This window comes from Mustela putorius, unplaced genomic scaffold, assembly GCF_011764305.1.
Source record: "Mustela putorius furo isolate JIRA1106 unplaced genomic scaffold, ASM1176430v1.1 tig00003845_pilon_pilon_pilon, whole genome shotgun sequence".
Classification (NCBI taxonomy): domain Eukaryota; kingdom Metazoa; phylum Chordata; class Mammalia; order Carnivora; family Mustelidae; genus Mustela; species Mustela putorius.
The window spans coordinates 13,340,723-13,408,871 of record NW_025421998.1 but is presented as its reverse complement, the minus strand read 5'-3'; the positions used below and the strand labels follow the sequence as shown (position 1 = coordinate 13,408,871).

The following is a 68,149-nucleotide window of genomic DNA, read 5'->3' as shown; positions in this document are numbered from 1 at the left end:
AGGGGAAATTAGGCTCCCCGCTGAGCAGAGAGCCCCATGCGGGACCCTATCCCAGGACCTGGAGATCGTGACCTGAGCTGAAGGCAGAGGCTTAACCCACTGAGCCACTCAGTGCCCCTCAAGAGGGTTTTTTAAAAAAAAGATTTTATTTATTGGAGCGCCTATGTGGCTCGGTGGGTTAAAAGTCTCTGCCTTCAGCTCAGGTCATGATCTCAGGGTCCTGGGATTGAGCTCTGCATTGGGCTCTCTGCTCAGCGGGGAGCCTGCTTCCCCCTCTCTCTCTGCCTGCTCGTGATCTGTGTCAAATACATAAATAAAATCTTTTTTTTTTTTAAAGATTTTATTTATTTATTTGACAGAGAGAAATCACAAGTAGATGGAAAGGCAGGCAGAGAGAGAGAGAGGGAAGCAGGCTCCCCGCTGAGCAGAGAGCCCGATGCGGGACTCGATCCCAGGACCCTGAGATCATGACCTGAGCCGAAGGCAGCGGCTTAACCCACTGAGCCACCCAGGTGCCCCATAAATAAAATCTTAAAAAAAAAAAAAAAAAAAGACAAAACGAGATGACACACCCCAAACCATTCTATGTAAGTTGAGATACAGTCCTTTTATTTATTTTTTTTTTTTTAATTTTTTTTAAAGGTTTTATTTATTTATTTGACAGACCGAGATCACAAGGAGGCAGAGAGAGGCAGGCAGAGAGAGAGAGGAGGAAGCAGGATCCCTGCTGAGCAGAGAACCCGATGCGGGGCTCGATCCCAGGACCCTGGGATCATGACCTGAGCCGAAGACAGAGGCTTTAACCCACTGAGCCACCCAGGTGCTCCCGAGATACAGTCCTTTTAAATGGTCAGAGTCCACAGAAGGGGCACCTGGGTGGCTCAGCTAGTTAAGCCTCTGCCTTTGGCTCAGGTCATGATCCCAGGGTGCTGGGATTAGAGCCCTGCGTCAGCCTGCTCAGTGGGGAGCCTGCTTCCCCTTCTCCCCACTGCTTATGCTTTCTCCCTCTCTCTCAAATAAATAAGATGTTTAAAAAGAAGTGTTCAAAGAGTCCACAGGAAAGCAGGATGAGAGAAACGAAAGAACAAGGAACAGAGGCAAACAGGAAGACAACAAAATGGCCAGCTTTGGGCCTTAACACGCACAAACGTGAGTAGGCTAATTGTACAAATTACATGAGACATGGTAACATGTGCGCGCACAGAGTGGGAGGCAAAGACGGGCGGAGGGGACACGAAAGGCCGATGGAAGCATGTGCTGTTTATGGGAAAGTCACTTAGAGTCACGGGGTCGGTGGGCTGGCGGCAGTGGACTCACAGTGTGGCCAGCAGCCCGACGGCAGGCAGCAGCCAAACGAGGGCGCCGCACGGGGCAGCATCTGAGAAGGCAGACCTCTGAGCAGAGGCGTGATGTCGGCAGACTGACAGTGTGTGGAGACACGCTAGAGGCTGGGATCAGTCCCCTAGGAGAACATGACTGTCCCAGATGTGCTCATGGCAACTGTTGGAGCCGCAAAGTACGTGGGGCAGAGGCCAGCGCAGCTGCGGGGAGGCTGCCGCCGCAGGTGTGGCTGTGGACCCCCCTCCGGCCTCCGGACGACCCACTGCGCCGCTGGGCAGCGAGCCAGCCCGGTGCAGGACAGCCACAGCGCACCTGCCACTGTCCCCACGGGCCGCCTGGCCAGTGACGCGGAGTGATCCTGTGTTCTAAGTAGGGGACCTCTCATGAGGAAGCTCACAGCTCAGGTGGAAAACACACCCCGGTGCGTCCAGATCACGGCATTGTGTTCAGACCACGGCAAGATGACAGGAAACCCTGCAAATGCTGGGAAGAAAGCCACACTCCGGCACGTGATCCGGGGGTGAAGGGGGAGGGCCTCGGGGTTTTTAACACAGAACTGACCTGAAGAAGAATGATACAAAACATTGAAGAGTGTGGTCTGCGGTAATGCAGCCGAAGGGATATGTATACGCATCAGAGAGTGGCAAGACCTCAACATCATTGACGTTCCTGCCTCATGGAACTAGGACAAGAAGAGCAAAATAAGACCGAAAGCACCAAAAAGAAGGAAATATTGAAGTCAGGAGTGGAAATCAGTGACAGTGGAAACAGGAAATCAATGAAACAAGATGGTTCTGTGGGGATTTAAGACCGACCGAGCCCTAATGAGGCTGACAACCTGAAGAGGACAGAAGCCCAGTAGCCGAGCGCGCTGGGATCTGAATGCTTAGCTTGGAGGCGGCCTGACCGGGCCACATGGCGCCGGACGCTGGGTGAGACTGTTCCCGGGAGCGCCAGGGTGATGTCTGAAATCCCTGGAGGCAAGAAGCAAATTAAAATCACCAAATTCGAGCAACCGAGTTGAAGGAGATGGTCTGAACAGTGCTGGAACCATGAAAGACACTTAATTTGTCATTTAAGAGCTTACCCGAAGAAAACTCCAGGCCCAGAGTGCATCGGCCACTTCCCCCAAGTATGCAAAGTACAATGTCTGTTTGAAGTGGTCTCTTCCAGAAAGCAGGAGATGAAGGTAGCACATCCGAGCTCATCTCCTGAGGCGAGTTCAAATACTGCACCAAAACCAAGCTAAGATGGTGCCAGAAACAAGCAGCAAACAAGAAGCTACAGACCGTGTTGCCCATGAACTCTGGCACAGAAAATCTCAGTGCCAGACTGGCAGATTGAGTCTGACATTGTATAAAAAGAACTACACGACCGTGACCATGGAATTTATTCCAGGTGTGCGCGGACGGCTCGGCACTTGAAAACCATTTGGTGGAACCCACCATATCTGCAAGCTAAACAAGAAAAATTATGTGGCCGTATTGAGTGACACACAACCCGTCTGACGTAATCCAACAGCCGTTCAGATGGTGAAAAACTTCTTGGCAAGTAAAAATGAGCTCGACTGAGATTATGCAAAAGCTTGGAGCCAACGCCGTGCTCAGTGGCGAGACTGAACGCTCTCTGAGGTGGAGGCAGGAAAAGGGAATCTGTTCCCGCCCGTTTTCGACACGGGACTGCGGGGTCTAACCGCACAGGGAGGCAAGAAAAGGAGTGAGGGCAGCCAGACTTCCAGAATGAAAGCCTGTTTCCCAGTGAAACTGGTGGAAATCATACCACCAACACTCAGGGCTCCTGGAAATGATCTAATGGGAAAATGGACTAAGAAAGAGCTATTCAAGGAAATTGGGGCCAACTTATTTTGTTATTTTTTTAAAGATTTATTTATTTATTTGAGAAAGGGAAAGAGAGTGCGCACATGCACATGGAGGAGGAGCAGGAGAGAAACTCAAGCGCATTCTGCACAGAGTGCAGAGCCTGACTCAGGCTTGGTCCCCTGACCGGAACTGAAACCAAGCATTGGACACGACTGAGCCACTCGGGTGTCCCGTTCAAAGTTTGAAAGAATGCAGAGTCATTGGTATCTGATGCAGCCAAGCCGCTGCCTCCTTCCCTTCTCCCTGCTCACGAAGGTAGAGAATGCACCTGACTGCTGAGCCAAGAACACGGGGCCCCCAGGTTCTCAGCGTTTCCTATCCCATCCTGGCACTTGCTGCTGAGCCTGAGTCCCAGGCAAGTGTGAGTGAGGTGGAGCTCCCTTCCTCTGATTAGCCCCCACTTGTGGAGGGAGACTCTACCCTGGGCCTGGTATGTGAAGTATGTCAGCTCAGGGCCATGGTTCCACTCCAGAAGAGGCTGCTGTCCCCCCTCCACTGAGTGCTCAGCTCCCAGTCTCTTCCCCGAGGAGCCAACTTGCCATGCAATAGCGCCTGGGGAAGTTTGAGTCCGAGGGTTGCTCTCAAGACCGTGGAGGTTATGGTCAAAGGCATCTGGGAGGAGACTCACAGAGCCAGTGAAGCCAGAGCCCAGAGAGCAGGCCAGGGTGACTGTGGGCACAGCCATGTACTTTCCAGAGGAAGGGCACCAGAGGCCGCACACCGCAAGGGAAAAGCGGAAGACTTCACCAAGATAACTTAGCCAGTCCCGCAAACGAGCAAGTAACAGTGAGAAGCCCCAGAGGAGAGAAAGTGTTGGCCCTGAGCCCAGAATTATTACAGTATTTTATTAAAAATGCCCAATTTCCAACAGAAAATTACCAGGCACAAGGAGAGGAAAGTAGGACTATATATACCCCTGTACGGGGAAGAAAGCGGGCAACAGAAACTGCCCAAGAGGATGGCAGGATGACACACCTCACAGAGACTTCGAGGCGCCATGGTACACGTGTGCCTGAGCAAAGAAGTTAAGGGAGGTCAAATGATAAGGTCACATTAAGGGGAGAACATCCAAAACGCAGGGAAATGATGACATTCACTTTAAGGGGTGAACAGAAGATTCGAATGGGCAGGAGAATGATGACATTCACTTTAAGGGGTGAACAGAAGATTCGAATGGGCAGGAGAATGGGTGAACTTGAAGCTGGACAGACCATGCCAGCTGAAGAATGGGGGAGAAGACAAGTGAACAGAGTCTCCGGGAAATGCGGAACACGTTAACGGCCTGGACACCCCCATCGTGGGAACGCCAGGAGGAGAGCGTGCACTTCCACAGAAGGCACGGCTCACACTTCTAAGCTGAATACAAAAACCTCCCAGACATCAGGAAGCCCAATGGACTCCAGGTAGGATATAGGCAGGCAGAGCCACAGCAGGCGTCTGTAAAAATCCTAAAGTCAAGGACAAACTTGACAAGCAGCAGCGACAATCAGGACAGGAACATCAGTTCAGCAAGGCTGCGGGTTCAAGAGCAGTACAGGGAGGTGGACGGTCAGTGCCTCACAGTCAAAGCGACCCCAAGAAGGAGCAAACGTGGAGGTGCCATGCGCCCACACTTTACACTGCACTACAAAGCACATAATCAAAGTGATCCAAACAGTACGGGTCTGGCGGGAAACAGACACGGGTCAGCGGAACTGGAGAGAGTCCAGAAATAAAGCCACACTTAGGGGGTCAACGAACCTGTGAGAAAGAAGAATGTCTGACGGGGATAAGACGGTCTCGCCGACAGACACTGGACAACATGCAGAACGAGACCGGGCACTGCCTTACCCTACACGCAAAAATAAATTAAAAATGGACAAAAGACTACAGTGTGAGACCCGAAGCCATAAACCCCCAGAGGAGAGCACAGGCACGTTCTCTATCAGTCTCGCAATATTCTTTTCGGAGTCTCCTCAGGCAAGGGCAACACGAGACTGCATCAGCCCAGAAAGCTGGTGCACAGGGGGAACGAAACACGAAGGCGGCAGCCTACAGAATGGGAGGGGGACCCGCGAACCACACGACCAAGTGAGGGGCGAATACCCAAAATACATACAGAACATACGCGATAAAACATATAAAATAAAGCATATAACAAAAACCCAACAACAGATACCTTGATTAAAAAACAGGCAGAGGATCTGAATAGGTACTTCTCCAAAGAAGAAAAGCATACGCCAACAGACGCGTGAAAAGATGCTCAGTGTCACTCATCGCCTGGGACACACACATCACAACAGGGAGAGACCACCCTGCCCTGTCAGAATGGCTAGTATCAAAAGAGATATGAGAAGTGTTAGCAAGCGCGTCAAGTTGGGACACTCGTGCACTGTTGATGGGAACATAAATCGATGCAGCCATTTCTTGGAGTGGAGGTTCCTCAAAAAACTACACAATAGGGCACCTGGGGGACTCAGTTGTTAAGTGTTTGCCTGCAGCGCAGGTCAGGATCCCAGGGTTCTGGGATCGAGCCCTGCATTGGGCTCCCTGTTCAGCGGGGAGCCTGTTTCTCCCTCTTCCTCTCCCCCTGCTTCTGTTCCCTCTCTCACTGTGTCTCTGTCAAATAAATAAAATCTTTTTCAAAAAATCCTACAAAATTGTAAAAAATCGAAAACCCCAAACACAAAATGGCAACAGCTTCAAAGAAGGGTGACCAGAGGGAGGGAGGGGCCGTGGGGGTGGTACACAGATGAAGCGGATTAACAGGCACAAACTTCCAGTTAGAAAACATGTAAGTCATGGGTACAATGTACAGCATGGGGAAGACGGTCAACAATGTTCTTGTAACTTCGGTGACAGAGGTAACTAGACTCATGGGGATCCGTGTACAAATAGAGTCACCATGATGTACACCGAAACTAACAGGATATTGTACATGAATTATACTTTGGGTACAGACTCAACTGTATTTTTTTTAAGGTTTTATTTATTTATTTGACAGAGATCTCAAGTAGGCAGAGAGGCAGACAGAGAGAGAGGAGGAAGCAGGCTCCACGCTCAGCAGAGAGCCCGATGCGGGGCTCGATCCCAGGACCCCGGGATCATGACCTGAGCCGAAGGCAGAGGCTTTAACCCACTGAGCCACCCAGGTGCCCCAAGACACAACTGTATTTCTATAAATTTGTAATAAACAATCCAAAATTGAAATAAAGAGAATGTCATTCATAATAACCCCCAAAAGAATAAAGTCCTTAGGAATTAGTTTAGCAAGGGAAGCTCAAAATTTACACTCTAAAAATTAGAAAAACGTTGAAATTAAGGAACGGCTAAATCAATGTGCAAACATCCCATGTTCATGGATCAGAAGGCATAAGGTGGTTCCGAAAGCGCTCCCCAAACTGAGCCGAGGCTCCCTTGCTATTCCTCTCTGAGTCCCAACTACTTCTTTGTAAGAACTGACCGGCTTCTTCTAAAATTCATACACAGCCACAAGGGACCCAGAATAGTCAAAACCACCTTGAAAATGTACCATTAAGTAGGACTCACCCTCTTTAAAATTCCGGTGTGGTTAACGTAGGGTCGTATGAACTGCAGGCGTGGAGTGAGCCAACACTTCCGGTCACTCAGTGCTCACCAAGCACCCCGGCCCCTCGGCTGCCTCCCCCATCCTCCGGGCCACCTCCCCTTGGGTATGCATTTGTGCTCTATAGTTAGGAGTCTGTTTTTTAGTTTGCCTTTTTTCCTTTTTGTTTCATAAATTCCATACACAAGTGAAATCCTATGGTGCCTTTCTTAGTCCACTTAGCGGACTACCTTCCAGCATCATCCACATCATTGCAAATGCCGTTTTCCCTCATGGCTGTAAACAGCCCATTGTTGTGTGTCATGTGTGTACACCCCTCCCTTCCCCTTCACCCATTCATCAGGCAATGCGCACTCGGATCAATTCCGTAATTCGGCTGCTGTCAAAAGCTCTGCTCTAAACCTAGAGGCACGGGTATCCCTTTGAATTTGTGTTTTATCTTTTTTGGGTAAATAGCTGGCAGTGCAATTGCTGGGCTGTAGGGTGGCTCTATTTTTAACTTTTTGAGTTAACTCCATACTGTTGCCTACAGCGGCTACACCAGCCTGAATTCCCACCAACAGTGTATGAGGGTCCCCTCTCTCCACATCCTCGCGGACCCCTATGGTTCCGTGTTAATTTTAGCCATTCTGACAGGTGTGAGGTGGTGTCTCACCTGATGCCGAGTGATGTGGAGCATCTTTTCATGTGTCTGTTGGCCATCTGGATGTCTTCTTAGGAGAAATGTCTGTACATGTCTTCTGCCCATTTTTAAACTGGAAGGTTTTGTGTGTTTGTGTGTGTGTGTTAAGTTCTTTATATACTTTAGATCTTAACCCTTTATTGAATGTGTTATTTGCAAATATCTCCTCCTATTCTGCAGGCTTTTAGTTTTGTTGGCTGTTTTCCTTGCTGTACGGAAGCCTTTTCATGTAGTCCAGGACTCACACTAACTTCAGAACGTTCTACAAAGCAACAATCAAGAGACAAGAGGCTACTGAGAGCCAGAAATAACCCCAGACATCTGTGGCCAATGGAGTTTCAACCAAGGTGCCAAGACTATACAACGAGAAGAAAGCTGTTCTCCTGGTAACAGTGCTGGGACAAGTGGAGAGTCATGTGCAAAAGAACAAAGTGGACACCAAGCACACACCAAATACAAAACGAACCCCAAACAGATGAAAGGTATTAAGAGCACAGTTATAAAATTCTTATTAGAAGATGGGTGTTATTTCATGATCTAGATTCACCAAACAAAGGATTTTCGGATATGACCCCCACAAAGCACATGCAAAAGAAAAAAGATACAGTGACCTTCACAGAAACCTTTCGTTGGTTCAAGGACACCATCAAGGAAGTGAAAACCCACAAAATGGGAGGAAGCATTTGCAAATCCTTCATCCGGTAAGTGACTGGTTTCTAGAACATCCTCTTACAACTCAGGTCACGTAATTAAAAATGAGACGCAGAGCTGAACAGTTATTTCTCCAAAGACGATACAAACGGGAGTAAGGACATACACTGGTCGCTGTGGGAACACCAAGATGGCAGAGGCCTGACGCACATCCCCCCGATGGCCAGAATTTAGTGCTCCCCAGCACGAGCGACAGGGAAGATGCCCCATCTTCTAGAATCCGAGCCATCTAGGACACCACCACATGGCAAGGACACAAAGAACAAAAGGGCTCCTCACTCTGCTGGTGGGAGCGTAGGCCGGCACAGTGCCAGCCGCACTCCTGGGTGTTCATCCGAGAACTGGGGTTTGCACCATCCTCGGGAATGGGGCTGAGCCATCCAACCGCAGGGGCAGGGAAGGGCCAGACCGGAGCACCTGCATGAGTGCTGCCCGGAAGGAACTGGCGCAGATCCCACCCGAGGGCTACGCAGTCAGACTCCTCTATAGAAGCTCTGAGGTCAGGGGAGAAATGGAGAAAACGGGTGGCAGCTAGCAAGAGGGACGTGCAGGTGTAGAGGGCACAGGGGTCCTTGTGCCGATGAGCCGTCCTACTTGGGGACTCCCATCCCTGTCAGTATCTTGGTGGGACACCCGCCAGTGGCACGAGAGGTCGCCACTGAGGAAACTGGGACCACACAGCTACTGCGTCCCTTCTCACGAGCACAAAGGGACTCGTGTGTGTCCCATGGAGGCAGGTGAGCCTGAGCAGCGTACAGGACAGGCTCACATGTCCTCAGGGGGCCGCACGAGGCCCCTCGGAGCTGATCTGCACCTGGCGCTCACCCATGCCAGTCCTTCGCTTTGGCAGGTCTCTTGCCTGGGCCATTGTCGCTACCCCCTCCCACTTACGGAGGGACAGCCACCCCCTGGGCAAACGTGTGCAACAGGCAGCTGTGTGCGTCCCAAGGGGGTCCCTGGGGAAGGCAGAGGTGGGGACAGGCCAGTAGCGCGCAAAACAGGGCAGAGGGCGGTGAAGGCAACAAAACCTGAAATGTCTCCTGCTGTTGAAAGCTGAAATCACAGGTTTATTGCCCGTAAGAAGCAGAAGCTGCAGGCCAGCACGCCCCTCTGGGCAAGCTTGTCCAGTGGCCCTGGCCAGGCCTCGGGAGAGCCTGGCCCCCTGCAAGCACAGTCCATGGCTCGAGATGCGTCACTTGGCCAGCTCCTCTGCCACTGCTTTTCGCATCTTGTCCTTCAGGTAGGCGCCTTTCTGCCACTCGGACTTGAGATCCAGCCACTCGTAGTAGGGGACCTGCGGGGAGGGCATGGCTACCGCGGCTCTGCCCGATGTTCTGCGCCTGCACCCCTAGCCTCCCAAGCCCACAGAGCCGCAGGACTGTGGCTGGCAAGGAGGCCTCACTTCCCTCAGTGCTCAGAGCTACAGCACCCTGACCCCTGGGCCAGGGATCCGGAACGCTGTAGCGCCCCAAAACAGCTTTTTAATTTCTAAAAACCACTGAAGACAGAAAAACATCCAAGACGTAAACGTGACAAAACCGTCCCCCAGCCTGTAAGACCATCTGCTCTCTGCGGCCAGCATGCAGACTGGGTCTATGAGGCTCTGAGTGGCTCCCAGAAGCTGTGGCCTTAACGCCACCTTCAAAGCTTCCCTTTCTTCCGTGTGAAGGGGGACCCCGACGTGGCTGACCCCGGGCCCCACGGTACTCACGTCCACCACCAGGAAGCCAGCGGCCTGCACGTGGCGCCGGGCCAGCGCGAAGCGCCCCAGCAGGTCTCGGCTCCGGCTGCCATAGCTGGAGAACTCCCAGCGCAGGAAGGCCAGCCTGGCAGGGAAGGGCGCGGGGCTCAGGCGGAGTGTGCTCCTGGGGCCCGCGGAGGGAGCAGGGAGACCCAGGGAAGGCGTCTGGCTGCCTACCTCTTGGCTCCGGGGGGCAGCGGCTGGCTCCCAGATGGTGGGGCGAGATGAGGGGCCACAAAGTTCCTGAGGGGCAGGAACTGGCCGTCAGGGTCCAGCAGCACCTCAGCATCTAGGAGGGGCGTGGGTGCACGTGTTGGGGACCGTCCCCGGGGGCGCAGGGCCCTCACCACAGAGGGCTGGAATGAGCAGCAGCCCCGTGGCCGTCAGTAAGGGGGTGTGCGGGGCTCACCCAAGACCCAGCCGTACTGCGTGGGCACCGCGAAGCTGCCCCTGTCGCTGCTCCCCAGCAGCCCCTTCAGCGTGTCCTGCAGCTCCTTCTGCAAGGGGGTCACCTTCCTGTCGAGGGCAGACAGTCCAGGGACCAGGGCCGCAGCCGGCAGACATGGGCCCGCGTACCCAGGGTGCTCCAGCTGTGCGCTAGCGTTCACATGCAGCAGCTTCCTCAAGGTGCCCTGGTCCTTCGGAGACTTGGCCTCTAAGGGAGAAGACAGCGTGAGAAGAGCGGGTGGGCTGAGGGACACGCAGGACAGGCGCGCTGCCCCCACACTGCCCCCTGAACCACAAGCGCTATCAGGGAAGAGGGTCTGGGGGCCCCCCACAGGGAGAGGGCAGAAGAGTGGTGAGTGCCAGGTGAGCTCAGGGGGCCGCCTCTGCCCTGCCCTGGCAGAGGCGCGCAAAAGCAGATGGGCACGTGCGGTGGCCGTGGGCTCGGGAGGAGGGGACGCCCCACCCCTCACCTAGAAACTGGCCGTGCAGTTCAGGGCGCAGCACGGCCCGCAGCTCTGCCTCCCGCGCCTGCCGCAGCACGCACAGGGCCCACACCACGTCCACCTGTAGGGCTGGGTGCAGTCCGGTCAGCTCCGAGTCCAGCTTCTCGTGAACCTGAGCGAGGACAGGGCGGGCAGAGAAAGCGGTTGTGCTCAGCGGCGGCCAGCATCCCGGGCCAGCAGGGCTCAGGGCTCCCGAAGGACTTGGCCACCCTGAGGCCTGAAGAGCTACGGGGACAATCCTGCCCACGCTCCTGGCTAGACTTGGGACAGCCCCGGTCAAGAGTACCAGAAACCCTCCTCGGCACCAGCACAACTTTCAGCTGGAGCTTCCCACAGCTCCTCCCAGCAACAAGGGTCTGTGGTATGAACTCATGTCTCCCGTCACACGGGGAGCAGGCCCCAGGCCGGGAAGGTGTTTCTGGCCTTGAGGGGACTTGAAGACTATGGAAGGGGCTGCAGCTGGCCTGCTAGACCCACAGACACCCAGGGTCAAAGCCGGTGCACATGCAGAACGGCTCACCCTGCGTCGATGCACAGGTGACCCATGCGGCACGCAGCTCTGCCCGCAGCTCACAGCGACGGCAGGGCGTTAAGGAAGCACCAGGATCGGAGACCAGGGATCCCTTGGCCCTGTGCGGCCCGCGAGGGAGCCGGCCGTTGCCTCTGACCCGCAGCTGCTTCTGGGCCACACAGCAGGCGTGGGGGACTACGCGTCTTTTGTCCCCAGGACAATGTGCGTCATGTGGCTCTAGCCTGCTTCCCTCGCATCCCCATGGCCCCCACGCAGAATTCCAGCCTGGAGCTGCTCCCCAGGGGCCCCGTAGCAGCCTGGAGGGAGAGGGGAAGAGAGGGGGCAGGGGCGCACAGACCGTACCAGGCTGAAGAACTGATCCTCCTGTTCCGGACGCTCCGGACGGAAGTTGAGGTGCGCGAAGGCCAGAAGCACATTGCACAGGTGCGGTACCGGGACGGTCTGGGCTCTGTCCAAGACGTGCTGGGCCGGCCAGGCCAGGTGGAGGACAGTGTAAGACAGACCCATCCTTCCCATGGCCCATGACCCCAGCCGACCAGGGCCACCCAGACCTTCCCCGCCAGCAGCTACCATCCCCAGAGGCTGGGATCCCCAGGAGCCGCCCGGCAGCGGCTTTGCAAATGCTGCGGCTGCTCAGCATGGCCTCAAGCAGCTGCTGGCTGCACACACACAGACACGTCTGTCCCCGCTGCTGCCCTGGGAGCTTAAGCGGATTCCAGCCTCGCCACCCGTTCGGCTCCCTGCAACAGCCACTCAAGAACAAACTCCTCCGAAGCTGAGAGAACAGAAAACACTGTCCCCACCCACGACGTCTACTTCCCGAATGACCCAAGGAGAAACCCCCATGAACAACCAGGCAGTGTGTCTGGCCAGCTGTGCCTCCCTGATGCAATGGGCAGGGAACCTGCTCCAGGGGAGTCAGGCCCCCACAGCATCCGAGCCTAAGCCGCAGGGCTCTGCCCGGCTCACCTGGACGAAGGCCTCGAACAGAGGCCCACTGAGCCACTTGAGGAGGGCAAATGACTTGGCGCAGTGGGCCACCTCGCCGGATGTCAGGCCGGGCACGTGGGGCAGCAGGTCAGCAGCCAAGCGCTGGAACACCTGCGTCTGCTGGAAGCCGAGTTTGCCTTCAGGACAGAGAGAGCCCAGGGTTCACCCTCGAGGGTCTACAGACTGCCCTGGGAGCCACCCAGCCATCCCAGCCTCGCCTTGAGTTCTGGGGACGAGGTGTCCGTGACCAAATTTATCCCTGAGGCCCAGCAGAGGGGACCAGGGCCCATGGGTCACTGTGTTTCTGTGGCAGCTTCTTGGGCCAGCGCCAGCCACGGGGTGGGCGGGCACCGAATTTGACACAGCTGCAGCCAGAGCACCCTTCTCCCCGCTGCTCCCAGCCAGAAGAGCTCACCGTAGGCGTATGCCAGGTCCAAGAGGACGCCTTTCGTCAGGAGGAAGGGCTTCTGGACCAAGTGGTAAGAGACGGCTCGCAGCAGGGGCACCGACCGCCGGTTCTGAGCGGCCAGCGTCACCAGCACCTTCCGCAGCTCATCGGGCCCGAACTGTTCCACCAGCTCCAGGCACTGTCAATCACAGCCGCAGAGGTCAGCGGGGCGGCCGAGGCCAGGGCTCCTGCGCGGCGCTGGGCGGCCCCTGTGGGACAGCAACTGGGCCTGAGCTCACTAACCCCAGGCCCTGGCCGGGTAGGGCCTGCCCCAGCTCCCACCCGGGGAACCCCCAGGCCCGGGTGCCCTGTCTGCAGCCAGACTTATCCCCAGGTCCCAGCGTGGGGAGCCTGGGGCCCATGGGCTGCACGGCCTGCTGTAGCAGCCATCTAGGCCAGCGCCCGCTATGACAGCAACGGGGGCTGAATTTGACCTGACTGCGGGGAGGGTGGGGTGGAAAGTGGGGTCTGGGGGTGTGTGGCACAGCACATCATCGGGAAGCGTGAGCCTGGAGTGGGTCCACCCACCGGCCCAGGTCAGGCGCACACAGTGATTTTAGAGAAGACGAAGCATGCTGGGCTCATCAGCATGGCCACAGAGCGTGCCCGTGGCTGTCCTGTGCCCCTGCTTCAGTAGTACCTTGTCCTCCAGGCGGTTCATCAGCGGCTCCGAAAGGGGCCCCGCCTTCGCCATCAGGGCCACCACTGTGCGGCCGTCCTCGATCTCTGCCCAACGCCGCTCCAGGCTCACAAGCAGCTCAGCCAGCAGCTCCTGGGAGCCCTGCTGCTGCATGTAGGTGGTGCTAGACTCCGCCAGGAAGGCCAAGTGCTTATACCGGAGCCTGCGCAGGCGCCAGCGGACCTCCTGCTCCACCGACTGCAGCTCCTTGCAGGCCGTGGGCAGTGCCAGTGTGTAGAGGCTCCGGAGCAGCCTCACGAGGGGCCCGTGCCAGACGGAGGCTATCTGGGCGAGGAGGACACAGGAAGTCACACCCGAGAACACACCTGTGCCCACCTGTCTGGAGCCAGCACAGCTCCCCGCCCACGACCGGAAGGTGGGCACTTCTGGCAGCCCGCCCCGCTCTGCCAACGGTCTGGGTCCCCTGCGAACATGAGCTCTGTGTGAGGAGGAAAACCCCCCAGGCTCCTCCAACACAAATTCCATGGAGGCAGGTGGTTACACAAAGACCCGGCCACGGATCTGTGTAGTGGGTCCGCCGGACGAGTGCCCCATTCACGCGCAGACATGAACCCAGCAAGCTGCCGAGTCCAGCAGTCAGGGGAAAGCCTGCAGGGCTGACTCAGGTTCAAACTGTCCACCTGTTGGCTCCCTGGCTCGCAGTGACGGTAAGCAGTTAGCTGAGGGGAGAGAGCCGCCCCACGGAGCATGTCCAGGTGTGGCACCCTGCTGCCCAACCCTCCCACCAGTCCCTGCTCTCCGAGGCGTGTGGCTGCAAAGCAGCCCTGGTATATGTGGACAAGAGAAGGCCTGGTGACCCCACACCCCCAGGTACCAGGGACGAGGGGCTGGCTGTTCACAAGCTACCACCGCTGCCACCTCAGGGACCCACACCCCGTGAGGCTTCACACCACAACACACGGTGTCCCCAAGCCCTGAGGCAGTGACACCAGCACCTCCCTCCTCCTCGGGGGCTGTTTCTGATAAGGGGGACCCCGCTGATGTTTCCAGTCGTCAGGGATGCGCATGGGCCTCTCTAGCTCAGCTCACGCCCTCGCAGAGGCAGAATGTGGCGGAGGGCCCCCAGGGAGCCAGCATGCAGGGGCTCAGGTGGGGTCCTGCCCATAGCACTGAGCCTCTAACTCAGCCCCACTGGTGGGGCCGCTCCCTTCCCCGGTGAAATGGGACTGCACAGAGGAAGCAGAGTGTAAACAGGGGAGCCAGGGAAGGGCTGCGGAGGCCAGCAAGTAAAAATTTCAGTCTGTATCAGGAAACGTGGTGCGGCATCTGTGTCTCCTGGAAGGCAGGAGAGCTTTTACAAGGAAGCTCGGCCACCACCTGCATTACACTTTGTTCCCTGTTTGCTTTGGCTCATGGGTTTGCTCCGACGTCTGCTCTCGTCTCTTGAAACACACTTCAGTTGTCTGTGTGTGTGTGCAAAACAGTAACTACCAGGACCACAGTTGCAGAACCAGAAGGAGGCTGGTAAGAGGTTACAAGCGACAGCATCAGAGAGAAGTGACCTTCTGCCGTGACCTCAGTGCCATGCACACGTTTCAAGAGACAGAAAGCTCCACACCTCCCTTACCACAGAAGCATTCTGGCATTTTCTCTGCGGGCCTATCTGGCTGTAAAACCAGCCGGCCACGCCCACTGCTTTCCCACAACGTAGTTGGAAACCCCACCCTTAACCTGTGACTCTCCTCGGCCTTGCCTCTGTCACCTGCACACAGAGCTCTGGAGCTCAGTGACCAAAGCAGGGCTTCCCTCCAGCATGGACCGGGGGAAGGACTGTGGGCCAACAAGGCCACCGCCAAGAGCTGGTGTGTCACCCCACCCCTGTGCCACAGACAGGTGCCCTCTGCACTCATGTGTTAAGGATTTGACCAATTGGATGACGGCTGCACCCAGCTCCCTGGGACCCTTCCTCAGCCCCCCGCCCCCCGTATCTCCTCCAGCTTTAGGGGCATGCCCACCGTGAGCCAGACACTGAAGGGCAATTACACAGGTCAGGACAGCCTGCCCAGGACAAAAGCACCCGGGAAATGGAGAACCAGCTTGCTTCCTGCGCATCCATGTCCCGTGTCCCATTTGCTGCTTGGTAGAGAAGGACAGCAAAATTCAGCTAAGGGGACCGTGCGGACAATTAACCAAAGAATGTAACGAACTAGGCAAGCAAAAAGGTTCCCAGTTACAGAAAGCGACTGGCTGCTCTGGACTCCAGTGCCACTGTTTTCTGCCCATTGAACCTTGAGAGAACATTCTAGAAACCCACCTGGCTGTTGACAAGCTGGAGAAGCTGTTGAAAGCGGGCATCCTGCATGAGCGAGGCCTTGTGTTCCGGCTTATCGGAGAGCAGGCGGGAAAGCTGGATGAGCACGAGGGCTGCGTGGTTCTCGTGCAGGCGGTGACCACCACTGAGCAGCTCCAGGAGCTCCTCTGGCTGGGTGGCCTTCTCGATGAGCCGGTCCACCTCCTGCTGCTGCGGCCTGGCGCTGAACACGTGCTCCTTCTCTAGGAGCCCAGACAAGGAACGTGGGAAGTGAGAACTGGGCGAGGTAGCTGAGGAGGTCAGAGTCCTGCGGCCGACCTGGGCAAGTCTTAGTCGACCCACGGGAGCCATGGCAGGAGCCGTGGCAGGGGGAACAAGGGTGGCCTCCCTTAGGAGACATGCACATTGCTTCACCAGGCGGGCAGCCATGGCGGCCTGGGGCTGGGGGCAGGGGCTGGCAGGTAAGACGGCTAGCACGTGGTTCCACAGCCCTGCAGACAACAGAGAGAAAGCAGTGATTCCGGTGAGCTCCCGTTCCCGGACCCGAGAGCAGGACCCACAAAGGGACGGCCACCCTCCCCACCAGCTGGAACCTCTCCTCTCTGCCTGTCCCTGCGTGGGCCGGTGCTTTCTGCAGCAAAAACCTCACAGACTTGGTTTCCGTGAAGGATGTGACTGACCACCGAAGTGCAGGGCACCAGGGCTTGGGCTGTGGAGCGGCTGTTCTGGCAGCGCCTGGAGTCAGCCAGCTCGACAGTCCAGACCCCCGCCTGTCTCAGGCCTCCCGGTGGGGCTGGCCCGGGGCCCCCCTCACTTCCAAGGCCCCGAGAGTTAGAAGAGCTGACTTGGGGAGACGCAAGGGAAGACGTTTTCCATCGGACCGCACCTGGAAAATCCACACCCCACAGCCTCGCCCTTCCGCCCCCACCAGGCCCCGCTGTTCCCCAACGCCACAGACCCAGGAAATCACCCTTCATGCCTCCATGCCCAGGCGAGACGTCAGCTCCTCCCAGGCTCCGTCGCACATCCCGCTGCTGCGGCCTCCAGCCGCTCGGACCGTCTCGCTCGGCGGGGCGATCCCGCGGCCGGCGCACGGCAGGTGCCCGGGCCTCCCCTCCTGCTAAAGCAGAGCGCGCGCTCGACTCCCAGCTGCCCGGAGCCTGGCCCCAGGCCGCACGCCTCCCTCGCTCGCCGGCGCACTGCAGCTGCGATGCCTCGGGTCTCACCACCGCACAGCCCAGACTCCGGAGGGCAAGCGCCCGAAAGCGACGTCCCGCACCCCCGGCGCCCGCCGGCGGGGACGCCCCCCACGGAGGACAGCCCCGCGGCCTGGGGACGGAGCTGAGGTCCGGAGGCCCCGCTGGGGTCGGACGAACACCAGCCCCGAAGCCCGGCCGTCGGGGGCAGACAGAACACCCGCAGCCGGACCCGCCGGCCGCCACGCGGCATGGCGGCGGAAGAGCGCGCACGCACGGGCCGGCCGGTTCCCCGCCTCCAGCCGCAGGACCCCGACCCCCCGCATCCCGGTGCGCCCTCCAGCCCTCAGAACCCACGCCCAGAATCTTCCTCCCCACCCGCGCCAGACGTACGCAGCAGCCGCGGGAGCCGCCGCTGACCTCCATGTGCCCCCGCACCGTCCTCCGCTCACGCCGCGCGGCGCGCTCGCTACGTCACTTGGAGCGCCGCCGGAAACGAGCCTAGCCGAGGTCCGCCCGACCGGAAGTTGTGCCCACACCCTTTCCAGCACAGTGCCATCTTTGCTGAGGGCAGACACCGGAACTCGCGCTAGCCACCGCCTCTCTGGCCGAGTACCATATTTGTTGAGGGCACAACCTAGGAAATGGGAAGTAGCGGGGCGAGAGGGAAGTGCTGGGCAGTTCAGGAAAGATGGGAACCGGGAAGAATGAGACCCTCGGGACCCGGGGCTGACGGCTGGGCGTCCGCAGCCCCGCCCTGCAGCCCGCCCCGGGTCCTGCGCGGAGGGGCTGCGGTGGAGCGGATCCCACAGGGTCGTGCGGCCGTGCAGGCGCGGTGTGCCTAGTCCTGCGGGCGCTCTGTTCCCGCCGCGGCCGTGGGGCTCACGCACCGTCTCCGGCTCGCGGGTGCGGGCGTATCGTTTTGGGAGGGCGGGAGGCGGGCCCCGCGCCTCTGAGGGCTGTGCGTGGTTACTGCCCCTTCCCGCCGCGCTCTCCCCGCTGCGTGCGGTTCGCCCCGGGCTGTGGCCGTCGGGTGCGGCTCCCGGAGCGCGTCAGAGTCCGGCGCCTCTCCTCGGGGCGCTCCCCGCCCGCCTCGGTCTCTGCCGCCGGCCCACCCCTCGGGCGGGTCCCCGCGCCTTCCGACCGGCCGTGGAGCCGTCTGCCGGGTTCCCTTCTTCCCGGGGGCCGTCGGCGGGGTCTCCCCCTCCCCGGGAAGATTAACGGGGTCCTGCTCGCGCAGTCCTGTCGCTGCTCCTTGGTCCGCGCGGTCCCCGGAGGGCGCCCTGGAGAGCTGGCGCGGCGAAGGCAAATTCGGACCCCGCGGGTCTGAAAGGGCGCGTCCTGGGTCCCCCCGCACCGGCCGGCTGGCCGAGGTTAGAATCCGCTTCCTGCTGTCGCGGGCTCTCGGCGGACCGTCCGGCCTCCTCGCTCCCCTGGCTTCTGAGTCCACAAGTGGTGGACTCAGGACTGTGGTGTCAGTCCTTCCTCCCGCCCTCCCTCCCTTCCTTCTTTTCTTCCTTCTGTTTTCTCCCTTCTTTTGTCCTTTTTCTTATTTCTGTTTTAACTTCGAAAAGCTGGCTTTTCATTATGCCCGCGGCTCTGACATCTCCCGGCGCAGAGAGTCTCCCTCCTTGTTTCCTGGGTTGGGCGTATCTTTTCCTTCACTTAATCTTTTTCCAAAATGCCCAGGTTCGAATATTGGCTCTTTGAGTCTGATTTCTGATTTTCCCATCTTGTCTTCTTTCCATCTCCTGATTTTTTGCTTCCTGAGACGTCCCCGCAGCGTCCGCTTCTGACTCTCCTGAGGCCTGCTTTCTGCCATCACACTTAGACTTACTGAGGTCTCCTTTTTGGCTTTGAATGTTCCTTTTTTTTTTTTTTTTTTTAAAGATTTTTATTTATTTGACAGAGAGAAATCACAAGTAGGCAGACAGGCAGGCAGAGAGAGAGAGGGGAGGAAGCAGGCTCCCTGCGGAGCAGAGAGCCCGACATGGGGCTCGATCCCAGGACCCTGAGCCGAAGGCAGAGGCTTTAACCCACTGAGCCACCCAGGCGCCCCTGAATGTTCCTTTTTATACTATTTTTTTTTTTTCATGATTGTGATATTTTCTCTTATGGAAGAATTTTGGTGAAAGGAATTTTTTCCTCTAGGTTTTCCATTTCCCTGTGTGGTTGCTCTTCTCTCTCTTGCGGTTATTATGCATCCTGGTTTGGTTTCTGGCCTCAGATGTCTACTCCGTTGCTGGTGGGACTGCAGAATGGTGCGGCTGCTTTTAAAGTTTCACATTTTGTTACAAAACTAAACATACTCTTACCATAGACAATGGACCTAATGGCCGTGTCCTCCCAGTTCATATGTCGAGACCTGACGTTCAAGAGGATGGTGTTAGGAGGTGGGGCCTTTGGGACGTGATTGGGTCATGAGAGTGGAGGCGTCTTGGTGGGATTAGTGTTCTTAAAAGAGACCCTTGGGCACCTGGGTGACTCGGTTGGTTGAGTGTCTGACTCTTGGTTTTGGCTCAGGTCATGATCTCAGGGTCATGGGATCGAGCCCTGTGTAGTGGGGCCCCACGCTCAGCACAGAGTCTGCTTCCTCCCTCCTCTCAAGCATGTGCTCTCTCTCTTAAAAAGAAAAAGAGACAGGGACCCCACAGAGCCCCTGGATTTCCACCATGTGAGAGCACAGCAGAAAGTCTGCAGTAGAGAAGACAGCTCTCCCCCGATCATCCCGGTGCCCCGATCTCGCTCCTCCAGCCTCCAGAACTCTGAGAAACAGATTTCCATTGCTCGTAAGGCACAGAGTGGATGATATTTTTGTGACAGGGGCCAGAACACACTCCCAACGCCACGCAGGCTCACAGTTGTGCTGTTTGGTATTCCCCCCGAGAGCCAAGAACCCACATCCTCATGGAAACCTGCATACAGATGTTTCTAGAAGCTTCAGTCCTAGTTACCAAGACTTGCAAGCAACCAAGGCGCCCTTCAGGAGGGTAGTGGCCAAGCAAACTGTGGTCCACCCAGCTGGTGGGGTATTACGAAGCACTAAAAAGAATGAGCAGTCAAGCCTCGAGAGGACACGGAGGGACCTCGAATGCACGCTCCTAGGTGAAAGAAGCCTATTTGTAAATGCCGCATACTGTGTGATTCCAAACGTAGAACGTTCTGGAAAAGGCAACACTCAGCACCGTGGAGAAGTCCGTGGTTGCCTAGGCTGAGGGTGGGAAGGATGAACAGGCGGAGTGTGGGATCTTTGGGGCAGTGAAACCATTCTGGGTGATACTATAATGGGTGGGTATCACACGTTTGTCCAAAGCCACTGGATATGTACACCAAGAGGGAGCTGTCCCGTCAGCTGTGGACTTTGGGTGTTCGTGGTGAGGCCTTGTGGGTTCGTTGATCATAACGAGTGTACCCTTTGCTGGGGAATGTTGATGGTGGGGGGAGGGCGTTCTTGTGGGGACAAGAAGTAGATTTCACTGTTTTTGCTGGGAACGTAAAATTGCTCTAGAAGGGGGTGCCTGGGTGGCTCAGTGGGTTAAGCTGCTGCCTTCAGCTCGGGTCATGATCTCAGGGTCCTGGGATCGAGTCCCATATCGGGCTCTCTGCTCGGCAGGGAGCCTGCTTCCCTCTCTCTCTCTGCCTGCCTCTCCATCTACTTGTGATTTCTCTCTCTGTCAAATAAATAAATAAAATCTTTAAAAAAAAATTGCTCTAGAAAAGGAAGAATATTAAGAAGAAGCAACGAATAGCAAGTCATGCGGTAATATGGGTGCGTCTCAAAACGAAGACGCAGAGTCAGAGCTCTTACACCTTTCTGGTAAACGGCAGCGGCCCCGTTGCAAACCAGTCACAGTGGGAGTAGATTCTCTCCGAAGCGCCGTCGCTGGCCTTCAGGAAGGTGCCGCTCGCAGCCACAGTGTGGTGCCCATTTGCACCACTTTCACGGTGGCCATGAAAACCCCCACCACAGAACCCGGGGGACGACCGGTGCTGGCGAGGGCGTGGGGAGCTCCATATGCTGAGCGTAGCTGGTGGGCGTGTAATGCGGTGTGGCTGCTTTTGGAAATTGGGCAGTTTCTCGAAACAGTGTGACTCTTATGTGTACACCCCGAGAAAACAGAGAACGTGTACGTATGACACTCGTACACAAGTGTTCCCAGAAGGCCCCAACTAGACACGGTCCGGTGATCATCAGTGGATCAACGAGTGTCCCTGATGGGATGGTGGCCAGCCAGAGCCACTCGAGATGAGCCTTGAGGACATGCTTGGTGACAGAGTCCCGACGGGAGACGGTCCTGGACACGCGGGTCCCCATGCGCAGAAGTAGACGAGCACTTGCCAGGGCTGGGGTTGTGGGGCTGGGATGGCTTCAGGCGCTGGACATGCTCTGGATTGGGCGGACGCCCCGTTAACTGAGAATACGATGGGCCCCTGGGTTCTACAGGTTGGGGGTGGATGTGTGTTACGTGAATTGTCTCAGTAAAGCAGGTGCGTCGCACAAAGTGGGGGGCCCGTGAGAGGGGCCTCTGGCCCATGAGTGGGCTTCGTCATTAGGCCACGTTTAGGGCACCTGCCATTGTTGTCTGTTTAGTTCCTTGGGCTGGTGGGACATCAGAGTAGTTGCCAGAGCTGCTATCGGGAGCCTGGGTATGGGTCAGCTGGCCTGGGGAGCAGAGGTCATCAGGTTTGAGCACGCAGACCTTGCTGTGGCCACAGTCTCTGTCGCCATTGCTCTGGGAGGTTACGAGGGGGGCGTGCCTGGGGCCCACTATCTGGGGTCTCACTGGCCACAGCAGGGAGCCCTCTGTGGCCCCTCAAAGCCTCTCTGACTTCCCAGGAGCCAAGAGTCAGCTCCCCCTGGTGACTGGGGGGGCTCTGACCTTAGGGGAGCTGTGTCCAGGCCTGGGGCCTATGTTGAGTCCCCATAGTCACTCAGATTTTTGCAGGTGGCCCCATGCTCAGAGCTGGCTGAGGCAATTCAGTCCGGAGGCTCTTGGCCACAGTCCCCAGAGAGGCTTCTGCCCTCATGGGTGGGTTTTGTGGGTTGGAGGAGAGGATCTGAGTTCAAACCACTCCTGAGCACTGAGCTTGGAGCCACCGCTGCTGTCAGAGGCAGTGGACCCAGCTGGATGCCGGGAAGACGTGGGCGGCTTCTTTCTTGTCATTGTCCTGGTGGTGCTCTGTGAGCCCCCTCTGCATTCCTGCTCCTTACCCCAGTCTCACCCTATTTCCTGTGCCCCTTCGCAGTGAGGCTAGCCTGGCTTGCTCCCTTACTCCCCAGCTTGTTGGTGACTTGAGTGCAGAGTGGCCTTGGGGTCCCAGCCTGGTACCCTCAGCAAGGTGCTGGGGAAGGTCAGTGCCCTCCATGCAGCCTGCTCACGAGGCCCAGGGCACCAGACTGACAAGGCTGGATGAGATGGGTTCGGCTCCCTTCGAGAGGGAGGGGGAGGGATGGCCGGGAGACCTCAGGCCACCCTGTCCGTCACACTTGCTGGCAGTGGAGTGACAGAACCAGAGCAGTGAGCAGACAGACATACCGCTGGAACCAGGACCCGAGGAGCTGGTGATGGTGGGGGCAGGGGGCCGGTGGCTAGGGACGTGGCTGCTCAACTGTGCCAACACAAGGGCCTTCCTGGGTCTACCCTGGGGGGGCATGGCGTGGTGCTGGCCCCTGTGGGACCTCTGCCAGGCTGGGTTTCCACCCCTCTGGTGTCCCCAGACCAGCCCCAGGGAAAAACCCTGAGGAGCTTCCTGGGCGGACGTGACCGCTTGTGCGTTGCTGGAGAATCCAGCACCACCTTGGTGGCTAGTTGGGGACAGGTCTGGAAGCTGCTGCCTGGCCGCCTCCAGGGTTCTCCCCTGTGCCTCTTCCATGTGTGAGTGTTGCTGTCTCCTGCCATAGTACATCTTAGCTGTGGCTGAGGTGCAGTGCTGCGTCCTTTGTAGGATCACAGAGCCTGGGCGTGAAAGACCTCCCCAGACCCCCAGGAGGAAGAGGAGGGGGAGGGAGAGAAGGAGGGAGAAGGGGAGAGGGAGAGAGAGAGGGGGAGAAGGAGGAGGAGGAGGAAGAGGAGAAGGTCCTTACAACTTATACCTCCTCTCTCTTCCTCCTCTTCCTCTCCTTTCTCTTGTCTCCACTTCTCCATCCCTCCCCTGTCCCATTCCTCCTCCTCATCCACCCTTCTGCCTTGCCCATCCTTCCGCCATGTCTACCTGGAAGTCCTGCAGAGCCTCCTGGGGCGGTGGGGTAAGGACAGTGTGTGGCGGGGGCCTGGCCCCGGGCGGTACTGATGCCCTCCCAGCCTCTCTTGGCTCCGGCCCACCTGGGCTCCAGCACAGGGGCCCTCAGCTTGGAGGAGGAGGGGAAGCGGTGCTTCAGGGGGATGAAGCTGGGTGGCCTGGGCAGGAGACTGGCAGGGTCTGGGAGCTCTAGGGTAGGCTGCTACGAGCACGTGGTGGGAGGTGGTGGAGCAGGGAGGGTTTCCACCCTGATGGACATCCAGCTCCTGAAAGCGACTGTTTTAAGAGACCCTGTGGTAGGGAATCCTAGGTGTGGCGAGGCCAGCAGATCAGGAGATGAGTCCCTTCCCCCCGCCCCCTCTGCTCCCTGTCTTCTACAACACCGAGTGGAAACTGGACTCATGTGATGGCACATCTCTGGCAAGGCCACCAGTGTGAGTGTTGTGGTCCCCTTGGGTCGCGCTGGGACGCACAGCGCCCTGGTGGGTCCTAGCAGATGCGGTGCCAGGTTTGATCCCTTGGGTCAGTTGGGACGAGCTCTCCACTGTGGGAGATGCTCCCCCTGGTGAGTGGTGAGCAGGTCTATGGGATGCTTTGAGGCTGTGACGTTTCTCCCAGTGGTTTCCCCAGCACCCGATGCCACCTCCTGGAGTGATGATGACTTTAGAGTTGTGGAGGTGGGCTTCCAGTCCTGTGCCCCCTCCCCCACACTGTGTTGACCAGCATTTTCTATAAAGAGCTTCCTGTCTGCCACCGTCGCTGCTGGGGTCTGGTTGTCTGGTGGTGGCCACAGGCGGGTGCTGCTTTTGACACACGGTGTCCCATGCGGCCTGGTCCCGTGTTCACTCAACTGTCTCCAGGGACTCCTCGTTCCTTTTGCTGGAGAATGGTCCAGAAACAAAAGGCTACCAGTTGGTGCCCTCTTCTTGGATAATCGTCCTCTTTCCCCAGCTCTTGTTGTGTCAGTGGGCACGTGGCAGGTCGTGGAGTGTGCACGAGCTGGGCCAGGCTGGCTGAAAGCTCCCATGCTGGCTGCACACTGGGTTGCCATCAAGAGCTCTGGTCTTTGGGGGCATCTGGGTGGCTCTGTGGGTTAAGTGTTTGCCTTCTGCTCAGGTTATGGTCCTGGAGTTCTGGGACTGAGTCCCGCATACCTGCTCCTGCTCTCTCTCTCTGTCAAATAAACAAATAAATTTTTAAAAAAGATTTTATTTATTTATTTGACAGAGAGAGATCACAAGTAGGCAGAGAGACAGGCAGAGAGAGAGAGGAGGAAGCAGGCTCCCTGCTGAGCAGAGAGCCCGATGCGGGACTCGATCCCAGGACCCTGAGATCATGACCTGAGCCGAAGGCAGCGGCTTAACCCACTGAGCCATCCAGGCGCCCGAAATAAATATTTTTTTTTTAAAAGATTTTATTTATTTATTTGACAGAGAGAGAGATCACAAGCAGGCAGGGAGGCAGGCAGAGAGAGGAGGAAGCAGGCTCCCCGCTGAGCAGAGAGCCCAATGCAGGGCTCTATCCCAGGACGCTGGGATCATGACCTGAGCTGAAGGCAGAGGCTTTAACCCACTGAGCCACCCAGGCGCCCCAATAAATAAATAAATCTTAAAAAAATAAAGAACTCTGGTCTTTGTCCCCTCCCTGGAAGAGTGCTACAAAACCTTGCAGTTCCCTGGGTGATATGAGTGTCCTGTGATATTTGCAAGGACTCCTTTCTTATACCCGAGTTTATGCTGATGCGGCTCTGGGGTCCTCAGTGGCACAGGACAGGGGCCAGCAGCCCGAGAGCCAGCCGTCAGGTTAGAGGGTAGGGGCTGAGTTGGTCAACAATGGCCAAGGGTTTCATCCTGTCCATGCAACTTCGAGACCTCTCTGGGCACTGAAACTCAGGGGGCTTCTGGGATGGGGACACGTGGGTGTGTGGGGAGGTGGTGGCCCCCCCCAGCGGGGACACAGCCTCCTGTGTCCCCGCCCCCACCCCCACGGTGTGGTCTGTATTTGGCTCTTTCTGGTCTGTGTCCTTTGTAACAGACTGTGCACTCAGATTTCTGTGGGTCATCCTCACAACTTGGTGAGCCTGTGGAGTTCGTGGGAACCCCTGAATCCAGAGCTTAGCGAGGCAGGGAGCAGGTGGCCTCTGGAAATTCTGGGGGTGCTTGTGGTCGGGGCAGCCTGGTAGCAACCCCAGGGGCTCACGTGTGTGCTGGGTGGGCGTGCTTCCCTGCGGGTCCTAGTGAGGCTGCCCGAGGCGCTTTGGGCACTGAGGCTCCCTGCGAGCACACTGCCCTCCGCATCAACCACCCGATGGGGTCACACGCTGCCGTGGAGAGAGGCCACATCGACATCGGGGCCCCAGCCCTCCCTGCAGTCTTTGCTCTCCCCCCATTCCTATGCCAGCGACGCCTCTCAGCAGGGTCGGACCCCCGAGGGCTGAGTGGGCAGCCTGGGAGCTCCCAGAGGCCTGTGTGCTTTGTCCCTCCTGGCAGGTGCCCCGGACAGACAGACGGAGAGACGTGAAGCTAAGTGGGTTTTTATTGGCAGCAGGTGGGAAGTGTCTCGCGCTCTCTGGATCGGGGAGACGAGGTTCTTGCCAAGCAGGCTCAGGCTGGTCGCTCCTGGCAGCCGGGGGATTCCTGGGGAAGCCCCTCACTGGAGTGGCTCCTCTGCAGGCGACACGGAGGCCTCAGAGGAGCGGGACCCAACCTCGGGGGCCGCTCCACAGCCTTCCCACCCCGGCCTTCCCCATGGCCCACAGGCAGGCTTGGGCACAGGGGGTCAGGATCCACGGTTCCTGGCTCCTGCCCCAGGCCTCCTCCCACATTTGGGAGCTCAGCTGCCTCCCAGGGTTACGTGGCAAGGTCACAGGCCCTCCTCAGCCTGGGCTGGACCATGGCTTGCTGTCCCGCTCAGACGAGTCTCTGAGTCTCCGCTTCCTTTGCTCGCCTGACACCTAGTCTGAGCCCAGGCCTTCTTCTGCCACAGTGGCTGGGGCTGTGGCCGTGGCAGTGGTGCGGTCCCGGGAGGGCGTGGGGCACTCACCTGCCTCGGGTGAGAGACACCTCATGGCGCAGGTGCTCAGGCAGCACTTTCTGTCACCGGCACAGTGGTCGTCCCGGGAGCACTCACTGCTCTCCAGGCAGGGTGCGGGCGTCAGGGGGGCCGGCACCCAGGGGCAGCGGCCGGCCTTCTGCACAGGCGCTGGGGAGAAACGGCCGGCCCTCAGGCCCTGAGTTCGCCCTGCAGCTGGTCTCCCCTGCGGCTGGTGTCCTGGCCCCCAGGGCTGCCACCGTGCCCTCTGGGACCCCGGCTGCCGCTTCAGAGAGCTGGGCCTGGGCGATGCTGGGAGGAGGCCTGTGAGCCTGAGCCCACACGCCAGCAGGGGAGTGGGCTCACTCCCGGGTGGAGTTCAGGGAGCTGGGGAGGTGGGTCACTAAGAGGGGTCTGGGGTGCCCCCTCAGGGGGGACCCTAGAGCAAGCTGGCTCCTCCCACCCCCAGACAGGCCTCAGCTGGGACGTGGGGGCGGTGGTGTTACCGATGAGGGGGACCATGCAGGAGCGGCTGCAGGGGCTCCTGGGGCAGCATTTGGTGCCTTGGGGGCAGTTCTCGTCTGAGTTGCAGGAGACCACACAGGCGTCCTCCTCGGAGGAGCTGAGCTCCGGGCACACAGCCTGCGCTGCACACAGGACAGGCAGGTGAGGGGGGCCCATGGACCACCTCCCCTGGGGCTGCTTGGTGGGGGTGCAAGGTGGGGCAAGAGCCATGGGCAGTCTCGTCCCCAGCACCCTAACTTGCCCCCTTTCTTGAAAGGAAGAGAGTAAGCAGAGTGTGACCTGGGAACGAAAGGGTACGTCAGGTCCAGGCCCACGGCAGTAGGTGGGGTTAAAACCCAGGGGTCCAAGGACGGGGGCCCAGCCTTGTGGCACCTGGGGGTCTCTAGGCAGTGCCTTGCTCTTTTGCTGTGGGGGACCCCTTAGGGGCAAGCCTCCTCCACCCTGTGCCGCCCATCCTATCACCAACATATCAGGGCCAGCAGTGTGTCGGGGATGCACCTGGGGCAGAGGGAGGCTGGGAGGACCCTCCTGGGCGCCACCCCCCCCACGCCCGGCCAAGGGATGGCAGCTCAAGCCTACCTGGCAAGGTGAGGGCCGGGGCTGGGGCCAGGGCCAGGGCAGCCTCCAGGGCCAGCAGGGCCAGAGCTAGGCTTACAAGACAGCGCATGGTGGCAGGTGGCAGGCAGAAGGCAGATGGTGGCCTGTGGGCCCCAGGAGCCTTTAAAGGCAGCAGTGGGAGGAGGAATGTGGGGGAGGGGCTGGCGCTGGCCCAGCTGGCCCAGGGGCTTCCTCCTTGGATGGACCCGCTGCATCAGGAACACGGTTTAAAACTTAAAAAAGGCCCTGATAAGGCGTGCCATTTCCCTCCCTCAGGGAGGTATCGCCTGAGGGGCGGTGGGGGTGGGATGGGCGGCCTGGCTGTTGGTCCTTAACAAAACCAGGTTCATTTGTGAATTGCAGAGAGAGTGGATCCTAAAAGTTTCCATCACAAGAAAAGAAAATCTGTGACAGTGCGAGCTAAGAGCTAACGGGCGCTCAGGAGACATCATGCAGATCGTGTCCCACAGTTCACAGACATCCAGTCACCCAGTCACCTCCCCCCACACCTGAAACCAGTATCCTGTCACAGGGCAATGGTACCACTTTAAAAAAACAAAGGTAAAATGAAACAAAAAAAACAAAGGGCAGAGAAGGGGCCCGTGATGCTCCCCAAGAGGTGAGACCCCACCCTGCGGTAAGACCCCGGGCACGGTGCCTTGTTTCTCTTGTGGTGCCGTGTGTCTTCCCTGGAACTTTCTATGAGAACAGCCGCCTGTGTTAGAGCACCAGCACCGGGCCAGGGAATGTCCCGGCTCTTTCTGTGCAGGGCCTGGTGGCTACCAGGAAGGCCTCTTCCTAGAAGGGCCCGCCTGTGGCAGGCCAGCCAGGCCGCGTGGCTGGTGGCACTCCTGGGATGGTGAGGGAGCTTCCTCCATCCTTCTTCCCTGAGGGCCAGGCAGAGAAGGGGCCTCGGGGTGACTGAGGCCATTGCCACTGGGTCCAGGTCACCTTTTCTGCCCGCTCGTGACCTTGGTCTTGGACAGCTGTCTGCTGTGGCCCTCAGCCTCTGCTCTGTGGATTTCCAGATGTTTCAGCCCAGATGCTCCCCTGCCGGGGCTTAGATAACCCAGCTCTTCCTGCCGGCCCCAAGGGGCACCGTGATGGCCTCATGCCCCCTCTGCAGAGTTCTGGGGCCTCAGCCCAGGCCTCTCCAGGATGGCCAGCGGCTGAGATCCTGGCCACGACAGTGACCGGCGGCCTCATGCTGGCAGTTCCCAAATTTTTCCCCGCTGAAGCCCAGGAAGGAGGCAGCACATGGGCCTGAGGGGGACACCAGGCCTAGGAGGACAGAGGGGTAGCGAAGCCACGGTCACTCGCTGGCAGGTCCTGCTGGCTTCTTGTCCCCGCTTTCTGTGCCTCCCCTACACCAAGACCAGGGGATTTAGGGTCTGGTTTGCTTGGATGCTAGGTCTGAGGCCAGGCTGACCAGACTTGCCACTGGCTCACCAGGATGTGGCCTCGGCTTGTGGGACCTATGGTCACAAGGTCTGGCAGGCCATCCTGCCTAGTCCCCTCCTCTCTGACCGCTTGGAGCACCTGAGCTCCTTCCTGCATCTAACCTCCCATTTCCCTCCCTTCTCTTCCTCCCTCCCTCTCCTCCCCCACCCCAACCCCACCTTGCACCATCCTGGTGGGCTGCTCCCCCAGTGCTCTCCTACTTGGGGTCCTTTTGCCTGTCCCCTCAGCTCTGCTGCCCTGGCCTCTCGCTTCCCAGCACAGGCCTAGGGAAGCTCCCTTCTGGGATGTTTACTGTCTGCTCCTCGGGAGCGTAATCTGCTGGGTCAGGGTCCTTGTCCATCATGCAGCTCAGTGTGTCCCTGCATCTAGGCACCCATGGACAGTGTGGGAGGGGACAGCATCAGGCCTCTTTTTGCAGACGGTGACCCACACTCTGGCCCGTGACCTCTCACACCGCACACCGCAACATAACCCTCTGGCCTGGCGCCTGGAGTCCGGACCCAGGTGTGGCCTGATGCCCCTCCAGACAGGGACGGCTGGGCCCCTGATAGTTGTGTGGCCTCTGGGAACTCCCCAGGGGGCTGCCTGGAATTGGGGGCTGGGTCAGCCCTGGGAACCCATGACGGAGGGAGCCTGTCCAGGAGCTGGAGGCCCTCCGACAGGACCTGGCCTTCCCTCCCCGCCGGGTTTTCCTGTTGGGGCCATGCAAGGACGGTAGGAGGCCACTGCTGGTGGCCAAGGTGCCCCCTGCTCTGGGAAGCTTTCTGTGATGCAGCGCGTACTACTTAGAAAACAACCCCTAGTCGCTCTGATCAGAAGAATAACACGCGTTGTAGGAAGCTGGGACAATTCGGAAACGCGCGGAGAAAACAGAACTCACGCCTGATCTGCGTCCTGGAGCTGTCTCGTCCCCGGCTCACTTGGACTTCCTCTCGTTTTCCCTCATCTGTCCGTCTACCACCTGCCCACCCACCTCATGCCCCCCTGCAGAGGTAGCCGTCCCCCCCATCCCCCCGACGACCTCGGTCACAGGGGCCACACTGCCCGAGGGTACAGACACGCACACTGATCCCAGGCCCTCTAGACTTCCAGAAAGCACCACGCTTGGGGCGGGGGACTCTGTGGTGGGGGAGCGTGGCCATTCCCTGCAGGCTGGCACCATCGTAAACATTTCTTCACCTGCAATGGGAACCTCCTGTGTGGCTGGGCCACCCTTCTCCCTGAGCTGGGGGTCTTGCGGTAGGGGAGTGCGGAGGTTGGCTGTAACCCCCTGGGGTCACGAGCCGTGGCCATGCCGGGAGGGGATGCACAGCCCAGAGGGCTGGGGTTGGGAACAGAGCAAGAGGTGTTGGCAGGAGAAGCGTGGGCACAGGGCCCATTTGCCTTCACAGTTCTGAGGGCAGGTGGAGAAACCAGAGGTTTCCAGGAACGGTGCTGCCGTGAGCTCTCCAGCCGCGGGGCAGGGACGTGCGCTGCTTCTTGGCCCCACCAGCCTAGCCTCAGCCCATCTTCTTCCAAGACAGTCAGGCCTTCCTGCTTCCTAGCAGCCCCTGAAAGCCAGTACAGGTGGGGAAACTGAGGTCCCACTGCGCTCACCTGCGGCATCATGGCCTTCGTGGGCTAAGCACACAGTATCCCCACTGGTCCTACGGGGTCGGCTGGGATGGGGCTTCCTCTAGCTCTCAAGGTGGAGACAAACTTGCCCCTCTTTGTGGGGGACATCATGGCCCCTGAGTGGGATCTTGAGCTCAGTCCCCATCATCAGGTGTCACAACTCCTGGGGGGGGGGTCCTGTCCCCATCACTGACATCATGAACCCTGGGCGGGGGTCCTGCCATCACTGTCATCAAAAGCTCTGGGCAGGGCCTGTTCCCATCACACACATCATGAGCCCTGGGCAGAGGTCCTGTCCCCATCATGGGTGTCTCGAGCCCTGGGCGGGGGTCCTGTCCCCATCACTGGTGTCACGGCCCCTGGACGGGGGTCCTTGTCCCACCTTCCTCACCCCAGTCTCACTGGGTCATGCCCCGTACACAGTGGCTGCACCTCCTGCCTCCCACTCTTCTCTGGAATGTTCTCTCCCACCCACAGTCTCTCAAGGCACCTCCTGTGCAGGCTCCTTAGTCTGTTGGATGTCTAGGGTGAGGAGTGGTTGGTGGTAGCTGCTGGGTGGTCCTCAGGGTGGAAGGCAACTGTAGGGCTGGCTGTGTGGCTGGGACCACCGCCACATGAGGTGTGGTCCTCTGGCCCCAGGGGACACACCGATGCAGGTGCGTCATCCCTGCAGGAGAAGGCAGGAGGTGCCCACAGTCCAGGTGCCATGACCAGCAATGTTGCCAGGCACAGAGAAACGGGGTCTTCTGGGGGTAGCCGATGCCAGGGTCACCAAGGGGGAGGGGCTGGGAGGCCGCGGGGCCAGGACCACAGAATGCCATGGGGCCAGGCTCGGGTCAGGTGGGGGGGCCTGAACAGTGGACTTCATGAGGGCCCCCCGCTGGCTGATGGGGGTGGGGGGGGTGCCCAGGACAGCCCACTTCCTGTCCTTGTGAGACGGGACCAGGGTGGCTGGGGTCTTGGACAGAGGAGAGAGGCCCAGCCTTGTAATCAGGGACCAGCCAGGCTGTGGTAGGAGGGCAGGGTCGGGGGGGCCTTCTGTCTGGTGTCTGCCCTCACCCTCTGATGTGCTGGCCTGGCGGTGGGTCCCGCTTCAGAGCCAGCCTGCACCGGAGAGCTGGACACCACGGGCCGCCACAGGAGGAGCCCTCCCACCAGCCCAGGGAGCCAGAGGGGCAGAGGCGTGGAGCTGGAACAGGCTTTGGTGGGACCCCAGGGCCAGGCTGACGGCCACACCATCGCTGGCTACCTGAGACGGCGGGGCCCCACTAGCTCAGAGGCTCCCAGGGCCTGGAGTGAGGCTAAAGAAGCCCTTGGATGTCCTCTCTAGCTGATGCTGAGCTGGGGGGGGGGGGTTGGTTCCAACAGAAAAAACTGTCATTTCCCTCGACAATCTCGCAGCCTCATCCCCTGCCCAGCATTTAAACATCTCATTTTCCAACCAACGTTCAGAGAACGGGAGATTTTCTGTTAAAATCTAGCTTTCTGGTGGGGAAACACGGGAGTCCCTGTCACATGCATGGGCAGAGGCCAAGAGAAAGGCAGGGGAGGGGAGGGCTTCCCGGTGGAGGGGGGCGCAAGCCTGGGGGGCGCTGCAGGCCTGGGGCGCTGGAGGGGGCTAAGGAGAGGTGGGGCATCCTTGTATGATCTGTGTAGAATGTGTGCACTGGCCCGGATGGGTGTCCGTGTGTGCGCATGTGTGTACATTTGTATGTGCAAACTCTGTCAGTGCATTGTGTCTACATCTGTGCAACCTCTTTGTCTCCAGTGCACTTTCCAGAAGGACCACCGAGTTCTTTCCTTCTGCAGCAGCCTCTGGGAAGGATGTGGACCCTGTCTCTGGGCCTGGCCAGAGCGCAGACCCCGGTGCTGTGAGATGCCCTGGACCCATCCTCGAGATGCTGCTCTTTGGCCGAACTCCAGGCTCCTGGAGTCTACACCAGCGTGCTTGGAGCCTACTGGCCCCCCCGACCTGGGGTCGAGGGGCCGTGATGGGAAAGTGATGGCAGGTGCATCAGCCCAGGGCTGCGGTGGGGTCTCCCCACCCTCTACCTGCAAACCCTGGCTTGGAGGCCAGCGGGGTCCTGGAGAGTGATCCGTCCACCGTGAGGAGCCAGTGGGGTCCACCTGGGACCCCAGACCCACAGGGTGTCTGCAAACAGGCATTGGCAGGAATTTGGGAGGGCTGCAGGGGCTGGTGCTCAGTCTTGAGCAGGAGGGCTGAGCCCTCATCCAGACAGCCAGGGCTAGGCCTCTCTGACACCACTAAGCCCCCCTGGTCTGTCTTAGCATGAGACCTCCGGTGTGGATAGGGAAGGACATTCACAACATCCTGAGGGGTTGGGAAGCAGGGATGAGTGAGACATGGACATGACATTTGGTGTGGACATTATGTGCTGATCCCCGCCTTGACCCTGTCCAAACATGGGGCCACCTGTGGGGACCCCACGAGGCAGGTCACAGCTGGTTCCCATGACTCTCCTTTAGGACATCTGGGTTGGGATTTTTACCCCCAGAAACTATCCTGCCGAGCCAGGTTTAGGGACCCCCAGATCTCACTGAGGGCAGAGGGACTTACACAGAAATACCTATTTTCTGAACATGAACCCACAGTGCGCTGTCCCTGCTTGTTACTATGGAGCTGGGAGCGATTTTTCCTACAAGAAGTGCGACCTCGAGACACAGAGTTTCTCAACAGCACAGACTTCTCCAGGCACCGTCCATCTGAGTTCCCAGGGCCTCAGGAGTGAGCCCCGCTGGCTGTGTCTGGGGCTGCACCTTCCTGTATGCCACCTTCAAGGGGCAGGTGGGGGAGCGGACGTGGGCAGAGGAGGCCAGGCCTGGGCCCCGCAGGAAGGTGCCTGGGGCTCCTTCCTGGTTGGAGGGAACAGAAAAGCTGGCCTCCAGCCAAGGCCGATGAGGTGGGAGGTGGACAGTGGGCTCAGCTTGCAGGGCTCCCCAGGGCTGCTAGAGCCCACCAGGGGCCCGTGTGGATGTGGCCACTTCTCCCCACAGGTCTGAGAGATGTGGGCAAGTCCTCGTTTAAGCGGAAGCTGTCAGCAGTACCCCTCTCAACGATTGGCAGAATGACTTCAAGGAAGATTTGCAGGAACGTGGAAAAAACTCAAAGCCAGTGTCGCCCACCAGGACCCCTCTGACGTCGATAGGACTCCCCATCCACCAACAGCAGGGGATGTGTTCTCTTCAAGTGCCTGCAGACCAAGATGGGCTCATCCTGGCCCACAGAACAAGTGAGACCAGAGTGTTTTCCATGAACACAGCAGAATTAAAAGTAAAAATTAATAGAAAAATAATAGGAAAAGGCCCCAACTCTTTTTTTTAAAAAAAAGATTTATTTATTTATTTGACAGAGATCACAAGTAGGCAGAGAGGCAGGCAGAGAGAGAGGGGGAAGCAGGCTCCCCGCTGAGCAGAGAGCTTGATGTGGGGCTCAATCCCAGGACCGTGAGACCATGACCTGAGCCGGAGGCAGAGGCTTAACACTCTGAGTTCCCCCCATGCCCCCCCCCCCCAAACTCTTGGTAACTAAACATGGTGGTAACTAAAGCCACGGGTCCAAGGGAAGGCCTGAGGGACAGGGAAAACCCACCTGTGCTGAATGGCAAGGAAGCAGCCTGCAGGGCAGCCTGTGGGCGCCTGTCAATCATCTGAGCGCTCCCCTGGAGGACCAAGAAGGGAAGATCAAGGAGAAGGAAAGGAACAGTTAAGATCAAGGTAGAAATCAGTAAATCTGGATAGAAGCACAGAGAAGAATGTGTGAAGGGAGCCGCCCCGCAGACTTTGGAAGCTCAAAAACGGGTAGCCTTCGAGCGAGACAGAGAGGCAGCATCTGCGCTGGGAGCAGGGGTATGGCCAGGGAGGGGGCACCCTGTGGACGGACGGCTCCCCCTTTCATGGTTCCTGTGACAACCCGGACCGAACCGGCGTCCAGATTGCAAGGACTGAGCTCACCCAGGACCAGGCTTTCGGTGTTGGGGATGTTTTAACACTCTTCATCTGTCCCTGACGGTATCTTCCCGTTGGCTTTGTGTGGTTCACTTTCTTTCATCCAAGTGTCACAGTTTCCAGCACACAAACGTTCCACCTCTTGGGCAAACGTATTCCTCGGTGATTTATTGTTTGTGGTGCTAGTGTGGATGGGCTTGTTTGATCTACTTCTCAGATACTTCAGTGAAAACTCAGGGAAACACAACTAATTTCTGTGTATCCTGGAACCTGACTGAATTCATTGATTAGTTCCCATAGTTTTTTGAGGGAGTCGTTAGGATTTTCTTTTTTTAAAAAAATTTTTAATTTTAATTATTTATTTATATTTTTATTATTTTTATTTTTATTAATTAATTTATTTAATTTATTTTTTCTTACCTAATTGCTCTGGCCAGGACTTCCAGTACCATGTCGGAAAGGAGTGGTGAGAGTGCTTTTGTCTTGTCCCTGATCTTGGAGGAAAGGCTTTCAACCTTCCATTGGTGAGTATGAGGCTAGCGGTGGACTCGTCTTTTATGGCCTTTGTTGACTCCCGTTCATTTCTTTTTTGTCGAGCACTTTTATAATGAAAGGATGCTGTACTTTGCCAAATACTTTTTCTGCATCTATTGAGATAACCATATAATTTTTATCCTTCATTCCATTGATGTGATGTATCACATTGATCAGTTGGTGAATGTTGAACCGTTCCTGCATCCCAGAAAGAAATCTCCCTTACTCCGGGTATATAGGGCTGAATTTGGTTTGCAAGTACTTAGTTGAGAATTTTTGTTGAAATTTAGTTGAGATTTTGATGAATCTATATTGGTGAGGGATATTGGTCTGTAGGTTTTTCCCCCTTGCCTGGCTTTGGTATCAGGGTGGGTCTGTTCTCATAAAACAAGTTTGGGAACATCTCTTCTTTTTCAAGTTTTTGGAAGAGTTTGAGAGATTGATGTTAATTCTTTTTTTTTCTTTTTTATAAAGATGTATATATTTATTTGAGAGAGCGAGAGAGAGCGAGCGAGAGAGAGAGAGCATGCATGAGTGGGGAGAGGGGGAGGGGCAGGAAGAATCCCAAGCAGGCTCCATGCTAAGCTTGGAGCTGGACACAGGGCTCGACCCCACGGCTCTGACATCATGACTTGATCTGAAATCAAGAGTCAGATGCTCAACTGCCTGAGCCTCCCAGGTGCCCCAGCAATACAGTGTTTTCTAATTAAGGTATGTACATTGTTTCTTTAAGACAGGACGCTATCACACACTGATGGGAGCAGTGTATAAACATAATTTGCATGTGCAGTGGGAAACCAAACAGTTCATTTAACCTGCTTCATTGTGATGCTCACTTTATCACAGGGCTCTGAACACAATGCCTGTATTTTGAACTTGTATTTTGAACTTACTGGGCAAATTGCAAATTGGGAAAGTTGTCTCTTTTTATTTTTTTTAAAGATGTTATTTATTTATCTGACAGAGAGAGAGACGCAGCGAGAGAGGGAACACAAGCGGGGGGGGGGTGGGTGGGAGAAGGAGAAGCCGGCTTCCCAACGGGAAGGGGGCCCCATGCAGGGCTCCATCCCAGGACCCTGGGATCATGACCTGAGCCCAAGGCAGATGCTTGACGACTAAGTCACTCAGGCACCCCCATAATTGTGGGGCTTTTTTGGTGGTGTCATGTTGCCTTGATTTTTCATGTTCCTTGGAGTTTTGTGTTACTGTCTTCACAATGGAAGGGGCAGTCATACCTTGCAGTCTTCACCTACTGATTCCCGGGGAGATGTGCTTTCCCTTGACTCCATTAGGGATTCTCAGGCTTTCTTGCACTGGTGGGCACACCCCCTTCCCGGCTCCTGGCTCCTTTCTGTGGCAGAATTCTTTAGCTTGTATGCTTTTCCTCTATCCTGCCATGTCTAGCCACGTGCCCTCAGCTTCCCCTTTCTTTCCCTGAGGGGGCTAAACCTCGTTTGGGTCTGTCCCCAGCTTGCGGCTTTGGGCTGGTTTTCTGGGCACACCCACCAGCCATCTGCAGGAGCTCCCTCTTGCCACTGCTGGGGCTTGTGAATGTGCATAGGCTGCTGGCCACGGTGTGTGTGCACACGAGCGTGCGTGTGTGTGTGTGACAGGCGGAGTGCTGGAGGTGCCCTGGGCTGACACAGCGGTGCATGAGACTCCTTCCAGGTCCCTTGGTATTTGATGCTGGTGACAGACCAGCTGAGTGGCTGAGTCCTCAGGGGTGAGGGGAGGTTTCCTACTCTGCAGCCCTCAGTCCCTGCGTCGGCAGCCTGGGTGTGGGCCTGGCTTCTCAAATCAGCTTTCATCAGTCTTGGAGCACAGTGGGGTTCCACAGGGTCCTGGCCGGATCCCACAGCCCCTCGAGACCACTGTTGTCACGGCCAGATGCCCCGTTGGTTTTGTCAAGGGGGACCTGAGTGAGGGACATCCTGGTGGCTGCCTTGGCGATGTCGTCTAGCCTTTATTCTTTAATGCAGGACAAAGCTTATTCTTCCTGCCTCCAGTTTTGAGGGCTCAACGAGCTTTCAAACGGGGCATGTTCCCCAGACATGGCTCTCAGCCTCATCCTTCCTACCGGGGACCGCACAGCTCTGCACTTCTGTTGCTGTCTGCACGCAGAGGTCCCAGAAGACCCTTGTAAGTTCCCTGGGGGCCTGGGTGGCCCACCTCAGCAGGTCATGACGTTGGCAGGATCACATTCTACACACTTTTGGAGTTGGAGGTTTGAAGCTGACTTGATTTTTCAGGAAACATGTAATATTATATATATTTTTAAAGATTTTATTTATGTATTTGACAGACAGAGATCACAAGTAGGCAGAGAGGCAGGCAGAGAGAGAGAGGAGGAAGCAGGCTCCCCGCTGAGCAGAGAGCCCGATGTGGGGCTCTATCCCAGGACTCTGAGCTCATGACCTGAGTCAAAGGCCGAGGCTTAACACACTGAGCCACCCAGGCGCCCTGAAACATGCAATATTTATGGGTGTTCAGCCAGGAGCCCAATCCCCCACGAGGAAGGGAGAGGCGTCTCCGTGGCCATGTCCCACCCCTTGTTCTCTCTGTCCTCCCTCCCCTGTGGTCAGCTCTGCCCTGCCCGATCCTGACTGGGGGGGGGGAGGGTGGCTCCCCATGCCAGACTGTCTTCCTCAGTCTCCTCGTCGTGTGCATCTCACACCACTGCGTCTGTGCTGCCCTTCCCACCCAGGCCAATACCAGCTGCACAGCCCCCCAGGCAGCCAGCAACGGCTGTGGGGAGTGTCCCGCTGTCTGAACCTGCAGCGGCCCCATGAGGGGTGTTGTGCACTGTCTGCAGCAAGGGGACAGGCGTGGAGAGGAAGACACAGGAGTCAGGGTCCGAAACAAAGTGTCCAATTTCAAATACAGTAACTACCTCCTTAGAACTTCCCTAACTGATTGTTGAAATTGTCCTGCCCCGCCCTGGTTCAGATTTAGGCGAGGCTGGTGGGGGGGAGGTTAGTGAGGAGCCGGTGAGCGCCCGCATGTCCTGCAAACGGTGGCCCAGTGGTGGCTGGACGTCCCTGTAGAAATTCTGAGCAGGAGGGAAGGAGACCTGAGGGGTGGGCGCACCAGAAGGTCAGTGTGTCTCCAGGGAGGTGTCGCAGCTGGGGACGTCGGAGAGAACTTCTGTATCCCCCGGCATCTCCTGGCCAAGAAACATCATTTCATGAGCCTGCCATGGTGACTTCATTCCTCAGGGAAGGACATTGATCGGCCAAGACATGTAATAAACTCTTACAGCAACAGATCAATGTTGCATCGGAATAACCATCCACAGGACAGAGTGCGATCCAACCCCAGCCTGGGTAGCATGGTTTCCTGGGAGACAGAGCCACCTGCAAAGGGCCAACGGGAACCTGGCTGCACGGAGGATCAGGCGATGCTTAGCCAGAGATGGCCAGGCTGGCACGTGCGCATCCCGCATCCTGGTGGTGACGGACTGCTGACCTGGACAGACACCACCCTGCCAACTTGCCCAGTGCACATCTTCTCTTCCCCCTCCTCTCCTCCCCCTTCTCCTCCCCCTTCACCTCCCCTCCCCCTTCTCCTCCCCCTTCTCCCTCTCCTCCCTTCCCTTCTCTTTCTCCTCTCCCTCCCCCCTCCTTTCCCCTTCCTGTACCTCCCTCTCCTCTCTCCTCTCCTTCTCCTCATCTCCCTCCCACTCCTCCCTTCCCAAACCTCGCAAACCTCCTTCTTTCCCTCCTCCCCCTCCTGCCTCTTCTACCCCTCCTCTCCCTCCTCTCTTCCCCTCCCCCTCCCCCTCCTCCACTTTATACTTTGTTGCTCTGTGTTGTTTCCACCCTGTGAATCTCTTGATTCTGTTGCAATCATCAGGTACTAACTTTAAAAAAGGGTTTTACAATTACCAAGTGGTAAATGATAATAATAAATCAAGTGAAAAAACTTTTGGCATCTTCCCTGTTACTTAATTTTACATGAATCTCGTTTAAGACATTAAAAAGTAGTTTGCACAGCCGAAGGAGATTCTTTCTTTCTAAAATAAGTTTGTAAGAGATGGTGTCTATTACCTTTTGATTAGCTTCAGTTCTGTTTTTCCCTGAAATGATGTGTATTACTTCTATGAATGGGGGAAACACAAACAAAAACCAGGGATGTCACCTGTGCTCCCCAAGTGGAGCCTGCGGACTGGCTAGGGACAGTCCGTCTCCTGGCCTTCAGCCTTCGGCCCCAGCATGTGCTCACCCAGCACTGTTACAGCCTGAATTCCCAGATGCTATGCCGCTGAGGCCAAGGGCCTGCTTCCTCCAGGCATCTACTTCTGTACTTCTGGGGGCGTCTCTGTGCTATCTCTGGCTGTCTGGCTCTCTTTGTGCTGTCTCTGGGCTGTCTCTCTGCTATCTCTGGGCTGTCCCAGTTCACTTGTACCAGCCCTGCTGGGCCACCAGCTCCTCTGCACGATCCTGGGGCATGCCCTGGTGTTCTGGGCACGGCACCCCTCAAACCTTTGCAGTGGGGGGAGGTGTGCCAACGAGAAGCTGGGTTTTAAGTTTGCTGAGTTGCAGTTGTTGGGATCAACAGCCGCCGGTAGTGAGGGGTTCTTAGGGCTGCAGCTGGGGTACCAAAGGGGGACCTGCGTGGAGGAGGAGCTGCCCTTGTCTTCCTCCTGCTCCCGCTTGCTCGGGGCAGGGTCAGTCCTTCCTCCCAGGCTCCTGAGCTCCTGCCCAGGGCTGCCTTGGGCCCCTGCAAGGTACCAGCATGGCGAACCGGTCCTAGCGGCATGCCCTGTTCACCTCCACATTTCCTCCGCACCTGGTACTGTATGCAGACCCCAAGAGACTGGGAAATAAGGCTTACAGTGAGGTTCCCCTGCGTGACTGCCAGAGCCAAGGAGTTGTACCCCGCGGCTGCCCACCCCTTCCCCAGAGCCACCTTCCCTGTGATCTGGGCCCTGTTTATTTATTTATTTATTTAAGATTCTGTTTATTTATTTGACAGACAGAGGTCACAAGTACGCAGAGAGGCAGGCAGAGAGAGAGGAAGGGAAGCAGGCTCCCCACTGAGCAGAGAGCCCAATGCTGGGCTCGATCCCAGGACCCTGAGATCATGACCTGAGCCAAAGGCAGAGGCTTTAACCCACTGAGCCACCCAGACGCCCCATGGGCTTTGTGACTAGGCTCTGCGGTGGTCGGTTCACGTCCCTGAGTGCACACCTGAATGTCTGCCTCTGCACCCTGACCTTGCAGATCCCATGGTGCTCCACATGTCTGCAGGGACAGGGGTGCTGTGCCAGGAGGATCGCAGCCCAGACCCCCCAAGTTCCGGAGCTCTTCTCTCCATTGGTCATGTTCTTCCTGTGAGCAGCGTGGTCTGCTTGTCCCCAGGATCTGGAGAGACCCCCGCCTGGTCAGGGCACAGGAAGTGGCCAGGTGACCCCCTTTCTCATCCCGAAGTGCACCTTTTCTATTCACCAAGTCCATGAGGCTGGTGCGAGCCGCAGGAGTCACACGTGCACATGGGCACACACATGTACCACACACATCACACATGTACACACACACACACACACACACATGCATGCGCCCATGCTCCCGCAAATTCCCAACACACACACACGACATAAAACCCACCCTGGGCCCCTTGTGGCACTGCAGGGAAAATGAGAAAATAGAATGGAGCAGAAGAATTCCTCCAGATCCCTCCAGACCCAGAAATGACCAGGGCTAACATCGGAGCATCTTTTCCTCAAAACATTTCTGATTGATTTTACAAAATTGCAATCAAAGGAAGGTGAACTTGCCTTGTTTACTTAAAAGGGAAGTGGGTGACCATATGAACAAGTAAACAGAACGTGGCCTAGCAGCACCGTGGTCCGTCCCCAGCCTCGAAGAGGCAGGAGCCCCTGACCCGCTCCCCTGTGGCTGACCCCAGAAGCTGCCATGCTGAGTGGAGGGAGCTGCGCACAGGACACGCTGCAGGGTTCCGGCTCTGGGTGGTGCTGGGAGGCGTCCAATCCACAGGGCTGGAGAGCAGACGGGGGCAGCAGCGCGGCGGGGGCAGGGGATGGGGGCTAGTGTCTCCCTTGCGGGGGACAATGCCGGGGAGAAAGTTGTAGGGATGGACCGTGGTGGTGGCTGCCCCCAGTGCGGACATGCTTGATGCCCCTGAAGTGTGCGCTTAGAGCGGGTGAGGACGGGGATGGCAATGCTATGTGCGTTTTATAATAACAATGATAATGACAGTAATCGTGATAAGACATAAAGAGTTGAGTCCTGTGTCCTGGGGCAGCTAGGAAGTGGCTGCAGGTCCCCGTCTCCAGCCCTGAGCCTGGGGGACCTTCCCCACTCCCCTTTGCATGGTCCCGCAGGGCACTGAGGGAGAAGATGCAGTGGCCGGCTGTATGCCGGCAGAGGGAGCCAAGCACCCATGTACCCGCCTGCTGCTGTGGCCTCGCAGATCAGGGCTTTGCAGGGAACCTCCCAGAATTAGCAAGACTGCCGGACTTCAGCCCCTCCTACGCTGGTGCACACACAGTGGGACGGTTCTTTGACTGGTCTGCCAGGCCACTCGCAGGGGAGCAAGACCACTTAGGATCGAGGATCACCCTCGAGGGCCCGGCTATCTCCGCAGGGCCTGGGGCCACCGGGAGCTTCAGGGAAGGCACTTGTCTTACCTAGGGGACTCATACTCACCCGTGCCTGTTCCTTCCTCAGAGGACCTGCCCTGGGGTCCAGGAGCCTGGAGAGACCCCTCCTTTGTGAGAACACATGCTCAGTCTTACACCTGGGAAGAGTAAAAAGAGGGGACAGGACTTTCAGGGATCCGTCTGCAGGCCTGCTGGAGGAGGGGGACTGATGGCCTTGCACTCCTGTTGTAGAAGCTGCCTGCTCAGGGCCACAGGGCAGCAGGGGGAGACCCACGGGGCTGTCACTGTCAGGAAGGAGAGCTGCTCTTGGCCCTAGCCGTCCTGGTGCTCCCCACCTCCACTCCCCTCCCCCTGTGCCATGTATGTCAGCATGGAGTGGCCCCCTTGGCCTCAGTCCTCACCCTTAATCTGGAAATGAGGCAGGGCAGTGATTTCCTGTAACTTCAAGATTTTATTTATTTATTTGTCGGAGAGAGAGAGCGCTTGCAGGGAAAGGAAGAGAGGGAGAGGAGAGGGAGAAGCAGACTCCCCGCTGAGCAGAGAGTCCATCCCAGGACCCAGAGATCATGACCTGAGCCCTGCCACATGGAGAGGCGGCCCGGCCCGGGGGGCTGTAAAGGAGAGGCAGACACCATATCTTGCCCGAGATTCTCTTCAGCCTCTTGGAGGAGGAGAAAGCCCATCATTTCTAGGGGAGCTTGGGGTAGATTCCTATAAAACCTGATCGGGCTGTCCTCAAGGGGGTCTGGGCTGAGCTGAGGGCAGCTGGAGAGGTGAGAAACTCAAGTGACCATGACATTCTCTTCCTAGGGGGCTGGACTGCCTTCCTGGCTTGGACCCCTGGACAGGGCAGGAGTCCCAGGGACCTGGGGAGGGCTGGCTGGGTGCAGGGACACCACCTTCTGAAGCAGAGATGGCCAAGAGCTAGAGCAAAGCCTCCCTCTGGTGCCCACTGACTGCCTGGCTGAGCCCTGAACTGCATGGGGCCAGGCTGCCAACCAGAGGTACAAGGGAGGAGGGGAACTGCAGGGGCGTCCATGGGGGAGGGTATCCCCAGTGAGCGGGCCGCAGGGGAGTCAAAGGTGTCTGGTCGCTCAGCAGAAGCAAGTCTCAGTGCCTCTGTGAAGGGACAGGTGGAGGAGAAGGCCTGGGGCTCCAGCTGGCCCACGGGCAGTTACGGGTCCTCTCTATGGGGAGCAGATAGCCCTGGGAAAGAGTGTTTGGCTCTTTTTTTTTTTTTTTAAGATTTTATTTATTTATTTGACAGACAGAGATCACAAGTAGGCAGAGAGGCAGGTAGGGCGGGGTAAAGCAGGCTCCCCGCTGAGCAGAGAGCCCCATGCGGGGCTTGATCCCATGACCCCGGGACCATGAGCTGAAAGCAGAGGCTTTAACCCACTGAGCCACCCAGGCACCCCATGTTTGGCTCTTCTAGGGTGGCAGCTTGTGAACTCAGGGAAGGAACCAGACGTCAGGGCCGCCCCCGCCCTGGGCCTGATCTGTCCTCTCTGCCCTGAGTCCTGAGGGCTGTGGCTGGCCTGCGGGGCCTCCCTGGGATCCCACGCCAGCTTGGCTAGAGGAGCTGGAGGGAGGGATCCAGCCTACTGTCTCTCCGACTGCTTGTGGGTTCACCATGCATCATCCTCAGGGAGCCCCGAGTTAGCCAGCACCCCCGGTCATGAGCGAGCATGGACCCTAACCCAGCCCGTCCAGTGTGTTCCCTCCCCCCTCCCCCTCTCGAGCTCATCCCTCCACCGGGACAGCTCCTCTGTTGGCCCTGGGCACGCCGCACCTGTGTACCCACAGTTTACACCGCCGACACGCACCAGTTCTCACTAGCCTGAGTGCCTGGCTCCGCCGGGAGGCTGTCCTGCTCAAGGTGGGTTCAGGCCACCCAGGTGCCCACCAGCCCGGATGTCCGAGTGGCTGGAACGTGAGGGGCACTCATCCCACGGTCGCCCACAGGGATGCTCCTTGTCCAGGACGAAGCTGCTCCAGCCTGGAGCAAGAGCTGCCGATCTCGTCTGTCCCAGCATTGCAGTTTCCCGAACGGTCCTTCTGCCATGACCCAGGGGTCCCTGCAAACACTAATGCCAGCCTGGATCTGGGCAGGGTGGAGGCCGTCTACGACGACCTGTGAGGGGAGGAGTGGCAAGCTTGTGGCAGGGGAGGTAGCTGTGTACAGGGGTGGGGAGGGGTCCATGTGCCCAGCGGGTGCCAGGACAGGAAGGAGTCAGGATGAGGGGGAAGGGCAGGGACTTGTCCTCACCCCTTCTCGTGGGCTGTGTGAACCCCCTGCACCAGCAAGCTCTTGCTCAGTGCCCAGCCAGAGCGCAGGAGGAGCTCACAGGGACTCCCACTAGCGGGGAGAAGGGGTGGTCTATGAAGCCCCAGGAGCTCCTGGGCCTGCGGGGCTGACTGGACCTCAGAATGCGGGAGGGGAGGGCATTCTTGGTCGGGGAGCAGCTTCAGCTGGGTCCAAGGTGGAGTGTACAAGGCCCTCGGGTTCTCAGGCCATTATCTCCGCAGCCCTGCCTGGCCAGGCTGTTCATTGCCAAGGACTGCCCACGGAGCCACAGTCCCCAGGCTAGCACAGACTCCTGGCTGCTGTCTGACCAGTCCCTCTGAGTGGGAGTGAGGGGGTCTTGGGAGTCTGGCCAAGCCCCTCCCGTGAGTGCCGTGGGCACTGGCGAGTCTGCACTCTCCAGGGATGCTGGTGGCGCCCGCACTGTGTTCCTGCGTTGTCTGGGCAGGCACAGGCCATTCGAGAGGGGGTGGCTGGCACAGAGCTGAGCTGAGCCTGTGGCCCCTCTGCGTGAGCCAAAGGCTTGGGCTGCTCCTGTGCCTGCCCACCCCACCGCCTCCGGAGGAAGGCAGGCAGGAAGGGGCTGATCAATGTCAATTAGCTCTAAGTCTCTGTTGAGATAATTCTGGCTTCTTCCAGAAAAGGCACAGAAAGCTTCGATCCCTTACTAATGCGGGAAGGGTCAGATCAACTCATGCGGCCAGCAGTGGTGGTGACTGCCACTGTCACCTGGATTTCGGGGTGACCCCATGGGCTGTTACTACCCCCTACCTCTGCCACTTAGAGAGGCTGAAGGCTTGTCCAGGTGGGGAGTCCACCTTCTCCTACCTCTGGGCTGGGCACAGGCAGACAGCAATTCCGGGAGGGTGGGTGGGGTGGGGGGAGCCAGCCCTCCAGGCTTGGCTCTGTGAGCCCTCAGACCAATATGGGCTCCCAAGGCTGGATTGTGGGTACCGAGGACACAGGGTTCCTCCTTCCAAAGGGCTCAGGAATGGCACTGTGACCAGCCGTCTGCTGGGACCAGGATCCACACTAGGGGCTGAAGGTGATGCAACTGATCTATGCGCGTCTCTCCCTCCCCCACTTCAGGCCCCTTGCGGTCAGGTCTTTCCGGTTCGCAGTCACTCTCCTGGCCCCGATTTTGTCCTTTGAGGTTTCCCAGAGGTCACAGGGCAGGGATCAGGGCCTGAGGACTGGGGCTTCCAGGCAAAGGTAGTGGTGTGCGCGCGCGCGCGTGCGCACCAGGGTGCCCTACCTGCCCAGGCCCCCATCCCCTTCAGGTGCAGAGGGATACAGAGGCACAGTGAAGTATCTTGGCGGGCCTGGGGCCAATAGGGACTCGGGGATCAGCTGCTTCACTCTGGTGGCCCCTCCCTGCTCCACCCCTCCGCGGCCCCACTTCTCCTCCGGCTGGTGCCGCCCCCGCACACCCTCCCGTCCGATCTCTCTTGGGCTCAGAGCCGCACAGCAATCCCGCCCCAGACACCTTCCCAGCCCTCGGCCGCCCGCTTCCCGCCTCCTGGCACACTCCCGCACGCGTACCCACTTCTTCCCGCTCCCTAGGCCGCCCCTCCCCCCCAGCCCGCCCCCGGCCTGCCAACCGCGCGCTCCCCGCCGGCAGCACCCCGGAACTGGAGGGCCGGGGCTCGCACCGGGGGTGGGGGTCTTGTCTTGAGGGTGTACGCTCGGGCTAGGGGGCGAGTCCTGGGGGAGGTGGGGCGCTTCCCGGGAGGGCGCGTCCCGGCCAGGCGCGCGCTCTGGAAGCAGGAGTGTCCCCTGTGGGTGGGCGCGTCCCCGAGGGGGAGGGCGCAGTCTAGGGGCGGGCTCTCCGCCGCCCCACCCTCGGCCGCGTCCCTCTGCGCCCCCCGCGCACCCAGCCGGGACGGAGCCGACCGCGCGCCGCAGCCATCCGGCCATGGAGATGCGAGAGCGGCGGCGCCCGCAGTTTCGGCTGCTGCTGCTGCTGCTGCTCTGCGGTAAGGGCCGCGGGGTCTCGTGCCGGGGCGCCCCGACTTCCTCCGGGGCCGCGGGGACCCGCGCGGGCTTCGACCTCCCGCGCCCGCGCCGGGCCGTGCCTCCTGTGCTGCACGGATCCCGGCCTGCCCGGCGCGCGCGGCTCCGAAGCGGCGAGGCTTGACCCCGGCGCCGTCCCCAGCCTCCGCGGGAGGGTCCTGAGCACCGTCCTCGGAGGAGCCGGAGGCGACGGACAGGGTCTGGGAAGGGAGGCGCGGGGTCTCGTACAGGATATGCCCGGCCAGCGGGCGGGGGCCGCGCCTGCTCCTCGCAGCTGCGATGTCTCGGGTCTCGCTGCCAGCAGGCTGGGGATGGCCTGCCAGCGCGACACCCCGAGCAAGCGAGCAAGCAGAGACAGCGCAGGTTCGGCTCCCAGTACCCTGTTAGGTAGTGAGCTCCCTGTCCTGGAGCTCTTGCGCACCCCACGCTCAGGGCTTGGGTGGGAGGAATCCAGACCCCATAGAGGGCTGGTCCTTTCCACTTGTCCTTGTCCTCAGAGGACAGCCCTTCCGTGTGTGTGTGTGCGCGTGTGTTCCCCGGGGCTTGCAGGACCCGGAAGGCGCCGGCTTCTTGAGGCCTCGCTCCCAGGCCCCTCCTCCAGCAAGAAAGCGGGGCTCTAGAGGATACCTTGTTTGTGAATTGGGAATGGGTCCAATGAAAAGCTTGTTTTGAAAAATTTTACTTAAGAGATGATCCAAGATCAAGTAAGAGGCATGTGTGTGTTTGAGGAGGGCTTTCCCTGGAGAGGCTGGGTGGGCAGCCTGCTGAGGGGAGCTGGGGAGCCCTGGCCTGGGGGTCCGGTGCTCAGGGCCTCTGGGAGGGGTCACTATCCCCGGGTCCTGTGGAAGGCCAGCCTTGCCCTCGCTGGCCCATGTCCCGGGCTATAAGAGGCAAAGTTGACCTTGTTTGAAATTGTGGTTGGCTTTGCTGGTTTGGAATCCGCGAGGAGGTGGGAAAGGGCTTTCCCGCTTTCTGGGCCACCCTTCCCCTGGAGATGTCTGCGTGGAGAAAGTGGGGCTTCGTCTCACTGTCCAGGGTCAGAGCCTAGGAGGTGGATTTTTGTGTTGAAGGGAAGGGTATGTGGTGGCCTCTGGACATCAGGAGCATACCGACTTGGGATTTCAGTAAGCCTCCCCTTCGAGGCACCTGGAATGGAGATTGGGTGCCTCAAGGGAAGGGAGCTCTTAGCCTCATTTCCAGGATGACAGAGGCTCCCCTGGCCTGCCTCCAGCATGGGATTGTGAAGGACCAGAGGCAGACCAGAGGTATCTGGTCCTCCCTTGGTGGCTCCACGGTCTCCCTCTGGTGGGTGGGGCACTCTGGCCCGGGTGGGGCACCAGCCGCTGCTGGTCCTGCCAGAGGGAGGGCCTTGGGAAGGGACTGCTGGCTGAGTGGGACGCAGGGAGAGGCAAGACCTGCTCATGGTCCCACACCATGTGTCACCAGTGGGGCCGAGCTCTGGAGGTGGCTGCTGACAGAGGCTCCTTGAGGCCGGACTGTGGAAGGCCAGGCAAGGAAGGTGAATTCAGGTTTCTTGGGGTGGATTCCAGACATCCATTCGGAGGCACCCGCCACCACGCAGGACCTCTGGGTGGGGAGCTCACCTGTTCTCACCCCGACTGTTCATACTCTAGCCTGGCCTGGTGACACAGGTGGTTGGCTGACAGGGGCCTCGAAGGTCTTCTGACCCTCCTCGTTGTTTTACAGATAAGAAACCAAGGTCCAGGGTGGGAGGACTCTGCCCAGACTCAGGGGCAGGAGTGGAGCCTTCCAGAAGCAATGGCCTAGTGCCCCATGTGGCTGCTCCTCATTTCCATCTGGGGAAGGATGAGAGGCTCCTGTATTTCATTTCCAAATGCCCCTGTAAGAGGCCTTTCTCTGGGACATGCATCTGTTTGGTTGTTTATCATCTCCTGGAGTCTGGAAGTCCCCGAGACAAAAGGAGCCCAGCGCTACATTTTCTTCACATTTTCTTCGTTTCCCTGGTAGAGCCAACGGAGTTTTGTGTGTCAGCTTCATTCCCGAGACCTTCCTGATGTAGCTGGCAGCCTGTGGCAGCCGCCCACTTTCTTGGTGTTGTCAGGAATCTGCGTCTTTACCTGCTGTTCTAACACTGGCTGGGGTGTGGGGTTTTGCTTGGAGCGCTTGAGCGGGGCGTGCGGCAGAGATGGTGCTAGAATGCCTCTCCCCCGCCCCCCAACCAGGACACTTCTGGCTTGTCCCACGGGGCCTGCGTTGTGCGGACCCAGCGGTGGCACTGGCCTAGCATCCTCACGGCACCCCCCACCCCCGCCCCACAGTCCTTGACGGAGCATTTTCCACCAGTCCTGGCCAGGCTCCTGCTGCGCTGGCACTGCCGGTGGAGACTCTGGTCCAGGAAGGAGGAGGAGGGGTGAGAAGAGAGAGGGACTGGGGCAGAGGGAGGAGAACAAAAGGAAGGAAGCACTGTGCTGGCTCTTAGGGGGCTGACAGCAGGTGGTTCAGGCGCGCTGCGGGGCTCTTGGGGGTCTAGGTCCAGGGGCTGCCAATCCAGGGGTCCAGAGGGTCCAGATGTGTAGGTCCAGGTGTCAGATCAGGTAGACGGTCTAGGCGAAGGTGGGTTTTCACCAGAAGGTGTGGTGGCAGCCAGGAGGAGGGGGCAGTGCGGGATTTGTGTGGCTTATGCCCTTGTGAGAGGTGGGTGGAGCTCAGGAGACTCAGATGGGATGCTGTGATGACCCCATCAGGGCAAGGCCAGGTCCAGGGATGGGGCTGAGGGCTGGGTGTGGAGAATGCGGGTAGACTTCTAGTACCTCTGGTGGGGGGCCCGTTGGGGAGCTGTAGAGAGAGGTGCCTTCAGAATAGGTGATGGGAGAAAGGAACACAGGCGGGCTTCCTCATTTTTCCCCCGCCCCCATGTGGCTCCCCAAGGGCCTGCGCTCCCGAGTCATTGGTCCCATGCCCATGTGGCCCTGGACCCAGGGCTGCCTTCCTGCCAGCAGCTGGGCAGTGCATCTGGGCAGGATGGTGGGGCGAGGCGGGGCCACGGCACACCCTGGTTCACTTGACTCCGCATTTGCCTGTGGGAAAGTTGCTTTTACCCTGGGCATTTAAGCTGGGGGGTTGGGAGCAGGGATCCCGTTCCTCAGGCAACCTGAGGATGGGATTAGCATGAGGGTGTCGGCTCAGGCCTCTGCGACAGACCACTGGGAGGGCATCTCTGCAGGCAAGGTGGCTTGGGCTTGCCCCACCCCCCCCATGCACTGTGTTACTGAGCAGGTGGATGACCTTCCCTTTGGGGTGACCCTGTCTTTTTAAGTGCTTCCACGAGCGGGAGCTTACTTAGGACAGGCCACTCTGTGGACATTGGTCTGACGCTGTGGAGGAGACGGCCAGGCTCCTCTTGAAGGAACATCAGCTTGGGACTTGGCTGCTGGCAGCCTGGACGTGCGAGGGAGTTCCCGAGACTGGGTTCAGCGGGAGCGCGAGGGGGTTGCAAAGTGCCCTGGGAGGCTTGCTCAGTCCGGCTTGGGGTCCACCTTTCCAACCTCACTGCTGCCCCTTCACTCCTAACACCCGTGGGTGGCCCCCCCCAGCTAAGCAAAGTGCAGTCTGGCTCTCCAGCCTCCTGTCTGTGCCGGCGCTCCCTCACGGTTCATTTCTGTAATCTCACTGATGTTTCTGTCCACTCGTTTGTTCTGTAAATTACGGAGAGGGGAGTATGGAATCCGCAGCTGTTACTGTGGATTTGTCATTTGTTCTTTGCGATTCTACCCACTTTTGCCTCCTGTGTTTTGATGCCCTGTTATTGGGGGCGTACATGTTTAGCACGGTTACGTCTTCTTGGTGCACTGAACTGTTGGTCACTGTGAAAGACCCCCTCATCTCTGGTGATGTCCTTTCCCTGAAACACTCGCGGCCCGGTATGCACACAGCCGCGCTGCCTGTCTTTGGAGCAGCAGCAGTGTGCTTTCCCCCCTCTTACTTGGAACGTGTTTCAGTTCTTTGTTTAAAGCAGGGTTCCTGTGAACAGCCTGTGGAGGGGTCTGTCTTTGCATTTCAGCTAACAATTTTGCTTCTTCTTCTTCTTCTTCTTCTTTTTTTTTTTTAAAGATTTTATTTATTTATTTGGCAGAGAGAGAGAGAGATCACAACTAGGCAGAGAGGCAGGCAGAGAGAGAGAGAGGAGGAAGCAGGTTCCCCGCCGAGCAGAGAGCCTGGCACAACGTGGGACTCGATCCCAGGACCCTGAGATCATGACCTGAGTTGAAGGCAGAGGCTTAACCCACTGAGCCACCCAGGCGCCCCAACAACTTTGCTTCTTAACTGGGGTGTTTAAATCTATTTTTTTAAAGATTGTGTTTTTGAGTACTCTCTGCACCCACTGTGGGGCTCGAACGCCGAGGTCAAGAGTCACGCGTTCCGCTGACTGAGCTGGCCAGGGCCCCTCAATCTGACTGTTGGCGTGGGTTGGCTTATGTCTCCCATCATGTCATCAGAACTTTTTCCCTTCTCTTTTTTGGTCTTTTTTTGGACTTATTTTTTTTTAAACTCCTCACATCTTTGCCCTCTTCATTCTTGTCTCCCTTTTGTTCCCAGAAGTGTCCTTAGGGTCACAGGGCCACCTCCTGTGGGATGCAAGCCCCTCCCTGAGCCAGGCACAGGCCTCCCCACAGGGCACTCTATGGTCTGCCCTGGGGACAACCTGGCCTGTGGTGTAGGATCTCAGCGAGTCAGAACCCACCATTTCTTGTTGATGGGCATTTCTCCTGCATATTTGCGGCTCAGACTGTGAAATATCTGCTGCTGCCCTCAGGAACTGATCATTCATTCATTCATTCTCTTGAAAAGTCTTTTCGGAATACCAATGAGGTGCTGATGGTTTGGGGAGCGAGGGAGCTGCAGACCCACGTCAAACACCGGCAGTAACAACATCGGAAAGACAGGAGCCTCTGTGGGCACATGACTGATGCCCGTCCCTACGGTCCCTTGTGAGTGAGGCAGGACCCATTTCCCTTAGTTTACAGATGGGGAAACTGAGGTCAGCTGGTGACCAGTGATGCTGGGTGTGAGCCCGGGTCTGCCCAGTTCTGGATGTGGGCCTCTCTCTTGTTTCCTTCTCTGTGGTTTGTTCTGTGACACAACATCCTCTGCCAGAACACACACAGATGTGTACGCACATGTACACCCCCCCACACACATGTGCACACACACATGCACACAGTAGGGCTGTGTGCACACACATACACACGTGAGCACACCCATATTCACGCTTATACCAGGACACACACCACAAGGCTTTCTTTTAATTGTGTGGTGGGAGCCAAAGCAGAGGCCACGAGAAGGAAGATTAAGAGGGGTGTCTGGGGGGGAAGGGTGGGCCCGTCCTGAAGGTGGGAGCTGCTCAGGGGGCAAATGAGCTGGGGGAAAGTGGAGGTGGATGGATGGCGGTGTTGGGGGCAGAATTGGAGGGGGGGCTGCTGGGATACCTGGGGGGGACCCCCGCCAGACCTGGGGAGTGACCTGGCCCTGCTTCTGGAACACGAGTCCCTGCGTCTCGTCAGTCCCGGGCCTCCTGGAATGGAGGGGCGGCCTCGACAGGGCTGGCAGTGTCGCCCCCCCGCGGGGGCCTCCGCTGGGGCCCCTGTGGTCCTCTACGGTCCGCAGACTCTCAGGACCTTCTGGGGGTGTGCTCCGGGCACCCACGCCACTCGTGCTGCTGTGGGGCCACTCTGCTGTCCCTGGCCCCGTCCTCGGGGTGGGACTCGCTGCCCACCCCCACCGCACGTGGAAGCCCACCTGCTCTCGGCTTCCCGGACCCCCAGGACACGCATCTCTGCCTGCCACTCTCCCTCACCTTTCCCCCTCCCACACCGTGTCAGGCGGTCCCTGCGCTCTGGGTCCCATCGAGGCGCCGCCGCGTGTGTCTCCTTTACGGCAGAGGCTTCACCTCACTGGCCCAGGCCAGGGCTGTGCGGGAGGGCCCCCAGCTGCCTGTGGGGGGACGTCAGCAGGAGGCTCGAGGGTCACTTTGCAAACCATGTTCCGGCTGTGTCATGCCCACGGCTGTCCCCTCTCCAGGTGGGTGTCCCCCGGCGGGGGGCTGCAACGAGACACGCATGCTGGAGAAGCTGCCGCTCTGTGGGAAGGCCTTTGCCGACATGATGCGCACGCTGGACGCGTGGAAGCGCTGCAACCTGTCCGAGTTCATCGTGTGAGTGCCCCAGCCCTGCTCACCACGGCCGCCCTGCCCGCCCCGCCCCACCTGACCTCCCTGCTCACCCCCGCCCCACCTGACCTCCCCTGCCCTCCCTGCCCATTCCCGGCAGATGCAGAAGTTTCACTGTTTCATTCAGGAACAGTTCCCCCACAGCGGCTGTGTCTGGTCCACGCAGGGGTCATGGGTGTGGACCGTACCCCCAGATCCACTGTCGGCTGGGGGTACTGGGCACTGAAGCCCCTAGAAGAGGCATTGGAAATGGGGAGCAGGGGACCTGGGTTTGGGAGTCCCTGAGGCTTGTTCTCTGGGCCATTGGAACGGAGGGTCTGCACTTTCTCATACCCACGAGCGAGGCCCGGGCCGCAGAGCCGGGAGCCTGGGGACAGCGACTGCCCCTTCCACTGCACCCAGGGAGGAACCCTTTGGGTGAGCCATCCTTAGTGTGGTGTGGGGCCGCTGAGGCCACTGGGGCCCCCTCGGAGGGGCCAGCAGAGCCTGGGAAATTCCAGGCGACCCCTTCCCCCAGACCCGCCGCCCTGCCGGCCCTGACCCCACCCAGTCGTGGTCGTGAGCGTCCAGGGGGAACCGGGATGTTACATAAAAGGCTCTGGCGGGACAGCAGGGCGGGGACCGGCGTCTGCAGGTCCTTGTGCAGCAAGAGGGGCACCCCAGGCCGTCTCAGTGCCTCAGAGGCATCGTGAGGCAGAGAAGAAGCATGGCAGGCGCAGAGAGAGTCCTGGGCGGTGGAACAGGGAGTGGAAGATGAAGGCAGGAAGGCTGAGCTGCGAGTCTGCCCACGGGCCGGGTGACCTGGGGGCAGGAGTTCTAGAAGGTGGGCAGGGAGACGCAGGGAGAAACTCAGGGCCATTTCCAGGTAGGGCTCAGGTTCAGATCCCGAGAGCTTGCCCGGTGCCCGGCACCAAGTCCCCGGACAACAGCACGGCCACGAAGGGGCAGAGGCATGTGTGCCGAGGGACAACAGTGGGCTAGACACACGTGAGGACTCGGGGCCTCACACGCCCCACGCAGCCCTGGAAACCAGGAGGGGCTGGGGGCTGGGGCTTCAGATTTCTAGAATGCTTTTCCCCGCCAATCTGTCATCATGGAAACAGCATCAGACACGCAGAGCTCCCGCCTCGTGTTTCTCTGGCGCCCTTTCTCAGGGTGCAGGGGTGGTACCACTCCCCGCCCCCCAGATAGTGAGCAAACCACAGAAGAGGATGAAGTCAGAGGCAGAGGGCAGAGACAGAGCGTGAGAGCAGGTGGGCAGGTGTGGCAGCCGCGGGCGGGCCGAGGGGTCCCAGGGGCAGTGAGCGCCGGGGGCCTGTCCCCACGGTGATCCGTGTCTGAGGTCACTGCCCTTGTCCTCGGCCCACAGCCAGCTTGCTGAGGATGGAGACCCCCTCCTCCCATTAAGGGGTGGCTGCTAGTGAGGTTTCCAAGTGCCATGCTGTATTGCCTAAGAGCAACAACGCAGGAAGCAAATCTTGAAGCAAATCCAGGAGCTGAGTAGGAAAAGCGACTGCCTGGTGGGAGAGGGCACCTGACCGGGGGCATCTGGGCTGCGTAGCCCCCAGACATTGGAGCTAGAGCTGCATTTCTTTAACTGTGTGTGCAGTGCCCCAGGAGCTGGAGGGAGGGTGCTCTGGGGGCCACACTCAAGGGGGACACGGGGAAGCCCCTGCTCACTAGGGGACGCTGGGGAGAACAGAGTCTTGGGACCTGAGTTCCCCGATGTCACGCATACAGTGCCTTCCTCGTGAAGAACCCCTCGGTTGTGTCTCCAGCCCGACCTGGGGCTGGCGAGTTTGCAGGGCGTGGGGCTGTGTGCTAATGGCAGGCTGCTGGGGAGTGGTGGCCTTTGCAACCTTTGTCGGCCCAGCTAGCCCCCAGTATTCTCCAGAAGCACCTGGCCTGGGCACTCAGCATGCGCCTCCATGAGTCAATGCTAAGAGACGGGTGCTGTGCTCAGCGCTGTGCAGGTACACACGTGGGTGCACTCCCTGATCCTCTCCGTTATACTCCTGGAGAGGTACTATGAACCCCACTTACAGGTGGGGAAACTGAGGCTCAGGGACCCAAGAAGCATGGCTGAAATCTGGAAGGCGGTCTGCGCTGTTGTGCACGGCCTTTTGGGGGGCGTGGCTTCCTTTCCTGGCTTTGTCCGCTTGGGTCCAGCCTCATCTGGCCTAGTCTCGGCCCTGGGGAGAGTGGTGGGGGGCCTTCTGGCAGGCAAGGGAGTCAGAGCAGGGGTTCTCGTCAGACTCCAGGGATGGGGGCTGCCTCAAGCAAAGGCTGGGTTGGACCTCTCCTGGGTAGCAGGTCACTGAGACCGGGGTTACAGGGGGTGGGTCTGGGATGATGGGGTTCCTGTGGACCTGACGGGGGCACATCCCAGGCTCTGGATGTGACTCACCTCGTCCCTTCTGCTCCTGGCTCTCATCCATCTGTGTGGGCTCCTCCTTGTAGGCCTTACCTGGGGGGGTCCCGGTGTGTGACCTGCATTCCAGCCAACGCGCTAGAACCGTGCCAGGAGGGCTGGCCACCCAGAGGGCCTGGCTGCGGGAACCCACTGCCCTTCGTTTCCCATCCTTGCTGGGTGGAGACAGCATCTGTGCGGGAAGCAGCTCCTTCCTGTTGATGGCTCAGGGCAGGCCACGTTCCCCAGGACGTGGGGCACAGGGCCTCAGGCCTGCCTCGCCCCAGCCTTTGTTCCCATGTGAGCCGAGGCTGGAGCCCGTGGGCCTCCTGTTCCTGATCTGCAGGCGGCACTCAGCCAGGTGTGGGAAGGCACGGGCCGTGGATAGAGCCGGTGCCCCCTGGCGCGTGTCGCCAGTCTAGGCTCCCACCCCCAGAGGCTGCTCGTTGTGCTCAGGGCGAGGTGGCTGTTTGGCCGACTCTGGGTGCCCGTGGCTGCAGCCCCGGTCAGTGGTTTGAACTGTCCAGAGCCCACCTCCTGGACAGATGTGGCACCTCATCTGTGGCATGCTGTGTGCCCTTCAGAGGTTGATGACATGGACAGGGAGGCCCATGGGGGAGGGGGCTTGAGCCTGTCCTGTGTGATGGAGGCTGCCCTCTCCTGACCTGGCAAAGGAGGCAGCTGGCCCTTGGCCTTGGAGACCCCTCCCCTGGGGTCCACAGAGCATCTTTCATGATGAGTGCCTTGTGGGTCATGCATCCCTCTGCCTTGAAAGAAGGGGTCAGGCCCTATATATCCTCTGGGCAGACTGGGCCCAGACGGGGGGCTCTGGGAGCTCAGGGACTCCCAGGACTCCCAGGGAGTTGGTCGTGGGCATGAAGCATGGACAGAACTCAGCCGCGGAAGCTCCGCTCTTGGTTGAGATGGGTGGTCTGCGGTCTGGGCTGGATGAGCCCAGGGTGTGTGCAGAAGTCACCTCACTGGCCTGGGGCTTCAGGTGCAGGGGGCTTGGTGGCAGGCATGCAGCAGAGCGGTGCAGAGCATGGTTGGGCATGTGGAGGAGGCGGCTCAGGCACAGCAGAGTCCGACTCTGGCCCAGGGGAGGAAAGGCTTGGCGGCGGGATGGTCACTTTGCCCCAGGAGCCTCTGGGGAAGGAGACGGCATGTGGCATAGGGGCCGTGCTATCAGGGTCGAGAGGGCACTCCCTTCCCCACTGTTGAGAGCCACCCAGGACTGGGCCCCAGCCCCTCTCTCCGGGGACACGGCCCGCTTGACGGGGGCGCGGGGGGGGGCGGTTGTCACGCCCTTGGCCTTTGCAGGTACTACGAGAGCTTCACCAACTGCACGGAGGTGGAGACCAACGTGGTGGGCTGCTACTGGCCCAACCCGCTGGCGCAGGGCTTCATCAGCGGCGTGCACCGGCAGTTCTTCGCCAACTGCACCGTGGACAGGACGCACTGGGAGGACCCCCCAGACGAGGTCCTCATCCCGCTCATCGCCGTGCCGGTCCTGCTGACCGTGGCCATGGCTGGCCTGGTGGTGTGGCGCAGCAAGCGCCCTGACCAGCTGCTGTGAGGCCCGGCGGTCGCAGGGGCCGCACCTGGAGAGAGGGAAGGCCGGGCTGGGGGCTGGGGAGCCGCCCCGGACCCGGACCCGGATCCGGACCCGGCGGTCTTGGGCAGGCGCCACCCGGCCCTACAGCCCGTTGCACTCACGCTGCTCACCTAGGCTCTTCCTCTTTCTTGGGCCGGGAAAGAAAACGCGCCAAGACCAGAGCCCGAATCGCTGCTGCTGTGCCCGCCGCCCAGGCTGGGTGTCCAGGTGGTTCCTTCGCAGAGCCCTGCCTGGCCCCGCCTCCGGGCCTCCAGCCCCCGACCGCACCGCGGGCCTGGCTCTGACTCCGCCTCCCAACCCGACTCCACCCCTGCCCTGACCCCGCCTCCTGCCCTGACCCCACCCCCTGACCTCACCTCTCACCTCCTACCCGACCCCACCTCCTGCCCTGACCCCACCCTCGGCCTGGCTCTGACTCCGCCTCCCAACCCGACTCCACCCCTGCCCTGACCCCATCTCCTGCCCTGGCCCCAACCCCTGACCTCACCCCACCTCCTACCCTGACCCCACCTCCTACCCTGACCCGCCCCTCCTGCCCTGACCCCTCCGCCTACACTGACCCTACCTGTTCTGACCCTACTCCTTGCCCTGACCCCGTCTCCTGCGCTGACCCTGGCTCCACCCCCGGGCTGGCTCCACCCCCTCTGGCGCCCCCGGCCCTCCCTGGCCTGGCCTGCCTGCTCACATCCTCACATCTGGGCAGGGATCGGCTAGATGTGCGCTTGGGGTCTGTGGGATCTTGCTGCGCTGTGTCTGAGCCCTCCTGGCGGGGAGCCCACACACGGCCTGAGGACGGAAAACCCCGACAGACTGAGAGTCAGGCCTGGGTCCCCTGGCGGCCAGGCACCGCCTGAGACCCCCATCTGTGCCCCCGGCGCAGTCCTCCTTGTGAGTCAGGCCCCTCTGGGCTGGGGTCCCGTGAGCTGTGCGTTGGCTGGCTCTGTCTGTGCTGTGTGTGCTTTCTCTGAGTAAAGAGTCATCGCTTCTGGCTTCCCTGGTTTATTTCGGGGTGTTCGGAGACAAGCTGTCTCTTGGGGCTGACAAGTCCTCACGCTGGTTTTCTAGATAGAAAGTCACTGAGGGACGCCCCAGAACCCCAAAATGTCAGAGTTCTGAGGCTTTCAAGCGGCAGCGGATGGTGGGGGGTGCTGTGGGCCGATGGAGGGATGCCGGCAGGTGCTGTCAGCCTGGCCTTCTGGGTGCGTTTTGGGACCACCCGGCGGGTTTTCAGGGGAAGGGCTGATGCTGGTCATGGAGGCCTCCGGTGGAGCAGTGGGCCGAGGCCTCCCGCTGGCTGCTGTCTCTGTCCAGTTCCAGGGCGGTCTTTCAGATGTGGGCTGTGGTCTCCAGTGCCCCTTGCTGGGACCACCAGTGGGGGTGGGCTCTGGGGGAGGCTGGAGAGAACCGGCAGGCAAGTTCCATGCCCTTCAGAGGCCCTGCTCCTCTTGCCAGCCCAGCTCTGGATGACCTTCCTCCGTGAGGGTCTGAGCAGAATGGAGCCGGCTGCTGCTGGTTCTCCAGAACCCTGTCCTGGGATGCGGCGGTCACACCCAGGGATCTCTGCCACCTGTCACCTGGCCTGCCAGAGGCTACCTGCTCCTGGTACTTCATGACTGCGTCTCCATGGCTGGGTCCCTTCCCTCCCATGGGGAGCCGTCCTCTGTCTGCCATCACGCTAAAAATCATCTCTGGCTGGAGGTGGGGAATGAGTGTCTTCTACTCAGCTTTGCGGGGGCGACAGGGCACAGAGCAGCGGGGGGGATCCTCCGAGTCCCACGTTTGCGGAGCGTGACTGCAGGAGAGAGCGTGGCATGCCTGTTGTGGGTGGACAGGGCCGAGGGGCCAGGGCGAGGTGGTGCTGGGTGGGGCCAGCCCCGGGCTGCCCAGGACGCTCTGGGGTCTCCCAGGTGCGTTGTGTTTGTAACTTACGTCCCTGTGCGGCTGCGTGCAGTCGGGGACCTTGCTGGCCTGGGCTCTGTGTCCATTCCCACACTTGGCCTGGCTCAGCCATCTGCCCCCTGACTGTGGTCCCTCATCCCTATGTGGTGGACGTATGTCACCGGAGATGAAGGTAGACCAGGGCTGCGGAAGCCGCTTCCTTCGGCTTTAGCTTCTGGGCTCCCCATGTTTTGTTTCGAGCATCTGGGCTGTTGAGAAGGATATCGTCTGGGTCCGTCTGGGCGGCTGCAGCACACGCCACACCCCGCGCAGCTGGTAAACAACAGAAAGTTGCTTCTCATGGTTCCAAGGGCTGGAAGGTCCAAGATTCCGGCTGGCAGATTTGTGAGGTGTCTGCTGAGGACCCAGACGTCTGCTGAGGGCCCATGTCTGGGTCACAGATGTCCTCACGCTGTCCCTTCTCAGGGGTGGGGGATGGGGGAGGAGGGACGGGGGAGGGAGCTCTTTCATGAGGTGCCGATCCCATTTGTGAACACTGGGACTTAGGAACTCAGCACATGAGTTTGGGGAGGACACAAACATCTTGACCTCAGCAGATGTGAAAGGGACCCTGTCCCCCTCAGTGGACCCGATTCCTGCTGGGGGACAGTCAGGGTGAGACAAAGCCATGACATCATTGCTTTCGCAGGTGCCGCCTGCTGGTGACTGTGCTCACATAGGCTGCATTCACGGGAGTCTCTTGGGGATTTGCCTCCCTGCAGGAGCGTGGTTTTAATTTTACTGTTGGAGGACTGAGCTCCCCATCGCAGGATCAACACCAACCAGATATTTGTGAGGATCAAGATATCGGGGATGCACACGTGCTGTCTCAGTTATCCAGCCCTAATTAACTAGGTGGCAGGTGCTGTGAGGGCTGGGGTCCATGCAGACAGCATTTGCCCTTGGAGGGCTCCCTGTCTGTGAGTCTGGGAGATTCGAGGGGGCTGCAGGGAACTCTGTCTCGGGGGCGTGGCCGGCCTGGCAGCCAGCCAGCGTGGGGGGTCTGGGGCAGCTGGGTTGCGGTCAGCACCCTGGGGTCCAGGAGCCTCACCCACACGTGCAGGCTTTCAGAAATCAGAAGATCAAGTAAACACATTAAGGGGCACCTGGGTGGCTCAGTGGGTTAAGCCTCTGCCTTTGGCTCAGGTCATGATCTCAGGGTCCTGGGATCGAGCCCCACCTCAGCTCTCTACTCAGTGGGGAGCCTGCTTCCCTTCCTCTCTCTCTCTGCCTGCCTCTCTGCCTGCTTGTGATCTCTGTCTGTCAAATAAATAAATAAAACAAACCCACACACATTAAGAGTGGGAAATGTATACCAGCGAAGCCTGATACAACATATGTGTACCGTTTACCATCTGTCGGTCACCTACCTATCTGTCCTTCCCAAATGGAAATATCCATTCTTTTCCAACACCCATGGGGAACTGATAAAAGTGAAATGATTTTGGCCACATTCTTGGGTTGAAAGTACTTGAGAGGCAAAAGAAAGAGTTTTTTCACTTGGAAAGTGCAAAAAAACTTTCCGTATAATTTTGGATTCAAGAGTCAAGAAAAATGGAAATCACGACCACTTTAAAGTCAATAAGGATGAAAAGCACAGTTGGCGCACCAACGCACACGAGACACATCTGTGCTCGGTGGTGGGGGCAACTGACCACAGTAGGGGCCAGCATCCCTCCTGCCATTGGCCGACGGCCCAGCGTGGGGGGTTAGTGCTGGGGGTGTGGCCTGCGTGGCCACAGCGGTGCGTAACCTTAAATGCGCTTTCCGGAAAATAGGAAAGATTGAAATAAAATTTTCTGAGCCTTCAACTCAATATGCTAGTAACCATAGCAAAGAAAACACATAAAGTATAGAAGGAAGGAATGAATAATGATGGGAACAGAGCTAACGAGACCGAGAAGTTAGAGACGACTTGATCAGTAAACTGGCACATTTGTTCTGAAGACGGGTGGGGGTAGAAACCCCGAACAGAATAATCCCCACGGAAGAAGTTGCGAAGTTACCCAGATGTTAACTTACAGGGTACGACAGTGGGCCCTGAGTGCGTGTTTACGAGGATCTCCATCATCTGTTCCCATGTGATGTATGAGCTGTCCCAGATCGTAGACAAAGACATCACGTTCCCTAAGTAATGGTACACGGCCACGGTCACCTTGACCCACTAGGACATGTCCTGCCGAAGGTGACAGCCCGAGCACGACCAACAAGAAGTGGCTTAAAAAAGTTTGTGTTTGTATTGCATATATTTTAAATTTTCTGTGTATTATGATGTTTCAACATTTTTTTTAAATGCAATCTTTTTTTTAAAATTTTTTATTTTTTATAAACATATATTTTTATCCCCAGGGGTACAGGTCTGTGAATCACCAGGTTTACACACTTCACAGCACTCACCAAAGCACATACCCTCCCCAATGTCCATAATCCCACCCCCTTCTCCCAAACCCCCTCCCCCCAGCAACCCTCAGTTTGTTTTGTGAGATTAAGAGTCACTTATGGTTTGTCTATGTTTCAACATTTTTAAAGAAGATTTTATTTATTTATTAGTGAGAAAGAGAGAGCGAGTGCCCAGAAGGAGAGGGAGAAGCAGACTCTCCATTGAGCAGGAAGCCTGATTCAGGGCTCCATCCCAGGACTCTGGGATCATGACCTGAGCTGAAGGCAGCAGGTGCCTGTACATGGATGTTTGAACATCTTAAAAACTCTTTCCGGCTGGGAAGAGACTGACCTTCCAGGCTTAGCCTGTTCTTGGAGGAAGAGCCCAGGGGAAGCCTTTGAGAGCAGACTCCACCTGGACCACAGAGGCAAGAACTCCGCCTTCATCATCCCAGGCCAGGTACCAGGCAGCTAAGGGACACCCTTGTCATTTAGAACCTGCTAGAATTATTTAAAGTAGCCGGTTTTAAGCTGTTCACCCTGCCCTGCCCTGCCTTTCCCATGGAAACCCCAGTAGAGACTCTGGCTGGGGCTCTCCCCTCCTCCAGCTTTTGCCTCGTGATCACCAAGATGGCCCCCCCACCAGGGGGTGCGCTGTGCCTCCTGTCTCTGGACCCTCAAGGTCCAATCGCCTCTGTTTCCTGAGCCTCTCCTGTGAGTCCTCTGTGGCACACACCCAACTGACTGTCCCCTGGCTGGGGCCGGGATCCAGGGACCTCGTGAAGAAACCAGCCTCATTACATCCTTCCTGGAGCTTGCCTGCCCACACAGCTCAAAGCATTCCACCTGCATCCGGGGGCGTGCAGCAGGGGGTAAGGTGAAGGGCAAAGGCATTGTCTTCTTGGGATTCTACCTTTTCTCCAGGAAATCTAGCTCTTTTAGGGCTTCTCCCTGTGACTCTTGGCCAGGCTGGTCTCACAGTCCCCCTCTAGCTGCAGGAGAGGCTGGGAATGAAGCGTATCACCTCTCAGCTCCCAGAGGAGAAGCGGGGGACAGAGGGGAGGGAATGAGCAGCCCACACCTGTGCCACCTCAGCAGAGTAGGACGGGGGCCCAGAGTGAGCACAGATAGGCGACCCCCAGGTACCTGCTGGTCCTGTGTCCCAGCGGCGAAACGTCAGACGCATGCATCCCTTTCAGGGCCAGGAACGAAACACAGGGGCTCACATTCGAGGCTGGTACTCAGGCTTATGGAGGGGACCCTCGTCCGTGTGGTAAGACTATGAAGTGAAAGGGGCATTGATTGAAAAGGCAAGGTCAAAACGGCCATTACGTGCAGATGTGTGATCGTCTATCTAAAAAATTCATGAAAATCAATTAAAATAATCGGAACCAATGAGGTTTCATGGTGACATGAAACAAATCTGCACACAAAATCAATAATCTACCTATGAAACAGCAATATTCAATTATAAATTAATGTAAGGGATACCTTATATACAATAGCCATAAGCTATAAAATATCCAGGAATAAACCAAATAGGGCAGACACTAAGAATCTAATACATATACATATACATATATAAAGAGCTTCTACAGGGACGCCTGGGTGGCTCAGTTGGTTGGGCAGCTGCCTTCGGCTCAGGTCATGATCCCAGCGTCCTGGGATCGAGTCCCACATCGGGCTCCTTGCTCCACAGGGAGCCTGCTTCTCCCTCTGACTCTTCCTTCCACTCTGTCTACCTGTGCTCGCTCTCACTCACTCTCTCTCTGACAAATAAATAAATAAAATCTTTGAAAAAAAAAAAAAAAAAAAAAAAGAGCTTCTACAAATCAATTGAAAAAAGATAACCCGATTTTTCAATGGGCAGTTGATAGAAGGAACTACGAACAGGTTTATGCACGGCCCGTAAGGACACGAGAGGAGTGAAGTCCCAGAGAAATTGAATTAGAGCAACGAGATAATAATATTTATTTGAAAATGACAAAGATGGGCAACATCAAGTGTTGGCAGGGTGTGTTGACAGGGTCCTGGTTTGACAATAAACCAATGCATCATTTTTGGTGGGTGACTTGGTGGTCTCCGTGGAAGGAAAGGGCATTCCTCCCCCCCTAGTGGCAGTCCTGGACAAATACTTGTATCCTTGAGCGTAAGAGACCCGGGGAGCATGTCCTGTAGCCTTGTTTCGGCAGTGACAGATCGCTGCCAATATGAATGTCCTTCAACTAGAGATGGCGGGACAGAGGACCGGGTACACGTTGCGGAATTGGGACTGGATAAGACAGAAGCTGAGTGAGCCCACCGGACTGAAGACAGCGACAGACCCTGCATGGATCCCGATAGTTGTGCCCCGGGGGCTCCGAGGAGTGAATGCCAGCCAACAGCTGACATCTGTGGTTCCTTCATTTTCCTCTGCCTCTGGCTTTGGATGGAGCGTGAGCTGATCCCAGGGACTCTACCAGATGCATGGCTGCCCTCCAGGAGGGACTCTTCCTTTGGAGACAGAGCATCAGTGGGAGGGGACCCCACATGCGGGGAGGGGGGCATCCCTGGTCTTTCTTCCTCTTCGTTTGCTTCCAGCCCTGCCACAGCACGAGCCTCATTTGCAGAGCTGAGCTGCTGGGCGGGTCTCAACCCTTTAGAAGGCAGATCTGCATTAGGTACCCATGGCTGGGTAGGGGCCGAGCAGAGTGAAGCAGATGCTGGTTATCTTGTAGAGTTTCTGAGTTGGGGACCTGGGAGTGGCTCAGCTGGGTGGTCGTGGCTCATCTGAAGCCTTGACCGGGGAGCTACTGATGTGGTGCTCATCGGGAGACCCGGGCACCTCGCCACACACACCTCTTCTGGAGCTACTGAAGTGAGAGCGGGAGAGTGTCACAGCACACCCAGCATGCAGACTGCGGTGACTTTTTATCATTTTTTTTTTACAGATTTTATTTATTATTTTAATGAAAGAGAGCAAGAGCGAGCATGAGTGGGGAAGAGGGACAGAGGGAAAACAGACTCCCTGCTCAGGCGGAAGCCCGATGCGGGGCTCGACCCCAGGACCCCGGGATCATGACCTGAGCCAAAGACAGATGCTTAACCCCCTGAGCCACCCAGGCGCCCCAAGCTGTGGTGTCTTTAATAATGGATCCTGGCACCAAAGAAGAGAGTTCTGCCATGTTCTGCTGGTTATACGGGCCAATCTGGGTACAAGGCAAGGTAGGGGATGACACAGGGGTGTGATTGCGGGGATGTGGGATGATTAGGAGCCGTCCTGGAAGCTGGCTCCCACGCTGTGTCTCTGACCAGAGGAAGAGGGGAAGGGGCCATTTTTGCAGAAGAGGGTGGGATCGCTGGTGTCTTTGCCTTATTCCTCTTGCCACTTTGCTCTCAAGGCCATTTGAGGTGTGTGGATCTGTAAAACAGCATGACTTCCATGATCGTGCTGGGAAGCAGAGCTTCCACAGGCAAAAGAGGAAGCTGGCCCCTACCTCACACCATACACACAAACCAACTCAAACTGGATCCAAGTTCTCAAGGTAAGAGCTGAGGGTGCAGTCTTAGAAGAGAAGATGCAGGAAGAGCTTCCTGATGTGTGGTTTGAGATGCTTCCTTGGACAGGACACCAAAAACACAAGCAACAAAAGGGAAAAAAGCAGAGAGGAACCGGACTGTATCAACATTTGAAACTTGCACACGTTCAAGGACACAATCACCAGACTCAACAACCCATGGAGTGGGGGCTCTGACAGGGCTTCTGCCCAGATGGGGCTGGGCAGGTGCTGACAGCAGAAATGAGGGCTCGAGGAGGGGAGAGAGGCTTCATAGGACTGGTGCTGATCTCAGTTTGCCAGGCAGAGGCATGAGAAGTGGGCTGGGGAGGGCACTGCCGGGCCCATGTTCAGGGAAGGAGATCAGTACCTGGCGGGGATTTCTTGGACGGACTTTTAGGCTGCTCTGCAGAAGCCCCCAGACCCACCAGCTTGCTTCTTGGCAAAGCTCTGCCCCACTACTGTCCTCAGTCCGAAAGGGACACAGCCACCAAAGTACCCGAGTCCAGCTGTGGGTGTGAGGGAGCTCACAAGACAGAGGGCCCATGGGCCAGGGCATCCTTGTTAGATGTGCCTGACCAGAGCTTTGGGATCCGTGGCTCCTGGAAGGTGCTTGGTTTCAGAGGCGGTGAAGGCCATCGGTAAACTGTGCTGAGTGTGTGTGTGTGTGTGTGGGCCCGGGGGGGGGGCAGGAAAGGGGGGTCCACCCCAGCTTGTACCTGGCTCCACAGCGCTCTTAGCATGGGGTCCTGGCCTCCAGTTTCGGCTGAATATGATAAAGCCCATAGGAGGAGGAGATCTGGTGGGGACGTGGGTGTTGGGGCTATGAGTGCCAAAATGAGCCAAATCTTCCTCCTTTATGGTGAGAAGTCCATGCATACTGAACAAAATGTGGTATTTAGGGAGATGGAGGAGATCCAGCTATAGAAGGAAGGACATCCTGCTGTGCCCAAGAACATGGCTAGAGCTCAGGGAAACAAGTCAGAGAGAGACAAATACCGTATGATCTCACTTCCCTGTGGAATCTAAGAGAACTGAGTTCAGAGAGAGAATAGAATGGTGGTTCCCAGGGGCTTGGGGGCAGTATAGTGGGGAGATGTCGGTCAAAGGGAAGGAGAATCCAGTTCTGAGATGAATGAGTTCTGGGGATCTAATGTACGTAAGGCAGGGGTGAGCATATAGTTAATAACTCTGTGTTATATACTTGAAAGTTGCTAAGAGAGTAGATCTTAAAATTTTGCACCATAAAGACATTGTAACCATTTGGGGTGATGGGTCAGTTCACAAGGTATCGGATACACAGAGCACAAAGAGGACATGGAAAGTATACTTGATACATGAAGCATACCACACTCAGAGCTGTTACATTGTACGCCTCTACCTTGGGCAGTATTACATGTCAATTGTATCAGTAAAGCTGGGAAAATACCAGCTTTGTTCAAGGGGTCAAAGCAAGAGGGAGGAGATGGGGGAGGGCAGAGCTGTTGACTTTATGTGCTGACCTCACTAAACGGTTTCAATGGGGCGTGAACACCTCTGGCAAAACAGAACAGGGGGAAAGGCTGTGTGCCTGCTGGGGCTTCTGTGATGGTGAGTGCATGAGGCGGCACGTGGCTTGGGACCTCCACCCTGGACTGCGTTCAGGATTATCCTGGCAGCGGTGGGCTTGTTACACCTGTTGAACAGGGACCGCCCTGGGCTGCATCATGGGTGAAGGCCTGAGGACACCAGGCTCATCCCAGCTGTTGGGGAAGAAAGGCTGGGTCCCTGCTTTCTCTGCCTTCTACCTGGGCACACCCTGTTCCAGAATGCCTGGGCCAGGACTACAGAGATGGGCCTTGTTTTGGTGTCAAAGCTATAAAAAGACTTCTGGGAAAAAAACCCAGAACATTTATTGGCAAGTTCCCATGATTCGGGGAAGAGCGGATGGTAGTGGTGGCAAATGACATGGCTTTAAAATGACACATTTATGACATGTCCCCAGGACAAGACCCTGTTGTCCAGAAAGTCTGGGCCGTCCGGGAGGGCCCGTGGCTGAGGCAGCTAAATGGCATTTGTCTCTGCCCTTCGTCACGTCCAGATGTCCCATGTGGGTTCATCAGCTGGCTTGGACAGGTGTCCTCAGTGCCTGTTAGCCAGGAAGCCAGTGGACCTGCTGAGTGTTAGGTGTCCCTCCCCCAGTGTGGGGCTTGGGGGGGGGTTTCCAAACTGCTCAGGGTCTGAGTTCCTGAGTCATCTCTGTGGCTCCTAGGGACTGTCCCTGTTCCCTGCACTGCCAGGCCCCCGCCACCTGCTCAGAGCAGGGGCTAGCTGGAGAGCGCCAGTGGGGGCAGGAGCCTTTCTCAGGTACCAAGGCTTGTCTGCATCTGGGTGCTGTCTTGGAGCAGGAATCTGAGCTGCATCTTTGTGGACTGGGGTGGGAAGCCTGAGGTCAGAGGGGTCAGTGGGCTGGCAAGGCTCGGGCCTTGTGGAGAAAGGCACACCTGGAGAGGTTCCAGGGGGCCCCAGAATGTGCACGGCAGCCCAGCTCCCCTGTGAGCTCTGTCTGCACCAGGGCATCCGAGAAAGGCTCTTAGAACTTCTTATGGGACAGGAAGTGACAGATCATGTCCACAGGAAAACACAAAGCCAAGTACACCAGGTTGAAAAATCAGGTTTCCAGTTCCTCGGAACCTGTGTGCTTTCCCCCATGGCTTCCCATCCCTTCCCCAGAAGCGAGCACAGAGAGGGAAGACCGTGCAAGGATCTGGGGACAGGATGGCCATCTATTCGCCCAGGACAGGGGTCCTGAAAGGAAGCAGACCTGTCTCACCTGGGTCTTGGGCTTCAGCTTCCGAGACTGCGAGGAAGAAATTCATTCATGTTGCTCGAGCCGCCTGGTTTGTGGTGTTTGGTTCTGGGAGGCCCTCCGCAGATTCTGGTTTTGGGAAGAGCAGACCCTACCTCACCCCTAACTTGTAGGATCCCTGGGGACAGATGCCACGGCTCTGGTTTTCCTTCTTCAGGGACAGGATGGGATAAATGAACCACAGCATTTCTGGACAAGAGCAGCGGTGTCTGGGCAGTGGTCCTGACACCCCATCACTCGCTACCCCCTGCTCCTCTGTGTCCCGTAACTTCATGGGACAGGGAAGGAACCACATGTGCGGCATGTGCAGACTGATGTGGAAGCTTCAGGAAAAAAGGTGCTCAGTAATATTTTTCGAAAGAGTAAGTGACTAACACAGTGGGTATGAGTGCAGACCAAGGGGCAGAGATGCCTTCTTCCCAAGAGCCGAGCTCCTGGGACAGGGTAAGAACCTGGGTTCTTGTCACTCACGGGCAGGACGGCCTCATGGGGCTCCAGCACGAAGGCGGAGGGACCTGGGAGGTTCTGGACTCCGGACTCCTCCTTTTCCTCTTCTCCTTGCCTGTTTTCTGACAGTGAATTCTTCAATTCCCAGGGTGCATTTGGGGTACATCAGGTTTGGTGGGGGGGGGGCGGCGAGAGGGCTCGGGGGACAAAGTGAGGTGGCCCAGGCGATGGGAGCAGTTGGGAAGGGAGGGACGGGGAGGGAGAGGCAGAAGAGGGTGGGGATCTTGGCGGCTCCTTTAGCCGGAAATGAAAACGTTTCCAACGACAAAGGCACTGGAGGAGAAACGTGGGACCTGGGTTTCCTGGAACAATAATAGCACATCCTTCCCACAGGGTTCCTGCGTTCCGGGAATGGTGCCCAAGGGCCCGGCATCCTGTGGTCCCCCCGTGACCTTCGGGGCAGATTCTGTTTGTAATTTTCTGTTACAGATAAGGAAACCGGGAGCCCAGTGTGTCAGGTAGCGCTCCTGAGGCCACACAGCCCCGTTGGAGGTGGAGACAAGCTTCAACCCCAGATTCTGTGATCCCACATGCACTCACCACCCCTGGACTGACTTAGGCACAGGAGAGGCACATGTCTCTTTGTGGAGAAGGGCTCCCCTTCCCCTCCGTGGGGTGTCCGGCACCAGGGGCCATGGGGTACTGAGCTCCAACTCTAAGCTGGTCCTAGACAGTTAGGCGGAGTCTCAGGGGGATGGTGAGCTCTGGCCTGCCCCCAGCCCTGGGCCGTCACCTCCCCTGCTCCGTACCTCATGCTGTCTCATTTATGAGCATGGTGTAGGCTCTTGGGGCCCAATCTGTTTGCCGGAGTTTC

At 58.1% G+C, this 68,149-nt stretch overlaps 2 protein-coding genes, 1 long non-coding RNA gene and 2 other non-coding genes across 9 annotated transcripts; 1 reads left to right on the top strand and 4 right to left on the bottom strand.

Annotated features, from left to right (window-relative positions):
* Positions 1-9,225: 9,225 nt before the first annotated feature.
* Positions 9,226-17,455, bottom strand: TBRG4 (transforming growth factor beta regulator 4). 5 transcript variants are annotated; one of them, XM_013059666.2, is made up of 11 exons: positions 17,381-17,455; positions 15,795-16,282; positions 13,481-13,804; positions 12,808-12,979; positions 12,372-12,529; positions 11,745-11,864; positions 10,838-10,982; positions 10,330-10,575; positions 10,098-10,209; positions 9,891-10,005; positions 9,226-9,473 (listed from the first exon to the last, which is right to left on the bottom strand). In XM_013059666.2, the coding sequence occupies exons 2-11, from the start codon at positions 16,218-16,220 to the stop codon at positions 9,372-9,374; spliced, it is 1,920 nt and encodes a 639-aa protein (XP_012915120.2). In that variant the 5' UTR covers positions 16,221-16,282; positions 17,381-17,455; the 3' UTR covers positions 9,226-9,371. The 5 variants fall into 5 exon arrangements, with proteins under 5 accessions (XP_012915120.2, XP_044945518.1, XP_044945517.1 ...); XM_045089583.1 differs by lacking the exon at positions 17,381-17,455 and adding an exon at positions 16,771-16,898; XM_045089582.1 differs by lacking the exon at positions 17,381-17,455 and adding an exon at positions 16,762-16,893.
* LOC123387118 lies at positions 12,628-12,762 on the bottom strand. Its single transcript, XR_006601475.1, has one exon. It is a non-coding gene; the product is annotated as a small nucleolar RNA SNORA5 (small nucleolar RNA).
* Positions 13,147-13,283, bottom strand: LOC123387119. The gene has a single exon (XR_006601476.1). It is a non-coding gene; the product is annotated as a small nucleolar RNA SNORA5 (small nucleolar RNA).
* An 8,298-nt stretch (positions 17,456-25,753) lies between the features above and the next one.
* On the bottom strand, positions 25,754-31,778 carry LOC101677608. The gene is made up of 5 exons (XR_001180437.2): positions 31,704-31,778; positions 30,945-31,121; positions 26,764-26,904; positions 26,270-26,428; positions 25,754-25,893 (listed from the first exon to the last, which is right to left on the bottom strand). It is a non-coding gene; the product is annotated as an uncharacterized LOC101677608 (long non-coding RNA).
* Positions 31,779-45,581: 13,803 nt separating this feature from the next.
* Positions 45,582-57,115, top strand: RAMP3 (receptor activity modifying protein 3). Its single transcript, XM_004739435.3, has 3 exons — positions 45,582-45,857; positions 51,955-52,087; positions 55,833-57,115. Exons 1-3 carry the CDS (start codon positions 45,797-45,799, stop codon positions 56,086-56,088), a joined length of 450 nt encoding a protein of 149 aa, XP_004739492.1. The 5' UTR covers positions 45,582-45,796; the 3' UTR covers positions 56,089-57,115.
* Positions 57,116-68,149: the final 11,034 nt, after the last annotated feature.

Bases quoted from the DNA above. Each gene is read 5' to 3' on its own strand.
- TBRG4 (XM_045089581.1), bottom strand. The intron at 10,983-11,744 runs GTACGGTCTGTG...GTCCTCGCTCAG, and splicing joins AGGATCAGTTCTTCAGCCTG to GTTCACGAGAAGCTGGACTC. The intron at 10,210-10,329 runs GTGAGCCCCGCA...CGCCCCTCCTAG, and splicing joins GCAGTACGGCTGGGTCTTGG to ATGCTGAGGTGCTGCTGGAC.
- RAMP3 (XM_004739435.3), top strand. From the start codon at position 45,797: ATGGAGATGCGAGAGCGGCGGCGCCCGCAGTTTCGGCTGCTGCTGCTG. The intron at 45,858-51,954 runs GTAAGGGCCGCG...TCCCCTCTCCAG, and splicing joins GCTGCTGCTGCTGCTCTGCG to GTGGGTGTCCCCCGGCGGGG. The intron at 52,088-55,832 runs GTGAGTGCCCCA...TGGCCTTTGCAG, and splicing joins AACCTGTCCGAGTTCATCGT to GTACTACGAGAGCTTCACCA.